Raw genomic sequence first — 72089 nt, 5'->3', positions numbered from 1 at the left:
GGTTGCCAAGAGGAAGTTCAAAGGTCGATCCCACACTATCAAGAGGTTTGAAACATAATGGGAATAGTTTACCACGAAATTAAAAGAAATAAAGCTTTTGAAAACCTTCAAAACAGATATTTACCATAATGCCACTGCTCGACAATTTTTCAAAACAAAGGATTTAATGGGCCTAACTTCAATATTTTTGGATGGGCTTCTTTCAACACATCATACTACTTACCTAGTATGGAGGGATGTCTTCAAACTAGGTCCAACTAAGCTTTAGGTCCATCAACCAAGTTCTTCATCACAACCGAGTAGTTCAACTCCAAATCAAATAAGGTTTCCATAAGGAAACACCATCATCAATATCCATGGGTTTTGGATCAAACACCATATCTTCTACTGAGATGGCCCACAAAGACATCTTCCTAAGATTTTCAAAGATAGTAAAACTGAAATCACGGTCAAACTTCAAAGTCAACATTAAACAACCCTACTTGCCCAAAGCAGGGGTTTCCCTGATTTGGTAATTAATGATCAGTGATATGATGTATGAATGATTATGATATTATGCTCCTAACTCTATCATGAGGTCTCTTTGGTAGACACGCATTAAGTTTGTACACCAATTTCCTTTGGGCGGTCTCAGTCACTCTCCCTCAACAAGAGACGTCTATTGGGTTCTCCGCGGTTGTTGGGTAAAGTCCTATCAAGCCATGGTTGGGGTATAGGTCACCACTCTCTCACATCACCGTTTGGTATGAGATTGGCGCGTGTCAAGGATAATTCTAGACACAGTGCAAAGTCATACGGTCTCGTACTACATATGGTCCGGATATCTCCCCTCATGCCTAGTGCCCTTTTGGTTCAATACCTTTCCACCTATGAATGGAATCCTCAACGGGAAGCATCTGTTGGATCCCATTCCTTAACCCAGTGGTCATCCACATATAATGGACAAGATGCTCTCCATGTCCTCTCACGGATCATTTCGCTGGTCTTGAGAGCCTAGAAGCCCTTATCTATTATATGCAACCCTACCTCTCTATGATGATAGTGGGCCTGCTTGACGCTCAGGACCCAGCCACTAACATCACGGGTTAACCAGCTTCAATACCCCTGCCGAAAGGGTAGTAGTACTCGTGAGGTTACCTAGCCAAACACTTCTAGACACTTAGCATTCATGTACTTAAGTCTAGATGCATACTCATGTAAGTTCACTAGGGTAATGGGCGAACCCACAACCCTAGTTTGAAACATAAAATAAAAAGAGTAATTTAATTCAACATCATCCATATAACTCCATATCAATAATTTAGAATTTGAAAATAAAAGAAAACACTCAATCCATTCAATCTCATCCATCTCATCCATTCTCATATTGTTTTTAAAGAATATTGAAAATAAAAGCAAAGATACTTGCTTACCTTTTATTCGTGCAAAGTCCCACACATAATCACAAGATAATAAATATTAAAACAAGGCAATATATCAATAATGAAATTCAATTACATAATTAAACATGCAAGATAAGGTTGAGTATATTCCTCACATTTTTTGTTAGCATAAGCTCTCCAAAGTTCCACAAAGTCACACTTACGAGTAGGTAATTATAATCAAAATAAACCTAATCATGTAAGAGGATTATTAGACATAAATTAGAAGTCAATTGGGTTTTAATAAAGTTCCCAAAATCACCCAACAAAAGCCTAATCAGTCAACTAGTTTCGAACCCACCTTTCTCAACCTAGTTTCGGTGAAAATCAAATTTCACCATCTATTCGAAGTCGAAAGGAAACTTTGGGAATGTCTAATTGGCAGTAATATGGTCCTAAGGGTACCTTCAATTTGATCTAATTCCATCTCAATCAAAAAGCCCCAAATTTTGGCTCTCGCAAATGCTCTTGGCTGGGTCTGAGAGCCAAAATGCAAAATCGTTTGCAACGACTCGCATAAACCACTCACAAACAAAAGGGAAACATAAATGAAACTATTTGCAAGCATTCAAAACACCTATCATGTTACAACTACTCAAATCCAACATTTATAGCGAAGAACAACTCCTAAAACAAAGCCCAAAGAAGAGGGTTTGATGATTCTTACCTTTCTTAACGTTTCCGCAATGATCCGTGTGCCGGCACGTGTCCGAACGGTTAGGAACCTTCCTCTCCCTTGGTTTCTCCTCCTCCTTGAGCCTCAGCCTCGTACTAGCAACATAAAATGCGAGTATGAGTGAAAGAGAGCTTCAAAATAGGGTTTTAAAGGGTAAAACCCGATTCTGCCCCGAATTGGGTTGGGGGCGGTCGACCGGCCGTTCAACCGGCCCGACCGACTGGCCCTATTTGAGGGGCCAAATGAAATCCAAATTGGGAGATCTTTGGCTTGTTGGAAAGGTCTTTTGACGCTCTTCGTTTTGATACGTTATTCGCATCAATCGGATTCTCCATCACCGATCTATGGCCGTTCCAAGATCACCCTTTTTACACCATCATGATTAATCTTCTCTCTTCAATTAAACTTCAGGAGAGTTGATGAGTCATCACAATGGGTCATCCACCAACATTGGTTCCATTTCCAACCTTTTGGGCTCCACTTGAATGGCTCACATTTGCCGTCAACTCGAGGCCCGATTTTCTCGATTTTGAAGCCACGGGTTAAAGGGGTAGAAATCCTTGGGATTTCACGATCTGGAGCTGCATCAACGCCCCAAAGGCAAGCTGTTACCCTTTTGCCTGAGTCCCTTTCGACTGATGTTCGCTGGGCTTGCATCTTCAAATATTTGCAGAGTAAGCCTTTTGTTGACATGCTAAACGCTTATAACTTGCAGGCATATCGAGACGGTGAGAACGAGGTATGGGAATCGATACTAAGGAGAAATCCTTATTTCAACACGACTCCCCACCGTGCCAATTGTCATCCTGAAGTGTTTGCAAAGCTTGGACTTCCTCTTCCTGCCTGGGCCAAGGATGCGATGAACCTTCCACCTCCGGATTCGGATATAATGAATCATCTTGATGACTCTCCTCCTTTGTCTCCTCTTAAAGGATTCAGCTATGAAGAGCTTGCCTTAAATGCAAGTTTGATCAAAGGACAAGCCTCTTCAGAAAAAGCTGGATAAAGAGTATGGAATTGCGGAGGATTTTGTATTTACAAGATGCTTCGCAATCCCCGAGGGAGATAAACAAATGATAACATATGTCTTCCCGACTCTGTTCTTCTTGAATCTGTGTTGCTTCTGACAAAGCTACTTCGATCTCATTTCAAAGTTCTTCACGATCGCCAGCGACGATTTTCCATTTTGACCGAACGGAGATTGTACCTCAACACTTGTTATCTCATATGTATATTTGATGTAAAGGTTGGCCCCTTCTGGTCATTTGAAAGGAATAAAGAATTAACTTCATTTTTGAACTTTGTCAGTCACTTGAGTCTCTGTTGCAGTAGGTCTTAGTTGTTTAAAAACAATGTCTTTACTTAGAGATTTCCGTAGAAATTCAATAAGTTTGAGAAGGAACTCACTCGGGTTTTAAACCGATGCCTTGTAGAAGGTCCCACACGGGTTTTAAACCGATGCCTTTTGATTTTGTTGTTGGATCAGATCTTGAGTGTTGTGTGTTGCCCCCAATCAAAAGATAGTATGTTGAAAACTGAAATTGTATTGATTGAGTTGAATTTTGTTTCATCATGAATGAAAATGATAATCTCCTCAAGGATAATATTTCTTCAAGTGCCTGGAATTCCACGAACGATCTAGCTCTTTCTGCGTTGTCATGTTCTTTAGCTTATAAGCTCCCGAACCGACTGGTTTAATAACCATATATGGGCCTTCCCATGAGGGGTCCAATTTCCTCTGATGGCGTGGATCTGAAGCTAAGGTATTCCTCAATACCAAGTCTCCCGCTATGTATCGACGACTCTTCACTCGGGAATTATAGTGTGACGCTATCCTTTGTTGATAATGTTGAGTTCGTGCTATTGCTTTTGCACGAATTTCATCTAACAAGTCAAGGCTATCTACCAGTCCTTTTTCTTCGAACTCTCTTTCGCGTAGTGTTCCAGCCATTACTTCAATAGGTGCCAATGCTTCAGATCCATAAGCCAGTTTAAAAGGAGTTTCTCCTGTGGGTGTTCGAACCGTAGTTCGATAGGCCCATAGTACGTTGTGCAATTCTTCGACCCATAAGGCTTTATCAGCTTCGAGTTTTCTTTTTACCCCCTCAAGTAATGTTCGGTTTGTGACCTCTACTTGGCCATTGCTTTGGGGGTATGTCACTGATGACATACGATGCTCGATCAAATAAGTTCCGCAAAATTGTTCAAATTGAGGGTTATCGAATTGAGTGCCATGATCGGTCACGATTATTTTTGGCATCTTGAACCGATATATGATAGACTCGAGCACAAACTTCTCCACCTTTCGTTCAGTGATGGTTGCCAGGGCGCTAGCCTCGACCCATTTGGTGAAGTAGTCAATCGCTACTATGAGATATTCTCTTCCGCCCGACGCCTTGGTGAATTTTCCCATGATATCGATTCCCCACATTGTGAAAGGGATGGGGTCTAGAATCGAAGTCAAGGTTTCAACTGGGCTTTTAGATACCATAGCATGGATTTGGCAATTGACACACCGACGAACATATTCCATAGCAGCTTGTTGAAGCTTAGGCCAATATAAACCGAGCCTCAAAATTTTGTGTGCCAGGGCCCGACCACCCATGTGAGCACCACAAATTCCTTCATGTACTTTGGCCAGAGCTAGTTCCGATCCTTGGGGACCCAAGCATCTTAAGAGGGGTCCGGTATAGGATCTTCTATATACCCTTCCATTTTGCATAAGAAATCGTGTTGATCGCACCTTGATTAATCTTGCTTCTTTCGGATCTTCTGCAATTTGTCATCTCTTAGATATTCCACGATCGGATCCATCTAGCACCGTTCAGCTTCAATATAGGATATCTCCTTCTCCTTGTCACACCCCACCCGCCGGTCTCGGTTATCCGCCCGACAACCTGTGGGAGTGAACCGTCACAGGATCCACGGTCTTACCCATCAATAATAATAAACACAAGTATAGACAATCAAGAGCAAGAAAAGTGCCATAATTAATAAAAAGGTTACAGGAGTCCAAATACTCCAATAAATATCCAAGAAAGAATCACGGATCCAATGTAATATCGAGTTCAGCGGAAGCAAAATAAATAAAATAAAAAATTTTCTTTTTAGTTTCTTTGTCTTGATCTAAATAATATTTATCATGAATAATAAGGAAAGGGGGTCCTCCAGTCTTCATCTATACACTCCTCAAATATCCTGGCAATCTGCCTCTTTCGTCCATCAATGGGTGCTAAAAGCACACACCAAGCATCTTCAGGAGGCTTCATGCTCTGCAAGTTCATGTACCACTGTCTGTGCCACATTAGCTTCATACGAGAAAGTTCTTTCATACGAATCAACTCCAACTTCTGACATTGTGCCATCATCTGTACAACTCATACAATATATACAATGAAAGGAATGAGTTCTGATGAACTCAGTAAGGAACAGGCAATTCTCATATATATGTCAATACAATCCACGAATGCACATATGAAATGATGTGGATGATATGCAGAAATATGAATGCTACTAAGATCTAACTATGCAAGTCTCTAACAGCTGACATGCTTTAAGATATACACCAGCCCTTCTCTGGGTAGGTCTAGTCACTCTGATCCGGCAAGGACTGATTACCTCTGTAGGGATCCTGGGCAAAGGGGTAAGTCCACACTTGGCTCTCAAACCATGGCTGGGGATAAATCAACACTCTCTCACCACGACCATTGGCAATGAGTACTGACGCATGTCGGGGTTTCTAATCCAATGCAAGTCATAATGGTAACATACTATATGAAGTCCAGATACTTCCCCTATGGCACCAACCAACTCGGTTCAGTATCCTTCACAACCTAGGAGTGAGAACCCTCACAGACTGGCTACCGTTGTTAGACTCCACTTCTTAACCCTATGGTCATCCACATATTATTGGGGTGGATGCTCTCATGAATCCTCACGACACCCGGTCCGCTCCTTGGACGTCCATGAGCCCAACCCTAACATATGCAACCCTACCATTGCATGACCAATAGTGGACCACTGAGTCTCTGCATGGGACTGGTTACCGCTATAGGATGAAACAGAGTCACGTCACCATTGTCACGGGTCACCCGGCTTCAATTCCCTTGCCGAAAGGGTAATAGCATGTGGGGTACCTAGCCATGCAATTCTAGACTCTCCTAGGTATGTCATCCAGTAATCATGATAGTGCTAGAGGCATCAGTGAGCATGTGTCCCATACCACAGCCCTCTGATATCTCCAGCCAAGATATCCCAATGGAATACCCTTTCCATCACAACTACACTACATCACTCTTTATCATACCATGAACAATTGTGCAATGTCATAAAAGATGAAGTACATCAAGGAACACCACAAACAACAAGTATACAATAAGATTCACATGCTTTATACAATTACAACAAGTTACATGATCAAAGAATAGTAAATAGAACAGCTGAATCATCATGTATATGTTATTGCATATAAATAAGAATGCATGTCCTTACCTGTAATTTAGTAGAATTCCTCTAACTTGCAATCCAAAAACTATTATAAGACTTTTATTTGAAACAGAGAACACCTAGGCATAGGGTTACAAGAATGTATAAGAGTCAAGAGTCAAAACAATTCAAAAATCAAACCTACACAGTCACTGGAAACCAGTCGGTTGGTTGTGCCAGTCGCTTAGGTTAAGCGACCTCCACAAGCGACCGCCCCTGTTTCAGACAATTTCCAACTCCAAAAATTAGACTTTTGATCATTCGATTTCAATCCGTTTTGGGATGATCTTAGTCCGAATTTCAATCTTAATAGGTCTATAACAAAGGGGTGAAACGAAACCCTAAAATTAACAAAGATCTAATACCCAAATCATTCCCCTTGATTAGATCCATCCATTAACAAATGCAGGGATTGGTTTCTGGACAGGATCTCATCAAGAATATTAAAAAGGGAGATGCAACTAATCAATTGGGTAACCACTAACAAAAATGGGGATGTGTTCATATCAATTAGAGGTTAAAAAGAAGAGAATTGCAAATGGATATTCACTACCTTAACCAGAATCACCAAGAATGGAAGGGAAAAGGTTCCAGATCACTAATAGCACTTCGCCCGCCTTCCAGCTCGTTTCCACTGCCGCCTAATCGCCCAAAATAGCAATCTTGAACATAAAAATGCGTTAATAGGGCAAGGGTTGCTATTTAAAACGAATAGGGGGCAAAATAAGGCATTTTCTCCCAAGCATAACCGGGTGGTCGCTTAAGGCGGTCGCTTGGTTTAATCAACCGCCACTAGCAACCGCCCCCAAGTATATTGCTATACCAGGGTGCTTTGCTCAGGGGGTTGAAACCCAAACACAACCTAGCCCTAAACAACACATGGGGGAGGTCTTACCTTCATTCCAGACATCCCCAAACACCACTTGCCTTCTACCAGAGATCCAACTTCCCAGTAAAGCAGATTCTTCAACAAGAGAATCCAGATCCATGGGTTCTGGGTATGGATCATGGACTTCTATCTGGACACTCCACAAAATTAATCTGACTAGACCTTCGAGTTCTCGGACCTGCAATATGGATTCCGGGTTAGAAAAACGGGGGTTGTTACACTCTTGATAACTTGGGAATGTTACTTCTTCTATATAGACCAAAGGGTCTAAATTCTTTTCCTTGGCATTGGCTAATCTGGATAGCTCATCTACCATCGTATTTTCTTTTCTTGGGATCTTTCAGATTCCTAAATTCCTTCTACAATGCTTGCACAATCTCTTGATATTTTTGTAATCGGGGTTCTTTGACGCCATACCCCCCTTGTACTTGATTGACAATAAGCTATGAGTCACTGAAAATAGTTACCTCTACTATTGCCAATGCTTTTGACAATCGAAGTCCAGCTATGAGGGCCTCGTACTTTGCCTCATTGTTACTTGCTTCGAATGCGAATCTTAATGCATATCGAATAATAAAACCAGCTGGACTCTTCAGAAGAATTCTAGCCCCTGCTCCTTGCTTATTACTCGAACCATCCACGTACACTTCCCAAACAGTTGGAATAGTGGGTTCGACAGTTTCCTCGGTCGGTGCAGTAGTCTCTAATACGAAATCGGCCAATGATTGAGCTTTAATTGCCGTTCGAGGCTTAAAGCTTACTTGGAACTCGCTGAGCTCGACTGACCAAGCTACCATTCTTCCAGACAAATCAGGTTTACGAAGAACTTTACAAAGGGGAAAAGTAGTAAATACCTCGATTGGATGAGCCTGAAAGTATGGCCGTAGTTTTCTAACTGCTATCATAAGAGCTAAAGCCTATTTTTCGATTTGATAGTACCGTGTCTCTGCGTCGAGTAATACGTGGCTGACATAATAGATTGGCCACTGCTTTTTGTCTTTTTCCCGAACAAGTACTGTGCTAACTGCCGAAGGGGATGTTGCTAAATATAGCTGTAAAACTTCTCCCTTTTTGGGTCGGGACAATAGCGGTGGTCTTCCAAATGTTTCCTTCAGATCTTCGAAAGCCTTCTGATACTCCTCAGTCCATTTGGCCTCCTTACTGCCCCTTAAATCTTTGAGTTCTTTGAAAAAAGGTAGGCACTTTTCTCCCAACTGTGAGATGAAACGATTCAACGCGGCTACTCTCCCCGTTAAGCATTGCACATCCCGAACAGTCTTTGGGGCTTCCATATCGATTAAAGCTTGTATTTTGGCCGGGTTAGCCTCAATACCTCTTTGTGATACCATAAAGCCCAAGAACTTGCCCGACGACACTCCAAAGGCACACTTTTCCGGATTCAGCTTCATTTGATATTTCCGCAACATTGAAAATACGTCTGCTAAATCTTCAATGTGCTTCGACCTCGCAGTGCTCTTTACCAACATATCGTCGACATACGCTTCCACGTTCTTCCCGATCAGGTCTTTAAAAATTTTGTTGATGGCCCTCTGATAAGTAGCCCCTGCATTTTTCAAGCCAAACGGCATGACTTTGTAATAAAAACTCTCACGATCATTCATGAAAGCCGTAAACTTTTCGTCCTCTTTGTTCATGAGGATCTTGTTGTATCCTAAGTATGCATCCATGAAACTCAATGTTTCATATCCTGGTGTTGCATCTATAAACAGATCAATCCTGGGCAACGGATAACAGTCTTTTGGGTAAGCCTTGTTGAGATCTCTGTAATCTGTACACATCCTCCACTTTCCATTTGCCTTTTTGACCATTACCACGTTGGCCAACCAGATCGGGCATTCAATAGGTTCAATGAAATCAGAGTTCTTCAATTTTTCAACCTCGCCCCGAATGGCTTTGTACTTTTCTATGGAGAAATTTCTCCTATTTTGAATTACCGGTTTCACCTTCGGATCTATCCAAAGTTTGAGCTCTGCAACTTGCCGATCAATTCCTGGATCGCCGTTTTGTTGAAGAAAAGACTTCAACTCCCTTTTGAATTCCTCCAGCTGCTCAGACACGATATAAGTAATTCTTTTTTCATCATCGGGATATAGCTGGATTTGTTCCAACTTTTCTACCGGCTCGTGCCTTAGCATTTCTGCCTTGTCCCGATCATCTCGTACTTCTATTGGTAACGCAGTTATCTTTCTTGGGCCCTCCTTATATGTTAAATATGCTACATAACATTGTCGAGAGATTCTCTGAGTCGATAAGACTTGACCGATCCCCATTTCTGTTTGGAATTTTACTTTCAGATGCTTTATTGACACGATAGCACCTAACTTTGACAAGGATGGCCTTCCGAAGATGACATTATAAGCCGGAAGCTCTCGAACCACCAAGAAGTTTACCCAACAGTAGCCTCTTTGGGGAAGCTTCCAATCGACAGATGTAGCTGTACTAATCCTTCCGCTATTGCGGACGATCCCGCAAAGCCATATAGATGCGTGGATGATGGCTCCATCAAGTCTTCATCCACTTTAAGCTTTTGATAAGCTACATAAGATAAAAGGTCTGCAGTAGACCTGGTGTCAACCAACACCCTATGCACTTCAAGGCGCGCGATTTCTACCTCGATGACTATGGCATCATCATGAGGTAAACAGATGCCTCTTTCATCTTCTTCGTCGAAGGTGATCGAACCCTCACCATTCGACCTTTTACGCTTCTGTGTTTCTCCTGTCCCAACAAACTTGGATTTGGCTTTCAGCTTTAGGAGTGACTCAGGATCGGGACCTCCAAATATTGTTAGTATGGGTGACCGAGTGGCATCGATCACTTCCTTACATTTCTTAGATTAGGAGCCTCCGTCGGTTGTTCTGGGCTAACCGAACGGTCCCTTTTGCTACCTGTGTCTCTCGGTTTTGCTCGTCTTCCTCTGACGAAATTGGACAAGTGCCCTTGAGATATGACTCTCTCAATATCCGCCTTTAAATGCCTTCAATCATTGGTATAGTGACCGTAATCCTTGTGGAAACGGCAATACCTTTCTCGATCCTGCTCCCCAGGTTTGGTGGGAAGCTTTGGAGACCACTTCAAGATATTTTGTTTCTTGATAATATTTAAAATATCAGCCCGAGGAGTATTTAATGGAGTATACTCACTTTTACCGGGAGATCTTTGTCGCCACGCCTGGTGAGGCTTTCCGACCCGATCACGAACATTCTGTTTCGGCTTCTGCTTGTTCTCAGGGGCCTTATGTTCTCTTGTAGAGGCTTTATTATCCCCCTGGCGTGTGTCTAGGATCTCCGTCACCTCTACCTACTTCTGACATCTTTACACCAGTTCAGCATAAGTGGTAGGCATATCTTGAAGTAATAACTCCAAAAGTCGTCGGTTAGTGAGTCCAGTGAACAAAGCAGTTTTAGCCACTTGTTCATCTAGATTCTCTATCTCCATTGTGACCCTATTGAATCTTTTCAGGTACTCCCGAATCGATTCACTTTTCCCTTGTTTGGTAGTGAACAAAGTCTCCTCGGTCTCTTTGATCTGGATTCCGCTTTGGAATCATCCTATGAATTTGCGCGCCAATTCTTCAAAATTCATGATCCTTCCCGACGGGAGATTCGAAAACCATTTCTGAGCTGCTCCAGTCAAGGATGAATCGAAAACCCTGCAAAGGATTTCATCAGAATTACCCGCAATAACCATAGTCTATTGATAATAACTAATGTGAGCGGTGGGATCTCCCGAACTATCGAACGTGGAAAAAGTCGGCAAACGGAAATTGTGAGGGAACTGATATCCGGCTATGGGCCTGGCAAACGGAGTTTTTCGAATAACGGAATAAATATCATCAATTATTGTCCTTTTCGCCAATTGTCCGAGCTTTTGATTGATATTGGCCAATTCTTGACCAATATGTGTGGATCGATCTACGACGACACGATCATTCTCTCGAGCAACACGTCTGATGGTTGGTGAGTGAGTTCGTACTCCTGCACCCAACCTTGTATTTGAATCGGTTGTACTCCCTTGCGGTCCTTCGAACCGATCGTCCCGCCGAGGGAGTTCTCCCATTCTCCTAGGCTCTCCTTCTTGCCACCGGTCGCCTTCCCGGAAATTTTGACCGACATTCTGCTCATCGATCAATCTTTGCTCCCATTGTAAGGTGCGTCTTCCCGCATTACGGTGATCAGGTGCTTGTGGTGCCACCACTTGTCTGGTCAGTGTACGAAGCATCTGACTCACCTCCAATAACTGGAGTTTCAGTTGATCCAGTTGATACTGGAGTGGATCTAGAGGATTGTTACCTCCTTGTCCGCCATCTTCTCGTACCTCGAGAGGTCGACTCCCCTCAGGGATATCTGGATTATTGGCTCCGAGATGAAAATGTACAAAAAGAGGAAGGGAAGGTGTGACGCCAGCTATTGGGAAGAAGCATGCCAGGACATATATCCCAGTGATTTAGAACAGTAGAAAACAAAGAATTGAAGAAAGGAAAGCGAACCCCGCTTTCCAAAGTATCTATATACAAGGAAAATTCGCTAGGAAGGATCGAATCAACCCTCTCATTAGGAGTAGGGGCCCTAAGATGGTACGAGGAAGGAAAGTCAAACCGTTCGATGGCTAAAGGAAGGTTGTCACATCCACCCTAAGGGTACCCTATCTGGATTACCCGGTGGAGTGATCCACAGCCCAAAAGATCAAGTTTAGGAACGATCATATCCATTTAGCACAATAATTTAATCAAAAGCAAGAACAAATCAAAATTTTCAAATAACTTAATAATAAAAGTCAAGGAAGAATCTCAGAAGAATCACAAAGAGCATTAGAGTGCGGAAAGACACTAATAAAATAATTAATCAAAATGTGAAATGAGGCGGAAACCCATTCTACAATAACAACGGAAGGTAGATCGAGATAAGGTGTAGGTTACAACCAATTCTTAAAAGAAGGGAAAGGAAAGGTAAATAACTAAATTACAGTTTCTTCTAACTTATACAATGTTTCCTAAATAACAAAATTATAAGAAACTAGGCCAGGCCGCATCTGCTCCTGACAAATATCGGTCTCGGACTGCTAATCTTTATCAACGTATTCACCGCCACCAGTGTGGTTCGAGTCACCAACTTGGTCTTCAGAGTGTTGGATCGTCACAAACAACGATAGTAGTACCTGTAGAAAAGTCTAACAAAATATGTTGCAAAAAGGAGTGAGTTCAAAAGAACTCAGCAAAGTAGTCATTCCATAAAACATTAGCCATATGATATAAGCCATAACATGATGCAATATGATATGAAACACATGATGCAAGTATGGTTCTAACTCTATGAATGCTGGTCTCTAAGGTAGACATGCTTTAAGTCATAGCACCATACTTCTTTGGGTAGGTCTCAATTCACTCAAGCCGGTGGGAATTGGGTCCTGAAACCTTCTGGACAACCTTGGCTGGGGTTTCGGTCACCGCTCTCTCACATCACCATTTGGTCTAAGTATTGGCGCATGTCAAGGTAAAGCCTAGCCCAATGCAAGTCATCTACTCAGTCGTATCATGTCAGATCCAGATACTTTCCCTATGGCACCGACCAACTCGGTTCCGTATCCTTCACACTAGAGTCAGCGTATCCTATGGCACCGACCAACTCGGACTATGGACTCATTAACCCTATTGGTCATCCACAAATGGTAAACGGGAAGCTCTCACATCCTCTCACGGGTTGGTTACTGGTCTTGAGCGCCCATGAGCCCAAGTCTATCCATTTGCAACCCTACCAATAAATGGCCCCTTTCGGGTATCCGCAGTATGGTTTAAGTCCTCTCACAAAGTGGTTACCGGTCTTGAGCGCCCATCAACCATACTCTACCACGGGTTGTTCGGTCTCAATACCCTTCCGATTCGGGTCTGATACAACAAGGATTAGTCCTAGCCATACACCTAGACAATCCTATGTATGTCATCCAATAACCCAGGAAAGTGTCGATGGGCACCTTCGGAGAACATCCCATACTATTCCCTCTGAGGCCCAAGGACAGAAGTGTCAATAGAACACTCCCCAATCCCAAGTTATACCTAAGCAACCACATACTCAAGTCCAACATCTCACATACATTTGATACATCATCATAACAAAAGTTCAGTCATAATATTGAAATGATTCATCATAAGTATAAGTGGCAATAATAATTAATCATTGTAACAAGAATATATGAAATCACAATACTATTGTTCTAAAGCATGTATAACAGTCCTATGATGTTCACAAGTAATAAAGAGACCATGTTCACCAAGTTATGAAAATCAAGGCATAAGTACATAGCCTACGTATTTATGGTGATAATCATCCTTACCTTAATTGAGTCGGAAATAATACCAATAATCACCAAGAATAGCCCAAAAGTCAGTGTTGGTACCCTAGACAACATACAAGTAACATCAGAGAAGAAAACAGTCGAATCGGAGGTCAAACCAATCAATTCGGCCACAAACAGGGTGATCTCATATCTTGGTTGACTAGCTGGTCGACTGCCAGTCGACCAAGACTTGTTAACCTCCGGGCAGAATTGAAAACTCGGTCCGAAACTGACCTTCCGGCGCTCCGATCGACACGAAATTTGGAGGGCATGTTTATAACAGTATGAGGACACTACAGACCAAATTTCATGACGATCCAACGGTCCAATTGAAAACCCCCAATTCGAAGCCCTATGTTCTATATGCTAAATATCAAGAATTGAATTGGAATTGATTGTATTTGCAAGGAATGATGGAAAATCAATTAAGGGAATGATAAGAACTAATTTAGAATCATGAATTCATAGTAAATCAGACCTAGCATACATCTACACATCAGTTTTGAATCAAGGATATGTTGAAATGAAAGAATTCATAGAATTGCAATGTAAGCAATCATAATGGGAATATATCATAGCAAGAACGTAGTTAGGTTAATGGAAATGAAAAGGGAAACTCATGGCCAAGTGTTTGCAAGGTTGCAGCACTTCAGCCATGGTCCCAAGAGTAGAAATTAATAGAAGATTGAGTAGATTAGAAGAAGAAGAAAAGAATCCATACCTTGAGTTGATGATTGATGTGCAATACTAATGATTGGAGTCAAAGATCTTCCCAAACACCAAGAAAAGCCCAAGAGAGTGTCCAACTTCGTGCTCTGGAGTGCAAATGATTAGCCTAGGTCCTCATTCACGAGTTCCCAAAAAGGTAGGGGTAAAATGGTAAGGATTTTTTGTGATTTTCGAATTCCATTACTGCTGGTCGACTGGCTGGTTGACTGGCCAGTCGACCCAGCAGTCTACCAAGACATGAACAACAACTTCGGATAGGGATTTGGAAGGCTATACGAGGTCAAATTGAGTGGGGTTTTCTCCTACAAGTCAATCAAGAAGTCTAGTTTCGGGAACTACTTTCAGATTGGGCACAAGAGTTCATTAGGTCCACCAACTAAGCTCACCTTCTTTGGGCTGCAGATTCAAAACTAACCCTGACAATGTTCTCAAGTGAGGGGCATCATCGACAATGTCCAAGGGCTTTGGGTCAACACCCGGATCAACACTAAGGGAGAGGCTTGGCTTGACTTTATAGGGTCTTCTAAACATATCTATACTGAGCTTTGAGTCCCACTTCAAGGTCTAACATCAAACAAGTCTTTCTTTGTCCCAAAACAAATAGGGCGCCCAGGGCTAGGTTTGGGCTGGATTTCACAAAGGTTCTCTTCAGTAAAGGAGGAAGCCACAGAACCAGGTCCATGAGTGGACTTGATAGGTTGTTTAGACTGCCCAGAGGATTCGGCAATCGCCTGTGGAATTTTGGATGGCTCAGACTCAGGAAGCGCATAAGGAGCCTTACCACTTTCTTCTGCCCTTTTCAGTTGGCTAACTTCTTCGAAGTCACGCCAAATGGCAGTTAAGGTTTTTTGGTCACTATCCGATTACTCAGGAGGGACTGAGGCAAAGGCCTCGTCACCAGAGTCGCCCTTACCGGCACTAGGTTCAGGAGGAATTTCAGAAAAAACACTACCACTTTCCATTACTAAAGTTTGGTTGTGGTTTTTAACAAGAAAAAGAGACCTGGAGACGAAAATAAAGATTGCAAAAGAGTCAGTAGACTTACTGAATCGCTGAAGCAGAATGCTTGAGAATGAGAAGATTGTTAGAGTGCGAAGAAGACGATGAGGTTTCAGACTTCCAGACAAGGAGAATGAAACCTACGAAGACAACGAACCGCTTTTAAGCACTCGCATGAGTGATCGAGGACGTGTACGATCGATATGGACTCAACATCAACGATCGAGATTTAGAGACGGTTTAAAAGTTTGAACTCAAGAATTAAAAACAGGCATTCAAAAACCGTCGTTTCGATCTCGTGAGCAACGATAGTTTTGGCTACAGAGGATGCGTGGCGTCACCCCCACAAAAAGTGAAAATACTCACAATGCTCGAGGAAAAAGCGATACAGCCGCATTAAATGTGATACAACATTTAATGGGTTGGGGATTATGCAAAACTATTGTTCGATAAAGTACCCAATTAGAAACCAAGCCCTTGGGATCTTCCGAACGCTTGGTCTGGTGGGCTCGTGATATGGAGAAAATATAACCGAATCTAGTTCAACCTTGGTTCGATCCTCGTGTCGGGACTAAAAGAATTGACTCACTTCCGAGCGAGCCACATCAAGGAGATAGCTTGTTGAGGAAAAAACTAACTCAGTCCACAAGCACGCCCTAATCCGCTACGATCGGAATGGACTTATCGTCAAAGAGATAGGTAGTAGCATTCGGCGGCTGTTACTTATCACTATTCTATGGATAACTACCATATAACAATCATATGATCGAAGGAGTCATCTACTAGTCCAACCTAGTAGGGATCTATCACTCAACGGATCTATCCGTTAAGATCTGACGACTATCCGAAGAAGGCTCAAATAGATCCAATGAAGGAGATTCAAAGGTACACTCTATATAAGACATCACCTACTTATAAGGTAGGAGGAAGGACATATACAATCTGAATTGTATTCTCGTTATTCATTCCTTAGCTCTGTGCTCAAGCAGAGCCGTTTGTGATTAAGTTCATCAACTGACTTAGCCTTCGGAGGTGGACTCCCGACCCTAGCGGTCGGGCCACATCTGACGTTCGTTTTTGCAGGTCATCCACAGGAGATCTAAGGGCTGAGCAGATTTTGGACGCATCAGAAACAAATGAGATTAACTGTGTATCTTTCAGTACGTCACTTTGATTCTTTGGGGTTCTAGGTTGTTGGAATAAAAAAAATTAGTCAACCACAACACATAAGCTTATATATGACTTCATTGACACGATGACTCCTAAGACAAATTCCAAACTCTAAACAACAATTCCTTACAAAGTATCATTTATAACGACTTCATTGATAAGAGAATGCCCCAACATAAATAAAAAGCGGATTGGAATATGGAATTATTAGAATGAGTTTTTTTCGGATATCCTAAAACTCGAAAGATCACTCGTTGGGGGCAAGATGGATAGTGATCAATTTTGTATTTCGATTTGATGTGATTTTGGTAGTGCAAATCATGATAGGGGGAAATATTTGCACTTTGAGGAGTTAGAATTAAGGAAACAACAACCTTCGATTTCAATGTGAATGTGGCTATGGAAATCACGGTAGGCGCATGTTTCCCGTTGGAGGGGTGACAATGGAGGAAATAGAGGAGTCGATTAATGATGGGTTGAGAAACATTTTTAACCAAAAATTTATTATTTTTCAAAAAAAAATCAGATTTATTATTTTTTTCCTTTTATGGTAAGAAGATTTTACTTTATTTTATAATCTATAATTACTATACCATATTCTAAAATAATACAATCATTTCTATTCATAGTACATTTTATTACCAGCTAAGCAATTACCAATAATGTAATAAAAGGAAACGGACCTAAATTTTTTGTCAAAGGATTTGGGAGGTTGTTAGATTTTTATTTTTAATTTAAACAAGGCGTTTTTGAGAGGTGGTTAGATTCTAAGAGGAAAAATGGAAACAAAAATCGGAGAGTGAGGCCTAGAATTTAGGAAAATATATATTTTTTCTTATTTTTTCAGTGAGGCTTAGAATTTAGGAATTTTTTTTAAGAATTAAAGATATTTTGATATTAGTAACTAAAGTTCCAAAAATATTCAGTAAAAAATAATAAATAATAAGAAAATAAAAGTATTTCAAAGAAAAATAAGGATATAATAGTCAAGTGAAATATTTGCGGCGAGTGCGACCTATGCAAGCATTAGCCTGTGCACTAGAAAAGGAGCAGAGGGGGATTCGAATTTGGGACATGAGGTTTACCAAACCACTTGGGAGTGAGCTTGGGAGCACGACCACCATCCCCGATGGTGATGCAATATACAATTGATATACCAATAATACAACGTTTGTGTGTATATATCCATATGGATTTTTGGATATATATTATGTGAATTGTATTTGATATTCGATTACACCAGTTATATGGACCAGTAAAACCTTCTTTCTTCTTTCTCTTTTTTTTTTTTTCTAAATTATAAAATCTAACATTATCTTAAATTAAGAATCAGGTTTTCTTGTCTAAGTTTTTTTTTTTTTTTTTTTGGTACTAGTGCTTTTAGCAATACTAGATATGAAATGCCATCTGCATGAGTCGAACCCAAGACCTCTCCATTGAGAAGTATATATTTTTCCACTCAACCAACATTGGGCTAAAGTCACATTTTTGTTTTCAATCTCTGACAACATTTCTTATGAACTACTAATAAAAGCATCCAATGAATGAACTACTAATAAAAGCATCCAATGAATTAGGAAAGAGATTTCTAAAATAAAAAAATAAAAAAAAAAAAAGATTTTTTTTTTTAATCTCAAACATTTTTCCTCATTGACAATAGCTTGAACTTCTTTTTTCGATGATTTTGTTTCCTTTTTCTTTGTTAGAATTTTTGAAAACAAAAAATAATAAATTTAATATTTCGGTAAAATAAAAATACAGTCAATCTTGTACTTTCTTAATAAGTAATAAAATAAGGTCAACGATTTTGTTCCCTTTTCTTGTGTTATAATTTTCGAATTTTTTTTTTTATATTTTGGTAAAATAAAAATACATAATAAGTAATAAAATAACATACAGTTTGTATTTTTTTTTTCTTAAGAAGACAATAAATAAAAAAAAAATCTTGATAAAAGGGTAAGTTATGGTTATCCTTTTAAGATATATTTTAAAAAAAAATCTTGTGTATATTTTTATAAAGTGAAAATCATAATAAGAAAGAATTTTTCACCTTTTTCAAAGTAAGTTTACTCCCTTAAAATTTATTTCATGAATTTTTTTTATCCTTTAAAAAACAAAATCGTTCTTCAACAAAATAAAAATTTACTATATATAAACCAACTTTTTTTTTGGGTAACTAGACCCATTGATATCAAAGAAGCAAGAAGCAATTTCTAATAGTTTTGATATCTTTTTTATTTTATTTCCACCCAACAATTAGGGAATTTCTTTTTAATAATATCTAAAAAATATTTCATGATTTTCTCTCCATTTTTTCTTTGGTAAATTTTCTTCAAATAAAATAAATATTTAATTTTATTATAAGAATGTCTATAAAAAAAAATATAAAGTATTTTGAATTATTCAAAGGTTTACCATAAGTTGGTTAATTAGCTTTACCAGCTTATGGGCAGTTGCAAATTTGATCTCCTTGAAGTCCTTCCGATTTTCAAAAAGTGTATTTCAGCAATGAGGTCACAACTTTCTTCCTCAAACTTTTTCCTTTCGTCATTCTTCTCCATATAGACTCTAATGGAAACTACACATAGACACAAATTGGTCTCTTTCCTTGTCAATCATTCGTTACATAGCCATATGAATTCAAAGTATGCGTGGTTTCTTTTTTGTAGTGTTTTTTTCTATAGATTATCTTATATGTAGTTCAACTGTATTTGATTGAACTTACTATTATTTTTGTTTGATGGAAACCACTTTATGCGAGAGTTAACAACAAAAGTTAAAAGTTTAAGACTTATTACTTATTTGAATTCTCAACCCCATTACATCCTATATTATATATATATATATATATATTTCTTATAAATTTGCTATTCCTTAGGTGGATACATTGTTTGCAATATGTTTCACAAGGAGTGTTCAATTTAACATTTTGGTATTTACTTATCCATCTACAATTTCAGATGGTAGTGGGGGAGTTCCGCATGCCGGCGGTTGCTTTGGGCGGCGGAATAAGTCGTTTGCCTTACAAAAAATTCAAATCCTTTTGGTTTCCCTCTTACCGAGTCGATGAACATTTTATTGGGTCTCTTACTCTCCTTTTATTTTTGTTATTTTTTTTTTAAGTCTAAAAAATATTTCTTTCTACTAAAAGAACCTAAACATTAGTTACTATATTTTTACGTCAATCTTGCGGTGTAAATTTAAATTGGACTTTACTGCTTTGGCATGTGAACTACCATATAAGAAGAATAAAAATCGCCAAAAATACATTTTTTTAAAGAAAACTTGCAAAGATTAACTTTAGTGAATTTATAAAAATCACAATCACAAATTTGAGAAAAAAATGAGGAAAGAGAATTTTAAAGTTGCCACCTAAAAACACCCTTTACTCCAAATCTTTGTCTTATTTTCCTTTAAGAATTAAGAAATATATATATTTTTTTAAATTACAAAAAATACTTGTTTAAAGAAAACTTGTAAATATATACTTTGGAGGATTCTATAGAAATCACAAACCAAAGAAGAAAAGAAAAAAAATGTATTTTAATTACTTTTATTTTCTTATTATCTTAATTTTTTTAACAATCTTTATATTTTAGTTACTATTTTTTTTTAAAGATATTCTTGGTAATTTAGTTTTTAATATTTTATTAATTGTTATAGAAAGTTTCATTAACTTTCTTTAAAATTATAATTTTTTTTCTTATATTATTCCACTACAACTTTTTTCTTCTTCTTTTTTCCGTCACAAAAGCTAACCATTTCTTTATCCTTATGGGAAAAAATCATTTTAGTATTTTCTTCTCCTAATTTATTCACTCTTTTACAGTTTCAATTTCTTAAATTTTTTTTTTAATTTCTTTAATCAAAGTATATTCATTGCTAAATCTTTTATTTACCAATAAAAGAAATCTCCTTACACATCTTTGGATTCTTATTCACGAATGAGGGTAAGCCAACAAAAAGATTTGATTATGACTTCGTAGAGCCGGTGCTGCTGCTGTTGCTTGCGCGTAGTGTCATCCCCCCCTCTTCTTTCCTTTCATTATGTTAACTAGTATTTTGCTTTTTATTTTTCATGGAATGACAAACTATAAAATCTCGCATTAATTACAAACATGTATACTTTATACTTTTTTTTTGCTCTCACTATACATCTTTTTTTGACCAGCATATGAAGTCATGCATGACTTATTGCGAAGTTCTTCCACAACTGCAACGATGCATTTCAGGTTAGTATATGTCCATAAATATATTGAATATGCAATATGAAGTCATGCAAGACCTATTGCGAAGTTCTTCCACAACTCCAATAATGCATTTCAGGTTAGTTCATATCCACAAATATATTGAATATGCAAGAGTAGACTGTTAGCAGTAACTAATATGCCTTGAATTCATGCATAACAAATTCCAAAAAGTTATTTCATTTAGACTAATGAATCGTTTTAAATGTTTTATTTCTTACATGAGTCTTATTAAATTGTATTATTCAATTCATTTTCCAAGGACTCAATGTAACCATGTACCATGTTGGCCAACACCAACATTTGAAAGAAAGCAGTATCTATGCATACAAATAGAACTTATTTCAAGCTACCCAACATTGTCAATGATTTGTCTCACATGATCTGGCCAGCACTAATTCTCAATCTTGGCTCATTGTTGGCGAGATATATATAATGGCATACTTGTTCACATCTATCTAACAATGCATGCATGCATGCATGTATGCATGTATAGAATTGAGATCAATGATAACTATATCTCGAGTTTCTTCATCAAACTTGAGTTCGATCTACAGGGTGGGTGGGTGGGTTATTAAAAAAAGGCAAATTCCTGAAAATGAAACCTTTTTTCATGGATCGATCGGTTTCCTTTTCCCATTGGGATCTGCATGAAATAATCTGGCCCCCTCAGAGTTGGCAGTGGAAAAAGCATCTTGATCTCCTCCAGCTTTCCATGTTTGCTTTGGGCATGCAAGATTTTCCCCTCTTGGAGGAGTATCTATCTAGCTATCGCATGCTTTCAACACCTTACCACCTTAGAAAGAAACTCGATCCGATCTATAAACAACACCAGAAATTCCTTCTATTAATTTCTCCTTATTCACTTTAAATAAATTCTATTTAATTTTACTTTACATGATAGATATTAAAACTAAAGAGAAAATTTCAAGAAATCGCCACATCATTTAGACTCCACGATGTGAAAAAGAAAGTTAAATGTGCATCACAATTCACATACGGCTTATTAAAATTAAATTCAAAATACTTTATAACCTGAGAATCTCTAAAAATATAATTCAAGCTAAATTCAACATATATACCTTTATAACAGGGAAGGGTAAAAAAAAATCATCCCTATTTTCACTAGAATATGGACCCAAATTTTCTGTACCATCTCAATTCTCCTCAATATGAAATGTTTTAACAAATTATTTATTTAAACAATATAGAAATTCACAGGGATATCCACCATATTCTAAAAATAATCCCAACTATTTCCTTGAACAAAATATTTTCTAATGTTATATTCGTTTATAACATTTAAAAAGTTTTACTAGTACATAATAAATAAATAAATAAATAAATAATATAAAGAAGAAAAATCTGCACACTGCCAGTGGTGGGAAAAATCTCCCACACCATATCTACATGGGACCCACATGTCAAGGGAGTTATGAGAAAAAAATAATAAAAAGCCCATGTTAAAACTTAAAAGGCCGGTTGTGTGGGAAACTTTTATTCCCATAACAAAAAATTCACTTCTGATTTAACTCTGGTTAGACTGTAAGCTGTCCTGATATTCTGCAACGGTTCTCACTGGGGCCTGCGTTTTCAATATCATTTCTTCATACTCTTCTTCCGGGTTTGACAGAGCAACAATGGCTCCTCCAGCTCCTATAGAAGCTTCACCTTCATGCAAGACGACCGTTCGGATAACAATGTTCAGATCAAATGTTTGATTACAAGAAAAGAATCCTACAGAGCCTGAGTAAATGCCTCGAGAAGAACTTTCGAGAGAATCAAGAATTTCCATTGATCTCAGCTTAGGTGCCCCAGTCATCGAACCTCCCGGGAATGCAGCTCTAACAGAGTCAACAGAACTCAAATTCGCCCGCTTCTTTCCTCTGACTGTACTCACCAAAGTGTGAACAGTAGCATATGATTCCACCTCCATCAAATGAGGGACATGGACTGACCCAGGTTCACAGACTCGAGCCAGGTCATTCCTCAGCAGATCAACTATCATTAGATTTTCGGCTTGATCCTTTTCGCTGTTGAAGGCAAGAAAAGCATGTGCAGTACATACATTAGTAAGATGTGATAATGGAAACAGTCAAAACAGTTCTTTCTCCATCAAGTTAACCATGATATTTTTCTGACCATCCAGTAGAATATATATCAACTGAGATGATTTGGTTAGTCTCATTGGAATTTTGGCATGGAAGATCTTCTAGTGTAATTCACTGTCAAATGATAGTATAGTTTCCAACACAGTCATTTACGGCCGTCTATCATTTGATACTGCTGTTGAATGGACTGGCAGGTGTGTCAATGCACATCAACAGCCTATCTAATTTAGTTCCTTATAGACTCAAATACTTCCCAAGCAGATACAAGATGGGAAAACCTAATGACTAACATCATGTGAAGTCAGCACCACTAATCATTGACAAGCAATTTCTGAACTTTTCAGTTGTGGTATTCATTGTTTGAAAAGCATTGATTCAAATGTTAAACCATTGAAGATAAGAGGATATACCTTACCTCTGTTGGAGCCGTAGCTTGAGCATATTGTCTTCCTCTAAGGTTGTACCCCGAGCAATGGTTCCCTTGATGGGTTTTGCTTCAAGAAAACCATTCCTATCCAACCGTAGGAACCTCTCTGGTGAAGAACAGCAGATGGACAGACTTTTGCTGGCAAAGTTTAGCCAGGCAGCATAGGGGGCAGGATTTTTCTGCCGTAAATTAAGGTATAACTCCAAGAAATTTACGCCCTCAATTTTCTTTCTCATCTGAGTTGTAAGGCATAGCTCATAGCTTTCTCCATCTTTGATAAATTCCAAACACTTTTCAACATCTTTGATGTACTGATCTCTAGATTTCTCAGCAACAAAGCCTGCGTTATCTGGGATCAAATTAGAATGCTGTGATGTCTGCTTCCTGACCGTATTAGAAACTTTTTGGTCTATAAGCTTTTTCTCTGTGTCCTCCAACCATGAACTTGTGCTGTATCTTTCCAGTTGTTTGGGGGAACCTTGACGGGTGTCACGTAGAGACAAAATATACACATCATCATAGAGATGATCAATTACCAGAAAGTTGTCGACAAAGAAGAGACACGCATCAGGTGTGCTTGATTTATGATGATTAGCTTCTACACCACACTCAACTTTAAGATTATACCTGCCCAATTGGAATACAAAAATCAGGCTTGTAGATTTAAGGATTTCCGTAAGAAGAATGGGGGAAAAAGTCAAGAGTAAATGAGACAGATATTACTGATGTTCTCAAAATGCATACTGTAACTGGGGCCCACATTTGATCTATATTTCTTTTTGCTGATATATTTAATAACTTTTTCAATGATTAACAACTTAAGTTTAATATGGATCTGATCAGAAAAGTCCAAAGTTTTTCTCCTGCAGATCCCAAGCCACATAAGGGAGGGTGGGGGTATCAGGTCGGCAGCTGGTAATGTGGAGAGTCAGTCAGACCTTTTAACACAGATTCTGGTCTTTACAATTTTGGCCTTATGCCAAGGCATTCCCCCAGCAGTGATGTGCTGCACTGTGATCTGAGTGTAGTAGACAGTGAGCCAGCTAACTTGGGTGTTCCCTGTAATTCACACACCATTTCAGTGCCCATTTTAAGTGGGTAAGGGTTCTCACTAAGTAGCATAGGTTAAATTAGCATATTGGAAAATAGGATCCTTAAGTGGAATAACCTAGAATTGATAGACATAATGAGAAGAAAGAAGAATTGATATAGCATTTAAACTAAAGAGACTCGATCAAAAAATAGAAAAGCTGAAGAATTTAATGACTATGAACTTTGTCATATAAGGAATAAAAAGTAAAAATAAAAAATTAAAAAAAAGGAAGAAGAAAAAGAAGAAAGAGAGACTTGGGTGACAAAAATAATGGAGAAAGATATAAAAGATAATGCTGTAGATTTTAGAAGAGTTCGTGGGATTTCTAGCCAGCAAACTTGTGCAAAAGAAGGTAATCAATATAATTATTGGATTATGCACCATACATAAGATTATATCAAAACACATTAGAAATTAGTTACACATATTAGTTCAAGGAATTAATCAAGGAGAAAAGATTAGTATACGAAGGAATTTAGATGTATATTTGGATCAGCTGGTAGATGATATGGATTAGTGAATGGAAGATATGGCCTTAGCGTAGAAATATAGGAGTTTCAATTGTTGTGGCTTAGATTCATCAAAAGAAAACACATGCTCTTGAAAAGAAAGAAAAATATTTATATAATTTATAAATGGGTAAAATAGTAACCAAATAGGCTTCTTTCTTACTAGAAATGTAGATAGGTTAACATGTAAAGATTGTAAGATCATACCAGGAGCAAGAAACCCCTTGAGAATAGAAGGGAAGAGGCATTCATCATGGGTAGACTTGGTAGGTGGGACAACGAAGTTCAATCAGCCAATAAGGCTAAGAAATCTAATTCTAGAATTAAGCATAAAACTTAAGAAAGAGGGAGATTTAGAAAGGTATAAAGTTGCTAGATTGGAGATAACAAAATAGTAGGAAAAACAAAGACCAAGAAATAGGAGGATTGCTACAATAAATTAGGCCCAGAGTAAAAGTGATATCTATCAATTAGCTGTAATGAGTTTAAGAAACAATAGAGATTTCTGTGATATCAAATATTTTAAAAATCAAGATGATAACTAATATATGATAATGATATTAAATGAGAAAATGAAAGCTATTTCTACAACTTACTAACTTAAAGCAATACAAAGAATAAATACATATATTCCCCTTGGGTTTACAAACTATTGCATTTATCACTTGGAATTTATTCTATTACAAACGTCCACCTATTCCTAACAGCGTTAGTTTTAAATCAAAAAAAAGAAAAAAAGAAGAAAAAAAAGATATATTAACCCTTTCTGAATCATCTTATAATTGAGAAATGATTTGAAAAAAAAATATACTTAAAAGTCGGTCATGCTTGCTTTTGAGGGTAGAGGAGGGTAGTTCGGAAATTCTGATAATAAGTAGATGCTGAGTCATCTCTGAACCTCATTATTCTAACAGCAGGGGAGCTTTTGATATATAATTTGAAATATAGGGGGTGCAAACATAATAGAATAAATTCCAAGGAGTGTAAATGTAATTGTTTACAAACTCAGGGGGTGGGGTGTATATGAATTTTACACTAATAAAAGCAGTGTCATAAAAAGCATTAATATATCAAGAATCCACAAGACTTGAGGAAATAAGAAAATTAAGATCATTAGCACAAGAAAGATGTCAGATGATAGGAGGAGCATAGTGGTATTTGATTTAGAAGAATAAAGGTGATATTCAAAGTTGAAGCAAGTATAGAGGAACAAAAATTTGAATCATACAATATCTATCCAAGGATAGAGTAATTGAAATCCACCCAAAAAAGAAAAATAACATTTTGGATAACCAATTTCAATTCATGCCAGAAAATCATCACGGAAGCTAATTTTTTTTGGTTCTAGTTGAAAGATTCATGAATGTTAAAAATATTTTACAATCTTTACTGATTGATAAAGTTCAAAAGAGTTAATTTGGAAGATGTTGGGAGGACAAAAATGTTTCTAGTAAGATGCATTTAATGCTCAAGCACTAGTGTCAAAATAATGGGGGGGGGGGACAATATAGTAAATTCCCAATCATTGCAGAAAATATCGCAAAATCTCATTAATTTCGACAAAGAGAGATGAGATTAGGGTTAAACAAGATTTAGTCAGTTGACTAAATCTCAAAAAAATTTCACAAAGGTCTCGCAAAAATTTTAGTATCACGCCAAAATCTCAATGAAATCTGAAAATATCATGGGGTTGTATAATATAAATTGTAATTTTCAAATTTTAAATAATCATTGAGATTTGTTTACTTCTCAATATTTGTTCATGCATTTTGATGAAAGTTTCAATGTTGTCTTGTCTATTCATGTTTAGATTTGTGAAAACACATGATCTAGTTTTGTCCACATGTAGCCTAACATGTGCAACTCCAAAAAACCACTCTGTGTTATGTTCTAGTCAAAAATAACATTTCCATTGTGTTTATTGGCCTCAAATTAGACGCCAAAAATCAGACCCAAAGAACACATCAAAACCACCAAAACAGGCTGCAAAACATCATACAAAGCTGTACCATGTTTGGCTGAGATCTCGCCATCTCGACAAGGCCAAGACAATGTGACAAAACGAGATTTACCACATTGTTCCCAATAACAATTGGATGGAGCGTGCTATCTGATAATGATAATCTTGGTGGATGGAACAAAAGGCAAAGATAAATGCCAACTCAGATTCATAGATATCCATCTTGACATCTAAGGATTTTAAGAAAGATATAACAAAAACAAAGTAGATATAACAAAAACAAAGTATATGGTGGATTGCTCTAATAAATAGGAGCCAAAGTGGGTTAGCAAGATTATGATAGCGAGATATCATAACTTCATAAGTATCAAGGATATATCATAAATAAGGAGTGCAGAAATTAAGGCTAATTTAGGATTGGCTCCAACACATGATAACTTGAAAGAGTTATCTGAAAGCATAGTTGATCTTGTTTCAGACTGACGAAAGCTTGCAACAGCTCTTCATGAGAGTTTCAGTTGTCCATCTTTAGAGGTTGTGGGTAACGGCCACATGAATGACCAGAAAATTTTGACTAGACAGTACCAATTCCAGTCTTGGACTTGTCAAAATCAAGAAAGTTCAGTTAAATGTTAGAGTTCTTTTGAATATGGTCTGAGGTGGCATCATGTATGATGGAGGGGCTTTTGAATGTCTGCTAGGGACAATGAAAAATTATTTCAGAAAACAAAAGCTAAAATCCAAGGGTAGACCTTAAAGACCATGTAAGAAGTGGCGAGGAAAGAGTAGAAAGAGATATATAGTTAGTAGCACCAAGTATGTCATTGAATAGAGCTGATTGAAGAAAGAAGACCCATTTAGCTATCATCATTTACTTGTGATAAGCCTGAGTTTTGAGTTTTAATAAGGTAGCAGTTAAGACTATTTTTTGTGATCTGTAAATGGTTTCTTGGCAAAGAATCTACGAAAATTGCTAGACAAGCATACATTCTTCTTCAGCCCCTGAAAGCTTTTCTTAAGAGGTTGGTTTGTAATTGGTTTGAAATATATGTAGAGGACAGAAAGTGTAATGACAAGGTGGCTTCACCATGACCTAAACTGCTACTGGTAGAGACCACTTCTAACCCCCCCACAGTCCGAAGCTTAAACTGCGAAGATGTAAGCAGAAAATTTTAATCACTTCACCCAGTCTTAGGCAGCCCAATCCCAGCCATTTACTGCTACATTTGAACAGACAGATAATGCGACAGCCTGCTTCTCATCTGCTTCTAGGCACTGGATCATTGATTCAGGTACCACTGATAATGAGTGGCTCCCCACATATCTTTTCTCTTTCAATTTATGCACTTGCATGGTAACCCTTGTGAATGCCTCCCATGCCACAGTTAAAGGCACCCTCTTACCACATCCCTAACTTTATCCTCAATCCTTTATTTACTACATTTTCAATTTAATTTATTATTTGGTAAAGAATGGACAACTGCATGATGGACAAATTGTCTGCTCTACATGACAATTATACTTGGAATTTGATGCCTTTGCCTCCTAGAAAAAAGAGCATTAGTTGTCAATGGGTGTTTACTGTAAAAGTTAACCCTAATGGGCTCTTAAGTTTGGTGCTCATGGGGAGAATGGTGTGGTGTCCTGTGTTAAAAGTCTTTGTATGGATTGAAGCAATCGCCTTGGGCATGGTCTAGTTGGTTCACTTCCATGGTACTTTATTTTGGACTTACTCGTTGTGATAGTGTCCATTCAGCATTTTACATAGCTCTAGTACTGGAAGTCTATTTCTCATTGTTTATTTGGAGATGATTCTAAGGAATTGATATATTGAAGATACATCTGCAACAACAATTTGAAACTAAGGACTTGGGAGACTGAAATGTTTTTTGGGTATAAAAATTTCTCAATCTTAAAACGGGATTTTCTTGTCACAGTGGAACTATGTACTTGATTTGTTGACAGAGACTGGGATGCTTGGTTCTAAGCCTTTAGATACCCATATGAATCTGAATATGAAGCTTACCGCAGAAGATGGAGATGTCCTTGATGATCCAAAAAGGTACTGAAGGTTTGTTGGCAAATTAAATTATCTCACTATGACTCAACACTGTCTTTCCAATCAGTGTTGTGAGTCAGTTTCTGTTTGCCCCTAGGACATCTCATTGGATGCTGTTCTACGGATATTAAGCTATCATAAGAAGGCTCCTGGCCATGGGTTACTATACAGAGATAATTGTCATAAAAGAGTTTGAAGGCTTTGCTGATGTAGATTGGGCTGGGTCACCTATTGATAGGAAGTCAACAGGGGCTACTGCACTCTAATTGGTGGTAATCTTGTATCTTGGACGAGTAAGAAACAAACTATTGTGGCTTGGTCAAGCACAAAGTCAAGGCAAAAGTCACTTGTGAGCTGATGTGGACTAGACAAATGATGAAAGATCTAGGCTATGGTGGTGATCAGTCTATGACAATATGGCTTGATACTCAAGCCAACATTCATATTGCTACTAATCGAATGTTTCATGAACATAGAAAATATATCGAAATGGAGTGTCATTTTGTTTGTGAAAAGCTGAGACAAGGGTTAATTTCTCCTGAGCATGTTCATATAGGAGAGCAGTTGGCTGATTTGCTCACGAAATCTTGGGGTCTACTATGGTTGATTATAATTGCGAAAGGTTGGGCATGGTGGATCTATATGCTCCAGCTTGAGGGGGAGTGTTGGCAATCAAGTGTAAAAAGGGAATATAGAATGCTTTAGATAAGAATCTCAAGTTAATGCCAGAGGCTGCAGAGTTGATTATATTTGTAACAAGCTGAGCATGATTTATCTATATGCTCCAGACCGAGGGGGAGTACTAGTGGTCAAGGTAAAAAGGAATAAAGGAAGAATTAATAAGAAAATAAAGTTGGCACCAGGCACTAACTCGAGAACCATTTTCCTCGTTATAGTTGAATTCTACTTCTCAATTTGAAGTTTCCTAGTTTGCTAAGTATACAGATTTCATTCTATAAATAAGAACTACTTGATGGGAGGCCTCTAAGTTAAACGAAAACCCCAGGAGTTCTGCTAATACCATTGTTGTTGTCTTCTTCTTCTGTCTTCCCTCTTCTTCTCCCTTTTATCTTCTCCTCTTGCCTCTGTATCTGCTACCATTTTACACAAATATCGGGTGGCAGAACACTAATATTTATCTATTTACACATACTAGCATAAACAAGTCCAAATGCTTTGTATAAAATCATGTTTGTCATGGTAACAACAGGAAAGCAGGATTAAAGAATGATGGGAACAATCAATTAGACAAAACCTGGTGCATTTAGATCAAAATTCTAAATGATTGACTTGTTGAATTTGGTCAGACAACTGAAGTCTGCGCCTATGACGAGATATCACAGCTTTTAATACTACTCTCATGTTCTACAGCTCTTGATAAGGAAGAGAATAATAAAAATTAAACTCAACTCAGCTTGGCCTTATCCCAACTAAATGGGGTCCGTTAAAAATATTAAGATCAGCTATCATAGATAATGATATATACGAGAAAATTTGGGTGTACCCTATGCACGAGGCTCCAACCACCACAGGATCTGGGGAGGGTTGTAATGTACACAGCCATACCCCTGCTTTGCAGAGAGTCTGTTTCTCAACTCAGACTCAGAACCACTAGGTTGCAATGGAGCAACCTTACAGTTGTGCTGACAAATCAACCCCCCAGGGGGAGACGGGGCAGTTGGCAGGAAAGAAGAAAAAAAAGAATCGGAATAAAACCATCCCAACAGTCCACCCACCTGCACCTCCATGAAAAACTGCATAGGGGATTGTGGGTTGGGAAGGTCCAATATACCAGATAATTGGATTGGATGCATGTAGATACATTAATGATTTGTGCTCTGCACAGATCAACTGCTAATTTAAAGATTACAAGAAAATATTGGTTTTTCCACTTACCCGATGAATCCAATATATCCACCGCAAAAGTCAAATGGTAATTCCTCATAATCTTCTCTCTCACAGTGAAATGACTGGAGTTCCTGTTACACGTACACAGAAATATATGTAAAGAAATTTGGCACACAGCAATATAATCAGATAACATCAGGGCATATTTTGAAGTACAAAAAAATGCAAGTACCTTAGGCAATTCATATAGATAGACTTTCAATGATTGAATCAGTAAGACATATAGTGCTAAGTGAAAGCAATCAAATGAAAATTGAGAAGCCCAAAGGGACAATGTTTAGGTAACAATGCAAGAGCTTTAATAGATTATCTGACCCTAGGTACATTGAAATGGTGGAAGACAGCTGATGTATTCAATGCTAACACCATATAGTTGGATACTTGGATAAACATCCTTGTTCTATAATTTCCCATGTGCATGAATGATAGTGAAGCATGGAAGCACATGAAAAATCACAAGTAGAATCACAAAAAACATAGAAAATTTTACAGATGTGCAGATACTCCTGAAGGAGTCCTAAATAAAAAAAATTATCCATGAATGTAACTGTATAAATAGACACAAACTATTCTGAAGTTTCTATCTGGTATGTGATTGACTGACACACAAAGCACAATAACATATTGTCAGTATACTAACATTTGTATTCCTATTTGTCTCAAGGGGTGTCATCAATATGGGTTCTCAATGAGGTGCTTTGAGTAATTTTCTGTCCCATGAATTACCATGTGTGGAGTTCATATTGTCCTTGTCGGAAAATGGGATTTCTTTGATGATATTGACTTGGTTATTCTGTGGGATGAATACGAAAGAATGCAAGTCTTTGAAGAATAGGTTTTCATCACCAATTGCATTATCAAAGACATTAATCCAAGATAAGTATCTGCATATTTAAATGATGGATAGAGAAATTTTGGCAAATATGTAATAAAAGGTGAACCTGATGCCGAAGGGTGAAGGCTTCTGCACAAGCAGAGTCCAGGCGGGCAATTTTCCTATGCAGTCTCACCCCAATAATTTTTGCTGTGAGGCTGTTTCGATGCCTTGACCTCGGGGGTCTACAACTATGGTCCACTGACCGTTGAGCCAAGGCCGGGCAATTATATGATCAAAATATAAATAGAATTGGACTAGCTGAGATGAATGATTGGTAAAACTGAAGAAAGCTATATAAAATAGACAACACTAGAGGTGATCTATGTGTCAACAAGGGAAAGTTGAGTCATTTGAGATCATATGCACGTGTGATAGCTCTAAATGCAATGGTAAACATATTGTAGAGGAGTAAAAAGAAAAATGTAAAGAACAGATCTCAAACTAAAAACCAGCAAGAAGTTAATTGCAACAGGATCGCATATCAGAACAAACCCATATTGACAGGAGAGTCCCTAATCCTTCTGTTCTTTTCTTCATTTACAAATGAAAGAATTACTAGAAGAGAAGTGACTAAGCCTCACCATCAAGACTGCCATATAATAGATTCACCATCAGTCCCAATCCATTGCTTCACTTCACCACAAAAGGGTGAGAGCTGCATCAGACAGTCCATGGAACACCATCACCACCAACCCAAAATTCTCACCAACTCAAATTGTTCCAGCTGAATCCCACACACTCTCTCTCTCTCTCTCTTCATAATGTGTAGAAGAAGAAAGAATAAAACACATTTCCTAATTCCATCGAAGGTTTAGTTAACCTAACTGCAATAAAAGATTGAGATAACAACTGAATTAAGACTACACAAGTGTGACTTAATGAGACCAAAATAAAGGAGTAAAAGAGGTCGGGCATTGATGCGACATAAAGATTGCTACATTGTTACCGACTATGTGCAATCATAAAACCTTCCATGCAAAGAACATATTGGTCTAAACATACTTCATTAAGTCTTCCCAAAACTGTCTTGAACTGGGCCCTCAAGTGCTAGCTTGTATCTGTCCTCAAAAGATAGGACCTGCCTAACTTCCACAAGCCAGATCTTCTCCATATTCAGCCAAGAGGGGTTGATTTTATGAAGCTCTAATTCATACATATGCAGTACTTTTTAGTTACCAAGAGGCATAGTCTGCACCTCGATTGACAATGAATAGGCTATGCAGAGCCGTTTCTTAGGAAAAGGAGGGGAGCTAGAACCTCACCTGTGGTAGGCAGACACTTAAGGGATGGAGGAGGATAACAAGTGAACGAGGGGCATCAGGACAGGCAGTGAGTTGGTTAGAGAAAGGGGCAACCCTACACAAGGGTTATGGGCCAGGTAAAGAGGGTAGACAATGGGCCGAGAAGGATAAGAAAGGGAATTAAAGGGCTGGGAAGGAGAACCCGCTCATTAGGGCCATAGAGTTTGGGGGCATAAAAGAGTATAGAATGAGAAGAGAGGCCCATCCCAGGGTTAATGGCCAAAAAAGGAAAGAAAGGGGATTAGGAGGATTGAGGGCCCCAAAAGAAGTAATTGGAAAAGGTAAGAGGAAAGGGATGGTGGGCTTAGGGACCAATGGCAGAGAGTGAAGAGCCAGAGCAGGAGCAGGGATAGAATGGAACTAGACAGGGAGAAAAGGTTGAGGGTTCTCAATGTCAGAAGTAGGCAGAACCCCAGAACAGGGGGCAGAAGTAGAAGCAGTGGAAGAGGGCAAGAACCAGGGTCTATTACCAATGGGAAGGGGTACAAACCGGATCATGATCATATGGTGAACCTCCAGCAGGTTAATCACATGTGCGCTTACTGTGGAGGACGAGCATTGTCCTAGGTTAAGCAGTTTTTGGGGTAGCTTGACTTTGGTCATGAGTCACCCATCTTTGTGGTATGATATTCAGGCTGCTATTCACATAGCATCAAATCCTGTCTTCCACAGATGTGTGAAGCATATTGAAGTAGGCTGTCACTTTGTCCATGAAAAGCTACAACAAGGACTGATCTATACTCAAACAAGAGAACAACTGGCTTACAAATTTACCAAGTCTTTGGGGGCTGACAGAGTGAGCTATATTTGTAACAAGCTGGGAATGTTTGATGTCTATTCTCCAGCTTGAAGGGTAGTGTTAAAGTGCAATTTAGAAAAGTATTAAGAGTTAAAAGAAGGGAAAAAAATAAAAAATAGAAAATAAATACAAAAACAAAGAAAAGAGAAGAGGTCAAGAGTTAGCGCCCCCTGATCCCACTGCTGTTGGTTCATCGAGTCCTTTTATGACTCCTTTCCAGAGGTTAACTCCAAGATGTAATTGCCTATTGATCTATAAATAAACTGCAGCTTATTTGGAGACCTTCAAAATAACAGTGACACTCCCAAACTCTCTCTCACTCTCAATTTCACAGTTTTTCTTCTTCTATTCTCTGCTCTTCTTCTTCTCAAGCTCTCTTTCTCTTTTCTATTTCTCTAATGTTCACAAGGATGGATGGTGAGGGTGAAGAAGAGAAGGAGGGAGGAGGGTACAATGTATGAAGAAGGGAGCAAGTAATGGCATGGACTCCAGAGGCTGGTGGAGGAGTTAAGCCATAGGTACTGCTAGTCACTGGGGGAAGTAGGAAACTGGTAGCTGAAGATGACAGATTTAGTTTCTTAAAATTATGAAACTAGCAGCTGGAGGTAACATTCCTGGCCAGCTGGATCCAATAAATCCTAATTTTCACGAGCTCAAAACATCTCCACAAATGGATTCAGTTAAATAACTGATTAAGTGATGAACCAAACACACCAAAATCAACCACAAAAGTCATTTGGCAATATGCATTGAAAATGCTAGTCTTAAAATGACTTTAACAGAAGTAATACGCCTAACACCAAATCTAGCAAAATAGAGTTGAGTGGCAAATCAGAATTATGATGCCAATATCCTGCAGTCAAACAAGAACCTCCTATAGGTTGAAGCTATCCTAAATATGTAAACTCCACCACAAGAAAGTGAAAGAGACTCCCAGACTGGGCCCCCACCAGCAATAAAAAGAAAAAGAGTTTATCACAGTTTCTGTTAGAAGTTGGAACCAGGATAGACAATTATACTAAAATGAAGAGCACTGCATTAAAATCTACTTAAATCAATATCATAATATCATTTTCTTTTATTCAAGCAGAGGGTTAAGAAAAGGTCCATGAACAATATGATCATTCAAATACCTTGTCCAAAAAATCAAAGAACCCATCTTTTAAATATGTGCTTCTTGAAGAACCTTGGGCATCCTCAATCATTAGATCACCTCCACATTTAGCAGTTGTATTACTGAAAAGAAGCAGAAACCACTTATATGAGAATATTTACACCCTATTTACTACTAAGGATAAAAACAAAAGCTGAAAAGTCTTTTAGGCAGCCATCCATTAGCCTTTCCTTGAGAAGCTAGCAAGACTACGTGCAGGTGTGATTGGCAATGCCCATTACATAGATATCATATGGCCTAGATTGGCCATAAGTAAAATTTCCGGGAGAAACCCAATACTATGAGACCCCCAATTGATTCATAGTTTCTCCTTGAATTTCATCCTTACACTCTTTATCTCAGATCTTTTTCCTTTGGCTTTACAATTTGCAAACACATAATGCACTTTTTTTATGCTTGTATTACACCATGTCGATGAAGGCCTGAGGCCAAATCAGTTTGTGAAAATTGACATTCATTCCCTGAATCACAATTCTTATTCAACAAATTTCAGCTCATCGATAGTCCATAATCAACCAATATCATTATTACAAAATCAACTTTAGAATGTACAGGCAATGGGCTAGAAGTAAGGTCTCAGCTGTTGATTGCAGAGGCCTGGAACCAAATCTTACCTCATTAATGGGGCACGGGGATAGGTTGGATGGTTTATGTGACTGAGTAGATTAAATTTCGTTCAAAGTGAAGAAAAAAAAATGGGGCTTTTCAGGTTATGGCCTACTTAAGAGCTGGCTCTTCAAATTAGTATGTCAGATGTAAAAGGTAACAACATGAAGAGGCATGTTCTGTCCACCAAAGGAAAATACATTACAAGTATTAAAATATTGTTAAAATATTGAACACAATGACTATTTACACAAACCTTTGATCTGACAGCTTATATGTCACTTGCTCCCATAAAGGTCCACCTTTGCCTCCCATAAACGAAAAGCGTGCTCTACTCTAGATGTAAAAAAAAAAAATAATAATAATAATAATAATAAAAAAAGAAAGAAGTCAGATTGAGCAATTAGAATTCTGTGATCACATGAAAAAGTACAGGCTCTTCATAAAAGAAACAGTTGCCACAACTGCACGCAGTTGAGAATTCAGTGGCATGATTCATTCTTTATGTGTAGAACCTAGAGAAAGGGGATGGTGATATTCCAAATATAATTTATTCCTTGGTACTCATTTTTGAGATTTTAGTCCCATTAGCAAGTAAAACCAGGGAAAAAAGAAGAAGCTCCAACCCTAGACTTATTTAAGGAAAAGAAGCCCAAATAGGTGCTGGATTTGCATCATTGGGTAGGGAAAAAGACCAAGCAGTGCCCCTGTCCACCACATAGTTGTCAAGGGGCTACTGATCCAAGGAATTCAACGTCCCCCCCCAGCAGCGCTTGTGCAGCACAAATTGCAATCACTATTATTGTCCCTGGTGTTCATACTTTATATGCTTCAACTGTTGAACCGCTTAAAATAAAAAATGATCTTAATCAACTTTAGTTGAAAATGCAGGACAGTACAATGGCTGAATTTAGGGATGCGACTTCTCATTGGTTTTACTGACTCACCCACTTTAACAAATACAGGTCCTTCTAACCCTTTTCGGGGAGTGGGGTTGGGCCTCATTGCCTGCCATTATATATATTATTCTGCTTCTCCCATGATCATAGCTATTAGGATCTGACTTGACTCTACCATAAATGACAGGATGTTTAGCAGGGCAACTCCTAGTCTGTGTCTGTAGGACATTCAGAAAGAATAGAAGTTTCTATACCCAACAAGCAGCTCACACTCTGAAAAGTAGGTTATCCGGTGCACCTTCCAGTGTGGCTACTGTCACAACTTCACTCCAGTCACTAACCTATGAAGTCCCTGGTACAAAAACCAAGGGACATGAATGTTTGGAAGGCTGCCATGATAACTACTTCAACATTGGCTCAATATTATACAAGCCTGGAGAACCCTAAGAAAAAAGAAGCCTTCTCTAGGTTATCTAAGTATCCAGGAGATAGAGATCAGCACTGCACAAGTCTCCCACTAATACAGGGTCTTTGGTTTGTCTTTCATATATTTATTTTTTTATTTGGGCGGTGGTTGTGGGGAAATATACACAGCTTTGCCCCTCACTATTTCCGAGTTTCAGTGAAGTGGCCAGCCAAGAACAGCCCAAGAAGGCCCAAAAGAGGGTCCAGACCCACCCACTTTTTGAGGCAAGCCTGGGGGGCCAAACCAACAAGAGGGTATTTTTGTCATTCCCCCCCCCCCCCGGGATAGAGTCCTAAGTAGCTGGAATTAATCCGGTATTAATTGCAGCCTTTTTTCTGTTCTCCCTTTGTTATTTGGAGTCCCAATTTGAAATTTATGTGAGAGTTTCAACTTGAGTCGTAGTTTGTATTGTTTGACTTGGTCAAGTTATTTGTCTGAGTCCTTGTTTAGCAAGTACCTGAAATTAGTTGGGTTTCTTTAGTTGGTTACTTAATAGTCAAGTTCGTAAAGGTAGTTGGTTTTCTTAGAAGAGTCAAGTTTAGGGATCTAATTCCTTTCTATAATACCAACCGAGTCTTGTAAGCAATTCAGTTTTTTGATCATTGAAATTTTGAGTTGAAGGAAGGACTGAGAGAGTCGTGGGATCCCTAGGGGTGACCTGTGGCTGGATATTTTGCTAGCGTTTCTGCAATTTTGAAAGCTCCTCTGTTCCTTCAAGTCTCAGCGGTAGCAACTACAGACATCCCTTCAAGTCCAGCACCATACCCCTTCCCCCAAACCAACGTAGCCCTTCCATTCCCCTCCCCTCTTCCTGTAATAGCAGCACCCCTCCCCCTCTGTTAGTCCTACTTCCCCAGCCCCTTCCCCTAGGATCGCACCTTGTTTTAGAACATTTCCCTACAGCCACCTTCCCCAAGCCCAAAATTTTTCTGCAATTCATCTTCTTCCTTGGAAGAAATCTGCAGAAATTTTAAACCCTCTGAAACCCTAATTTAGTAGAACTAGACCTCCTTAAACAGTTTAAAAAACCCTTGACTCTAGTTCTGAACTCGTAGAACCACCACTGCAGACCACCTAACCTACCCTGGCCGAAACCCACCCTAACCCTAGTTTGAACTTCAATTTGAATTTCAAATCTGGAATTTCAAATTGCAGCAACTTTCAGACCTAATTCCCTGTTACAGCAAGGTTACCTAAGCCCTCAAAGACCAACAACCTCTGAACTTCCTTTCCCTTTTTGTTGGAAATCCTGGACAACCCTAAGAGTCTGGGGAAATTACCCAATTACCCCTAACCCAGATTTGGGGTTTACATAATTCAGACCCACGTCCAACAAGTTACAACAGTGCAACTTAATTGTTGCACCAATGAAAATATCTATTTGGTCAACAGCTGTCCAAAATTTCTGGAAAACACAAGCTCCAGATTGCAAGCAAAAATCATAAATTTCTACAAGCACAAAACCGCAAGCTAGAAAAATACCTGTTCCGTTGAAGAACTGTCCAACCAAAATGTGTTTTCTGCCTTCTGATTTCCAAACAGTTGACAGAATATATTTCTAGCCCCACCAACTTGATTAGCCAGACCATCAAGTTTCTTCCACTTCAATTTGAAGAATCTAGCTCCAACCTTTTGGTGTGCAAGCATTACTGTATTGCACAGAGTGAAAGGATTGCTCGTATTTGGTTCCTTTGCTGTCACACTACCATTGGGCATTTTTCTGAACAAGTGACTTTCATGAGAAATCTGCATCCATGCTGAAGGAGTTAACCTCAAGAAAAAACAGAAAATCCAGCAATATCATAGAAAGAGAGAACAAAAAGAAAAAGAGACAGAAGGTAAACACTGAGCTATCTTCTAGAAAGGGATTCATCAATAGAACTGAACATGCTCAGATGGTGCAAGACTGATCACTCATGGGGTTTCTATCAGACCTGGCTTAGGATAAAACCAAGGTTTGGTACACAACAAAGTCAATTGAGGCTCAAAATTTACAAGCCATGACTCATGAGGCTTCATGATTTGAGACTTGTATGAAAACAAAACTAAATCTGATGAATATGCTTGTTATATACCTGGAAAGTCTAGTACAGCATAGCATACCTTAGACTTGGCTAACTATATAAGCTAAACTGAAAGACATACTCAGCTTGCAAGCAGCAAACTTGAGCTCATGTCAGCCCACAATGGCATGGCTTTTTGATAGTCAAATTCCTGTGTTAAAGCCAATGAAGTCTGCATTTAGCAGGGGTTGATCAAAGTAATGTTCAATTTTCCATACAACAAAACATAAGTTGACCATCCCTAAAAATCACATAACAAGTATCTTAGGGCTTAAATGAATCAACCATAGGGACTATATGATATGATAACCAGCCCAAATTTGGTTTCCATAGATGCTAATCAACCCAGGGAGACATTAGCGGAGAAAAATGTCCAAGTTTGGTCCCTCTAGAAATAGCTCCTGTTTATCACTACTGTGAACCTTTCTTTCATTAATTGGGGATGACCTCAACCAGTAATCTTCCGTTATCTTCTTGAAGTTCTTGAATATTTGCCTTCCACAAGAAGTAGCAACACTCTCGGGATGAAACTGGAAGTTAAGAAAATATCACAATGTTACCAAAGACAGATAAGTGAAAGTGGAGAAAATGTTAAGCACTGAGCATTCGACATACTTGTACACCATAATGGGGCCTGGTCAAGTGCATAATGCCCATAATGACTTTTTTGTTTTCCATTCCTCTGGAATTCTTGGATTCCCGACAGCATGATGTGTTCTCATTTTCTGAGAAACAATCAACAGAGACATGTTGATCAGCCTGATTCTCAAAAGCACCGTTCGACTCCTGGGCCTCCGCAAAAGAAAGTGTGTTGCTAGAAGTCCAAGCAATAGGAATGAGTTCTTCTGGAAGTGAATCAGCATCTATTACTAGGGAATGATATCGCACAACCTGCAAGTCACAACCAACTTGTACATGATTCTGATATTTAGCCTATAATTTCCACAGTGATAGTATCCATAGTTGCTGAGGAGCTGCTTTAAGTGCTTTTACTCAAATACGCCAGTATTTAGGAAGATAATTGAGGATAATGATATAGAAGTAGTTTCATGACAAGACAGAAAATTTGCAAGAAATTCACCATTCCAGGCAGCTTCCAAGTTTTTGATCTACTCTGGTGTGAAGAATTAAAAACTGAGATGCTATTTTAACATCTTTGCCAAAACAAAACCTTAGCGGCATTCACTATTTCCAAGCATTGTGCATTATAAGAGATGCTAGAGTTGTAGAAGTCACCCGTTTTTAGTTCTCTTTAACAACAATATAATTGCTTGCAGCACCAATTAATCCTATGAAAAATATAAAGTTAAAAAAGGATTCTCCTGTGCAAAAATCATACAAAATTCTCAAACTTGTTACCTTTTAAAGTTCAACAAGTAGTATTTTCTAATTAAAGTAAAATGTGAAGTTCTTTTTGAGCTGCAGTAATAGTTTGTACATGCAAATGTAAATGCTAAATATGGTCCAGCCATAGAAGAGGTGCTAAAGTAGATCCTTCCTTGCTATACCAGTTATACAATTGGCTTCTAATCAATCTTCTTCGTTTTCAGCTCCTCACCCCCCCTCAAAAATTAAATTAAATTAAATAAATAAATAAATAAACAGCATAAATGCATTAAGAAATCCCTGACATTCCTTCCTTTGTATGATTTCTTAAGCTTGAGATCATTAAATATAATTCGTGCAATTTATATGGGAAATAGAAAGTAAACCAGTAGTCCATTGATGATATTATACAGTTAGGAAACTAAACATGTTTGCTTAAAGTGCTAAAGAAATATGAACTCAAACAAAGAGTTGATATGCTAAAAGCAATGTATAGAAAGGTCCTATAGTGGAAGTTCCACTTTCAAAGAGTCGTGGGAGGGCTGAAATAGGGAACTGCTCTAACTTTTGGAATTCATACAACAAGGAGGCCATGACACATCCTTAGAACCATATTTTTCAGCTGAAAGCCTGAGTTTTTTTACCATAGCACAAGTGAATTCCACTTGGTTAATATCCATATATGAATTTCCATATGAAAGCCAAAAGAGCTTACCTTGAATCCAGAATTTCTGCCAGAAGGAATGCCATTGAAAAGACTACAGCCGATGTGCTCAATTTCACTATGAAACCAACGGCTAAGTTAAAATTCATTCAAGTAGAACTAAGTAATAATCAACCTTCATCAATTGAACATTGAACTTTAAAATTAGCTAAATTGTAATCCAAATCCACTAGCTTATGAATCAACGAAACCAAACATTCTAAGAATCAAAATGAACAAATAATGGAATGAAACATCAACATCTACTACCTAAATAAAACTAAAACCCCAAATATATAAAATAATTAGTTTACCATCAAAACAGCACACTAAAAATTGTTTATTTTGTAAGAATTGAGATACCTCAAACGGCCATGGACTGGTTCAGTTGCATGGACAACTCGAGCACCATTCACATATCCTAAAGCCTGTAAGGTGGGAATTCACAAGGATCCATCATATGAACCACAAAAAAGATTGTAATATAACCAACAAACCCTATATCCATTATCAATATATGACTTGCATCCCCCATAAACATAAAATCAGTTTCATAAAAGAAGAGCCAATATCGTAAAAAAATTTAGCCTTAGCGGTTTAGCCTGTATGGTCCAGAATTCTGCAGGTAGTTATCCAGCTGATTCAGCAATTGCTCTAACTCATTTCAGGATTTGAATGGGTATGCATCATAATTGATAGTTAGAACTTCTCATTAAATAGAAGTTTGTCAATAATTAGCCCTCTTTTTATTTATTTATTTATTTTTTCTTTCCTGCATTGCAAAACCCAGTTCAGCATCCAGAAGCAGAATCAGTGATGTGGTGGCCTTAGTGATAAAATCAGCAAGGCCACAATCAGTGTGGAAGTGATATTAGTGAGTAGGCAACAGTATTGAGCTGCAGTCACAGAGGCAATCAACTAGAACATAAAAGAAATACCTGGTGACCAAGGCATACACCCAAAATTGGGATGTTCTTACACTCAAGCAGAAGCCTCAGACATATTCCTGTAAAAATCAAATCAACTTATGAACATCACAAAACAAATTCAAAACACACACACAAAAAAAGAAGAAGAAGAAGAAGAAGAAGGAAGCAAAACAGTTATGTAGTCAAAACCAAATGACAATTAGAGTGCTAATATCATAGAGTCATAATAACCCATGGTTTCCTTTTAGTATCCAAGTCTATTTGAGTTTGTAAGGTTGACAGTAGACCAGCATTATACATGAATTGAATCATCGAAAAGTTTGCTTTTGCGACATTCATATCCAGAGATGGATAAGTGAGATTCCCCATCCCTGGCACCATTTCTTGATTTAAGATCCTAATTCAGTTCAACCAATCTCAGAGTTCCAAAGTTGCTGGGATTTCTTTCAACAGATTCTTTCTCATCAATTTCCAACGATAACAAAAATGAGGCCCATGTGTAAGGTTAATACCTGTGAAACACATAAAAGGTTCCAGCAAAGAGATTCACAATGCATCAACCTACTGTGCTTTAGAAAGGTGAGATCACTACCCATCCAAAATGAAGGGCAAAGAAACTAGAAAACCATGAATTTTCTTTAAGGCTCTAATTTTGTCCTAATACCCCTATAAATGTTTTGAGCCATGATTAAATACAAGCATAGTTATGAAAGCATCGCCAAGGCGATGGCCCACTTTTTGTGTATGCAAGAAGAATGTACACTTTGAGTCTCTAGGCAAAACTAAGGCAATGCCCTATATGCCATATGATGCCTTATGTGTGAAATCCAACCCAAACCTAACCAGGACACCCTATCTGTTTTGGGTGAAGAGGGCTTGTTTAATGTTTGACCTTGAAGTTGGACCTTAAGTACAGTGTTGATACACTTGGAAAGTCCTAGGAAGTCAAGTCAGACCTCTCCCTTAGTGTAGATCCAAAGTCCCAAAGAGGAAGAAGTCTTTGTGGGCCATCTCAGTAGAAGACATGGTGTTTGACCCGAAACCCATGGATATTAATGATGGTGCTTCCTTATTGAAACCTTACTTGATTTGGAGTTGGACTACTCATTTGTGAAAAATAACTTGGTTGATGGGCCTAAAGCCTAGTTGGGCCTGGAATGAAGACATCCCTCAATGCTAGGTAAGTAGTATGATGTGTTGAAAGAAGTGCATCCAAAGATATTGAAGTTAGGCCCATTAAATCCCTATTTTAGACTTATTGACATGGTTGGTCGACTGGCCAGTTCGACCAATAGGGTTATAATGGTCAATTTTGGAAATCCTGGTAATTTTGGGACTCTTTATGCTATTTAAACTGGCGAACTCCGTGTTTTTCACTCACAATCAGTTCTAAGCCTCTGGAGAATGTGGGAAGAACCCTAGAACCTCTCCTCTAAAGCCAAGGATGATCCTCAAGCATCCGTTCGAGTTTCTTCATCGGTTCTTCTTCTAAAAGGTTAGTAATCGATTCGTTTCTTCTTTGTTTTATTCTTTTTTCTATACTTCTGACCTTCTGACTATGAGAAAGTTATTACACTACTGTAATGGCCTCTTCTCTAATTCTTTTAGCCCTAGAGTGAATTCCCCAATTCACTCTATGTTCTTGAAGCCATATGGTGATGATTCTTGAATTTGACTTTACCTAAGATCTTGATTACACCTTCTTTGTTTTCTACTGATCTTGGTGATTGTGGGAAAGGTCTCACATCAGTGCTACAACCTTCCTTATATCCCCATGATTGTTAGCTTGATTCCCTCTTTCCCCCATCCTCTGTGAACCATATTGGGTCATTTTGTGAGAGTTGATTTTGGGCAACTCTCATGAGAGGTAACCGAATTAGGAAACCCTAATCTTTTATTAATTGTTAGACCCTACCCAATACCTTTCTTAATTTTGAAATACTATTCTTTCTTTTCTTAGAGTGAATTGGGGATTCACTCTATGTTCTTGAAGTTCTTGAAACCCATATGGTGATGTTTTTGTTTCTTGATTTTACCTGAATTCTTGATTAATCCCTCGTATTGTTTTTCCTACAAAGTTTATGGTTGTGGGGAAGGTCTCATACCATTACCATGACCTTCCCTTGTGTCCTCATGATTGAGGAGTTGATCCCTAATGTTTCTTGGAAAATTGGAAACCCTAATAGAGAGATTTTGGGGGAACCTTGGGTAACCCTCATGAGAGATTATCCAAATTGGGTAACCTCATGAGAGTATATCCAATTAGGAACCCTATTATTCCTAATCCTCCCCAATTGCATTCTTGATTTTGAATTAGTTTCCCTTACACTCTATGAACCTACCTTGGGTTATTTTGAGAACTAACCTAGGGGAACCTTAATGAAAGGTTATTTAATTGAAAACCCTAATCCTTTGTTAATTATTGGGTCATCCCCAAAGCTTTACTTGATATGGTTCGTACTCTTTATTCCCTAGGGTGAATCTTTATTCTCCTCGGCCTTTCCATGAGAGCCATGGTTAAATTTATGTTAAGACCCTAAATCTTTATGGCTCAATCAAGAACCTATCTTTTGACCATGATTTGATACTTTGACCTTCTTGGGTAGTCCTAATATGTTCTAGGAAGCTCCCTTTTGAATTTCGGACCAATCGCACTTCAAACGAAGAAGTTATGACCAAATTAGGGTTTGCCCCGTACTATCCCATTGGTCGACTGGGCCGACCAATCAATCGACAGTAGCTTCAAATCTGCTCTATTTGCTTCCGTTTGATTTCTAATCTTCTAGGTCTTATTCCTAATCTTTATTATATGCTTGTTTAGGTTTTAATTGCTAGTCTTGGACCTCTTCCTCATCTTTATTATCAAGGTCAAAAGATAGGTTATTGATTGAGCCATAAAGATTTAGGGTCTTAACATATACTTAACCATGGCTCTCATGGAAAGGCCAAGGAGAATAAAGATTCACCCTAGGGAATAAAGAGTATGAACCATATCAAGTAAAGCTTTAGGGATGACCCAATAATTAATATAGGATTAGGGTTTTCAATTAAATAACCTTTCATGCAGGTTCCCCTAGATTGGTTCTCAAAATAACCCAAGGTAGGTTCATAGAGTGTAAGGGAAACATCTGTTTAGTAATTCAAAATCAAGAATGCAATTGGGGAGGATTAGGAATAATAGGGTTCCTAATTGGATATACTCTCATGAGGGTTACCCAAGGGTTCCCCCCAAAATCTCTCTATTAGGGTTTCCAATTTTCCAAGGAACATTAGGGATCAACTCCTCAATCATGAGGACACAAGGGAAGGTCATGGTAATGGTATGAGACCTTCCCCACAACCATAAACTTTGTAGGAAAAACAATACAAGGGAGTAATCAAGAATTCAAGTAAAATCAAGAAACAAAAACATCACCATATGGTTTCAAGAACTTCAAGAACATAGAGTGAATCCCCAATTCACTCTAAGAAAAAGAGAATAGTATTTCAAAATTAAGAAAGGTATTAGGTAGGGTCTAACAATTAATAAAAGATTAGGGTTTCCTAATTCGGTTACCTCTCATGAGAGTTACCCAAAATCAACTCTCACAAAATGACCCAATATGGTTCACAGAGGATGGGGGAAAGAGGGAATCAAGCTAACAATCATGGGGATATAAGGAAGGTTGTAGCACTGATGTGAGACCTTTTCCACACTCACCAAGATCAGTAGAAAACAAAGAAGGTGTAATCAAGATCTTAGGTAAAGTCAAATTCAAGAATCATCGCCATATGGCTTCAAGAACATAGAGTGAATTGGGGAATTCACTCTAGGGCTAAAGGAATTAGAGAAGAGGCAATTACAGTAGTGTAATACCTTTCTCATAGTCAGAAGATCAGAAGTATAGAAGAAAGAATAAAACAAAGAAGAAACGAATCGATTATTAACCTTTAGAAGAAGAACCAATGAAGAAACTCGAACGGATGCTTGAGGATCATCCTTGGCTTTGGAGGAGAGGTTCTAGGGTTCTTCCCACGTTCTTCAAAGGCTTAGAAGTAATCGTGAGTGAAAAACACGAAGTTCCCCCCCCCCTTTAAATAGCATAAAGAGTCCCAAAATTACCAGGATTTCCAAAATTGACCATTATAACCCTGTTGGTCAATTGGTTGGTTGATTGGCCAGTCGACCAACTCGACCAATCAATCGACCAACCATGTCAGTAAGTCTAAAATAGGGATTTAATGGGCCTAACTTCAATATCTTTGGATGGGGCTTCTTTCAACACATCATACTACTTACATAGCATTGAGGGATGTCTTCACACCAGGCCCAACTAGGCTTTAGGCCCATCAACCAAGTTCTTCTTCACAAATGAGTAGTCTAACTCCAAATCAAGTAAGGTTTCAATAAAGAAGCACCATCATCAATATCCATGGGTTTCAGGTCAAACACCATGTCTTCTACTGAGATGGCCCACAAAGACTTCTTCCTTCACTTCGGGACATTGGATCTACACTTAGGGAGAGGACTGACTTGACTTCCTAGGACTTTCCAAGGGTAACAACACTGTACTTAAGGTCCAACTTCAAGGTCAAACATTAAACAAGCCCTCTTCACCCAAAACAGATAGGGTGTCCTAGTTAGGTTTGGGCTGGATTTTACATTCTCCCCCCTTGAAATAATTTCGTCCTCAAAATTGGGAGAGTACTTGGCTTCCAAAGAGATGGAGATACTTCGCTTTTATCTTGACTTCATTCTCCCAAAAAAAATTTCAAGGGACAAATAACAATAAGTCTTTTGTAAGAAAAACAAAGGAGTAAATATAACATGCTTTGAAATCAGAAACAATTAGAAGGGTTAACAAATCATGAAGATCACACTTGATTTCCCTTCAAAATCATCATGTGGAGAATTCACAAGGTTATAGTGTATGGAGATCCACTCTAAAACAGCAGAGATAAAAGGATCAGTCATGGGAATGACTCAAGATCACCCTCCTATCAAAGGGAATGAAGGCACTAGAAGAAATAGTAGAGATAATAGATCAGCTTCGGGGGTAAACTTCTACCAATGAAACTAGGCAACTCATACGACAGAGAATAAATCAAACAATGCATATGGTATGTATGCATATGGTACAGCAGCAAGGTTAGGGTTAGGTGGGATTTCACAGTTATCACTTTTGATTTTTTTTTTTTTTTGGATGTTAAATAATTCATTACCAAAAAGAATAAAAGAAAATACAAGAGAAAATCACTTTTGAATATTTGTTTCCCTTATAAGTAGAATTATATAAGAAATCCATAAAAACACTGTACTAGGCCAGTCTTTCATCGTATGAGGAATTAAGGAATATATAAAGTCATCACACATTTATATTGCCATGCCTCTTAGAGCCCTCCAACTCTAGGGCTTGCCACTTGACTACGAGCCGCCCAGCTTTCACGTTGAGGACCCCTTTTGATATTTCCCTTCTTCTACTTGTTCCTCCATATATAATTTAAATCTGGCTTATTTTAAACCCTCTTGATTCTAATACCTTATGGTTCAAAATTAGCATTTACCTATTTCTAATCTCAAACTAATCAGTGGACAACTGACACCACAGACATCATTCATATGCTGAGTCAACTCGACCTTAACAATTACAAAGAAAGAGATATCAAACTCAAATGATCTCCAACGAGACATGCTGAGGTAAGAACTCCATGTCTTTCCTCACTTTGATTGGCCATCATTGAAAGAGAAGCAGAGATCCCAATGGGTGCAGCACAAATTTGCTTCACAAATTGACCAGACTTGCAATCTAACCACTAAATACAGGTCATTACCAAACTAACTTTAAGAATACCAGAACTGTCTATCGAATCTTATTTTCTTACCTATATCTGCAGGACATGCTGGGGATCCAGGGCCAGGTGATATGACAATATTATCAAAGGCCTTCACTTCATACAATTGATGCTGAATATATTCCCAGGTCCACTCATCATTACGTACCACCACTGGAGGTACTGAAGCAAAAGCAAAAGAAAAAGATTAAATTGCAAGAAAATAAAGCCACATCCTCACCTGAAAACTGAGCAAACAACCAAAGTGAAATATTGAGACTAATCAATTGTTCACGAAAACACCACATCAAATAATTACAAAAAAATAAAATCCTCATATCATGAACAAAAAATGAATGATATAGCTAATGAAATGATGAATTGGGGAACTAGTTCTATGGCTTCTTCTATATGTATCAAAGCTTGGGTGTAATGAGTCAAGAGGGAACTAGATAGTTAGCTGATAAAGTGTAGATTATCCAAGTCCATAAAGAAAAAAGGTCAACACAAATATCTGGAACTTATATAAACATCCTTCCCTAATTGAAAGAGGCATAATGTCAGGCTTTAGAAATAAGACTTCGAGGACTGGGCATCATAGGACATCACAGTCCCAGTCAATAACAAACCATTTTGTTATGGTTGAGAAATCCAACAAAATATCAGCCTACCCAGGAGCAAAACACACAAAATCGTGGGGAAAGTTAATATTTATATTAGTAACAAAAATTATTATAAAGTTGGGTTGATGTAGCCTTTGCTGGTTGTTTGGTTTTGAAGCTGCGAACGAAATTGAATTTGGTTCAAGTGTCTAATCTGCTGAGGACATGTAATAGCCCAGATTAGGGTTAAAACTGATGGTGGGAAATAGTTGTTTGAATTTAGAATTATAGGGATCATATCTAGGAATGGCTTAGGGTTTTAGGCTGAAAGAAGGATCAAGTGTAAAGTTGAAGAAAAGGAAGATTTCCTCAATTTCAGCCTATACTGATGGTGGAAGTGGGTAATCTGCAGCTTCAAACCAAAGGTTATGGTTGCCAATGACAAGTTTATCCTCCAAAAATGGAAGGTTTCTGATGGCGGAATCTTCTGGAGCTGGAGTTGGGTCATGTTAGGATTAGGGTTACCCAATTGCAGTATGGAGTTTAATGAAAATAAAATTAATAGGGAAAGAAAGGGAATGGGGATCATGATCTCCTAACCAATGCATCCGACTTACAAAGACAGATAAATGTGAGGACTGATTCCAAACTAAGCAATAAGAATTAAGAACGAAGGTTTTAATTAGCATCCAAGGGGATTCCTCATGGACTCTGAATCACCAGTGAGTACAAGACTTCAAACACCAGTAGCTTCACGACAAAAGGATGAATCATACAAGAGATTGTACAAGCAATATAACAACCTGTTCTATTCATTCATCGAGTGAGGCATATATAGAGCGCAAATCAGCATTACAAAAGATGTACCATTACTAATAGGATTTGACTTGGAATCAAGGAAAAATCTCGGTTTTGAGGCTAGTTTCAAAACGGTTGTGGTTGAAACCTGCAAAATTTTGGCCGAAACATGGCAATTTTTCCCAAGTAGTTTCGACAAAAGTTCCGTGACATTTACAAGGGTTTTTTTGGGTCTAATTTCTTGCATAGTACCTATTTAAAGTATAAAGAACACAATGAGTACAGGTATTTTGCTAAGAGAACCAATGAAAAGTTATCATTCAAGTGTTAATATACATGAGAGGTTCTAAAAAGAATGGACTTTCAAAAATTGAACAAATTGTATTGCAAACATAATGTTTGGCACAAAAAAAAAAAAAAAAAAAAAAAAAAAAGGAGTACAAAATACAAAAGCCAAAAACCAAAAATAAACTCCTAGGCTTCAGTCAAAGTTTAGTGCGTAGGTGGATCGATCCCTTAAGTCACGGAGTACTTGATTATTGTACAAATGCCGGCCAGCTCATGGTACGCTTAAACTTGTCCTTGTAGTCCATCACTGCCCCTGTATAGTGGCATCATCAACATAAAATAGAAATCCTAGCCTTGGGAATGTATCGTAAGGCTATGGACTATAACTCGATGATGACAGTTGAACTAGCATAACTGGGTGCCATGGTCCTAATTGATATCTAATGATGGAGTTCACAAATGATGTACCTGATCCATCCCCATACCCATATGCAAACATACTACTAGAATTACCAAAAGACCCTCCAACTCCACCATATGCTCTACCATATCCATATCCATAACCCCCATATGGTGCAGATCCTATACTCTTCATGCCACTATCCTGGGATTGGGAATCAACGAAGGATGATGGTCTCCAATATCTAGATACTCTACCTCTAGGCTCATCCAAGATCATGGATCCCACTAAGCCTGTCAAGCTAACCATATCCATCTGAGAACTATCATCCTGATGTCCACCGTCGTATTTGTGATGGTTGAATGTACATGCACCATGGTGTGAATCCTACGTCACGGATGAACTGAGACTTCCTTGTGAACCTCAATGGTGGTACCTCCTCAGACTAAAAACTCCTCTATGGTTGGGCTCAACTGGTGGTCAACCACCATTATGACCATCATCATCATCAACATCCCCAAAACCATCACCAACACCACCATCATCATCACCCTGGGCCTCAATAGGTGGCTAGGTGGCATCATCACCAGTGTTGAAAGACCATAGGTCATCTTCAACGTTCATCAATGCACCGAGGTGTGGCACAAATGGGTGGGCAGGCGGGCTGTGCATGCACATTCCCCTCTATGGCCAAGAAGTCATCCACATCAACACCCATCCCATTTGTAATGCCAACTGCCTCCTCATCCACCAATGGCTCTCCTCTAGCGCTAAACAACTCAAATAAGGGGTTCTCATCATCATCTTCCACCTTAAATATGTCAGCCAACTCAATTAGGGCATTATCATGTTCCATCCCTGTCTAATGTGCTCATTTCTTAGTCATATTATAGTACACATAGACAAGGTCTTTAAGACACTTCGAACCTAATTGGTTTTGCTTCTTTGAGTGAATGATGTTGAAAGTGCTTTAATTCCGCTCACATCCAGTGGCAGAACATGTGAAGAGCACATTACATGCAATCACTAACAAGTTGGGTGAGTTAGTCTCATATTGCAACCACCACTCAATTATAACAAAAAAAAAAATAGAATTCAATTATTAAGGTCATAAGTATAAGAGTAAAACTAAAAGAGAGAATACATAGAGATCTGGATTAACATGTAGTAATGGTTTCACAGGCCGATATTGCACAGAGCAACCGAAACTTCCAACAACATCCCTGAAGGACTTCATCTAAAATAAACAATAACTAGTACAACCACAACAGCAACAAACAACAACAACAAGCCTTTTCCCAACTAAATGGGTTTGGCTACATGGATCCTTGCCTTCCAATAAGTTCTATTTGAGGCATGTTAAATACAAGGCCTAAGCTCTGCATAGTGTTTTTTACCATTTCTCTGAAGGTTATCTTAGGTTTACCCATAGTTCTTCTAATTCCTTCGATTTGGATTGAATCACTATTCTATACAAGGGCATTAAAGGCCTTGGTAGAATGTGCTCGATTTTCTCATCTCATAGCTTGTCATTTATTGATCTAGTCCCGGTCTAGCTCTAATATGATCATTGCTTTCATTATCCTTCTTAGTTTGCCACTCATCAATCTTAGCATCTTAATTTCTGCTACACTGAGTTTATCTACATGTTGCTTCTTAACAGCCCAATAATCTGCACTATACATCACACCTGATTGTATGACAATCCTATAGGATTTCCCTTTCAGCTTTACAGGAATACGTCGATCAAACAAGACCCCTGACGCACCTCTTCACTGCATCCACCTTATTTTAATTATTCGGAAAGATCATCATTATATCACCTTTTATAGTTGAGATTGAGCCAAGGTACCTAAAATAAAAACTTTGTGGAATCTCCTTCAAAAAGTCTCCCCACCTCATTATCCTTCGGATCACAACAAAAGTTATACATTAGACATTTTGTCTTCATTGTTACTTAGTTTAAAGCCTTTGATTCCAAGATGGTGCATGTAACTACATCCAAATCTAGAGGGAGTGCAGGCAAAAATCACTAATTTAAATAAAACAACCTAGTCATGTGATTTACTAAATATTCACATGATTACTTAATCCAACCCACTAACTGAACCAAATGAACCAAATAAAACCTGGTCCAACCAATAGAGTAGAATACCAACAACTAAAAGTATGGAGCCTACTATATACTACTTTTGGTACTACTGTTTATTCTTCGTTTCAGGTAAAGGTTAGTGGTACTAATTAGGCAGCTTCTTCTTGGACTTCTGGTGACGTAGGTATTGGGATTTGTATCATGGGTTCAAACCTAGAATAAACATAATAAAAATGAAATAACAAGCTATGAATAAAAATACCCCTAAGAACCACCATCAATGCTAATATAACTAAACAAATAATCTTCAAATTCCAAACATAATTGAAGAAAGAACAAAAAAAACATGGACATAAAAAAGTCACCAAAAAGTACATGTCTACAAGTGAAGGAGTGACTTACCTCCATTTATGACAGATAATTCGTGGTAGACATTGTAAGTATAACTATCATAGTTATCAATCAATAATGTCCTCACAACTTTGAACTTCAGATTTGCCTCGTCATTTAAATGTTTCTTTACCACATTTGATTCTTGTGACTGCCCAATCACCAGATGCGAAGAGACACCAACCTTTCTGTCATCACAGTTCAACACTAGTAGCTGATCTTGCCTAGAAAAACAACCAACCCGTCCTACAGTTCCGGATGTTGGTAATCTCTGATCCGTGCTCTGTAGACCCATGGAACACGGAGATGGGATCATATACGATGGTGAGGCTAAACTGAAATTCATCTTTGCCTTCAGAGATAAATGATAATTGATATGACAAGCTGCCACAGACTCCATACTTTCTGGAAATAGCAAAATTATCCAGTTAGAGATGCCTTAAAATTTCTTCTAGCAATGCCATATAGATCATGTTAGCAAAACTCGAGTACTACTATTAGGGGGGGGGGGGGGGGAAGTTATTTCTTAGGTGAATAATATAGCAGATATCATCGTTCGATGAAAAAAATTTAACAGGGTAAGCAGAATAGTTCAAGATATCAAATAACATTTAACAGTATGAATAAGAAACAAAAGACTACTGCTGTAAGTGAATTACAGAACAAACGCCCAGTGGCAAAGGAACGGAACACTAATAACCTTATGCCATCAATCTTTATAAAGGCCTAAGCCCACAAAATACAAGCTTTGGTACACACGAAGCTCCTTAAGATTTAATACTTCATGTGGCCCTTCCATAGCATAAAACATCAAAAGAACAGCTTTGATTAACGCATGAGATATGGAGGAGAGATAAAGATGAAAGCTTGTTTTTATCCTACGTTAACACAAAAAGATTGGTGATCAGTGGCTGAACCAGAGAAATCTCCAACCGGGTATCCAGACAATCCGTGTCAATTATCAACTCTGGGGCAGTCTAACAATCTGTAAATAAGCATTTACCAACTCCTTCAAACTCTACGAAATTAAAGACACATCATTCCACAACAATTCCCACCTTATTTCAAACTGAAAAACAATGAACAAGTTCTCGAGATTTCTCTTACCCAGGAAGTGTAGCAAAAAACCCAATGAAGATACAGACATGAAATCAGAACCCATTCCAGAAAAATCTCACCTTTCAATGAAAGAGATGGATCCCCAGTGGTAAGCTTTGCCGTTAAGAAGAGTACGGAGAAGGGCGGCAGTTATGAACTCAGTCGCTTTATATGTATGGGTCAAATCCTTTATACTCCTTACGCACACGACACTCTTAATGTAAGCCGTAGATTCGAACAACGAAATCCTAATCGTTAATTTTTTTTAACCATCAACTAGCAACAGCGGTGAACCATCTTTATCAGATCCTATTTATTTTTCTCTTATCTTCTCCGGCAGCCACGATGACGAACTCAAGCATCTGCAACTTACCTGTAATTTGCCTCACCAGACGATACACTCTGGTTTTCTTCTCGTTCCAAGAAGAGATGAAGAGGAATAACTCCCCTTCCTAGGAGAAATTCTGTGGAAAAGGGATTTCAATTCCTCCGACTAATAATCAAAATTCTGGTTATGTTTTCAATACTCAGGGCGTTTTAAGGTTTGAGCGGTGGTTCCACGCCCACTCCCGTTACATTTATAGCCTAAATTCCTCCCACGCTTTTCAAGATTGAACTTCGGAAATCCTCCACCTTGTACTTTGGATACGTATGGATTCAAATTCAATTCCTTGCATGATTCCTTGCAGATGCGCGTGGGGTCTCTTTGTATTTTTTGTTTGGTAACTCGTGGGGTCTCTTTGAAACCCTTAGATTCGGTGACTTCACTTGGTAATTGGTATGGAGTCCAATGGCATATAATCCTTCTTTTTCTTTTGGGTAATTTTCATGTGGACCCCTTAAGGTTTGGTCCAGGTCACTTTTAGTCAAAAAAAACTTTCCTTTTGCATATGACTCCCATGTAGTTTCTAGAAATAATTATATAAGGACAAATCATAATTTTGATGACCAAAATACCCTAATGGTGCAATGGTCAAGATTGTACCATGTATGTCATTTCGATCGAACGGTTTATGTTACAAAAACAAATTATAATTATAATTTTAATCTTTTTATTTTACATTCAAGGATCTTAAGATTTCAAATTTACAAAATTATATGCCCTTGATTGAAATTCAATGAAATCCCATTTTCATTACACAAGAAAACCCTACTTCGAAAAATAACCATCCAAAGAAAGATCTAGAAGAAAAACCATCTCGACATTGGCTTCATTATGGCAATGCCTGCAATCGAAAATTTTCACTGCAACATGGGGCTCTGATTTTACATCGCCTTCTGTAATGTGCACATCTACACAACAAATCGTCGTTCAAAAATCAAATTCAAATAATACTCAAAAAATAAAAGTCTGGTAAATACCCGAAATCCCCACATCCAAACTCCATTAATGATTCGTCGTTCTTCCGAAGCTCAATAGATTCAGATGCGTGAGACGATTGGTTTAGGCGACCGCTCGACATTTTTTTCCAGCTAAATTTCTTCTCCAACTAAGAACCAACAGAACCTCGGAAAATAACACAAAAGCAAACAAAAAGAAGACCCAATCGATTTTGAAACGAGGAGCGGATTAAAGCGAAGAATTTATAGATCTAGATCTAAAAATATCTCTACCTTGGGTTGACAAAATAGCACATCAGCATCCAAAGATATTTCTTAGCTGATGAAAAAGCTCAAGAGCGAAAGAAGAAATATAGCTAAGAATGACCTGGTGATAAATAGCTAGCGAACTTCACCACTGCCATCAACCTTTTTATTTTTCTGGTCTTTCGATGGAACTGTGTGAAAGTTGGATGGATGTTGATGTGTGCAAAATCTGCTCAGCCCTTAGATCACCTGAGAATGACCTGCAAAACAATCATCAGATGTGGCCCGACCGTGGGGGTCGGGAGTCCACTTCCGATGGCTAAGTTAGTTAATGAACTGATCACAAAGGCTCTGAACAGTTGCAGAGCTAAAGTATGAATATGATAACTAGGAATACGATTCAATACCTCCTTTGTACGTAGGTTTTGACTTATATAGAACTTACTTCTTAATCCTGTTCGTTGAGCTCGTATGTGCCTTCTTCTGATGACCGTCAGATCTAGACGGTTAGACCCGTTAGTGGGGTAATGGATAACTTCCCTTGATTGAACGATTTTGATGCTGGGGCATGGCAGTTATCCGAATTGGCACGATCGTCCGCTCCCGCAAGTATTGATAACCGTCTCTTTGACGGGTTATTCATCCCTAGAATCTCAGACTCGTGCTTGCCTGCAAACCGTGTTAGGTTTCTTCCTGAACACGCCATCTTCGAAACCCGGTTCACTCGAACCTAAATCGGTCGGTTCGTCCCCGACCGGGGTTGAGGGTTGAACCAAGGACGGACCCGGTTCAACGATATTTTTTCCCATATCACGAGCCCCCTAGACCAAGCGTTCGGGAACGCCGAGGGCTTGGTTTGATTCAAACCGAACGTGAAACCGAACAATTGCTTGTTCTCATAAATGTCAAGTTGCATTTAATGTTGTTGTGTCATCACTCTCCTCGAGTTACGCGAACGTCTTCAGCTTTCATGCGGGAGTCGCCACGTGTCTGTTATAGCCAAAACCATCATTGCTTTTAACTCAAATGACGGTTCCTCAAAATGTCAACTTCGATTCTATTCATTTTTGCCTTTTCTAATCGTCGCCCGATCGCGATCATCAATCTAAACTGATCTTGATTATACAAGTGTCCACTGGCTGGCTTATTTAAAAACTGCCTGTTGCTTTTTCGAATTTCATTCTTGTCTGCAACTCGAAAACTCATCGTCGTCTTCTCTATGCCCTAACTGCCTTTCTGCTTCCAAGCTTCTTACTCCGGCGAACAAGTAAGTTTAGTAACTTTATTGCCTTCTTTGCTTACTTTAGTTACTCCTTTCACTTTCGCATTTGTTTCTTTTCTGATTTAAAAGTCACAACCAGACTTTCCTCGTAATGGGAAGTGGTATAACCTTTGACGAGGGGCTCCCCTGAACATTACGCTAGTCAGGGCGATTCTGGTGACGAAGCCACTATCTCTATTTCTGCCGAACAATCGTATAATGAGGAACAAAAACTAATTGAAGTTTGGCATGAGTTTGAAGAAGTGAGCCAAAAGAAAGAGATTGAGGATCCAACCCTTCCTCTCTATTCCAAACCATCTAAAACTTCGAAGGTGGCTGCTAAAGCCCCTCGGTAATCTAAAAGACCCAAAGAAGACCTGAGTTCTTATGTTTCTGAATATACCGATGCTAGGTTGACTTTGGCATTCCAACATTTTGAATTTCCTTTTGACTATTTTCTTCGACTTCCCAATTCTGATGAGAGGGCCAACTCGAATCTCACGGATGAATTCTCGTTGTATCTGGACACTCTAGAAAGCGGAGTCTAGTTTCCTTTTTTCAATCCTTTGTTTTTTGCCATTTTGAACCATTGGGAGATTTGTCCCGGAATGCTTCTTCGACTTCCCAATTCTGATGAGAGGGCCTTGTATCTGGACACTCTAGAAAGTGGAGTCCAGTTTCCTTTTTTCAATCCTTTGTTTTTTGCCATTTTGAACCACTGGGAGATTTGTCCCGGAATGCTTCTCCCCAATAGTTGGCGTCATATTGTCGGTGTCACATCCCCCCAGCTGGTACCCTAACTGGCATACCCGAGGGAGTGATCCACAGCCCAAAAGATCAAGTTTAGGAACGATCATATCCATTTCGCACAATAACATAATCAAAAGCAAGAACAAATCATAATGTTCAAGTAATTTATAATAAAAGTCAAGAAAGGATCTCAGAAGGATCACTATAGAATATCAGAGTGCGGAATAACAAGATACCAAATCAAAAGACAACTGTAGAGTATAGCGGAAATATACCCTACAAACACATGCGGAAGGTAGATCGAAATCTAAATAAAGCTCTAAGCTAATACAAGTAAAGTAAAAGATAAGTCTAGAAGAATGTAGAGAAAACTATTCCAAATCTTCAGTCAGCTCTTCTTCTCCTTTAGTCTTCATCTTCTTCACTTTGCGCTTCCTTATATGGACCGTCAAAGAAATCCGAACCTGTAGAGAAGTCTAACAACAGATTGTACAAAAAGGAATGAGTTTCGAAAGAAACCCAGTAAGGCAAGTTAACTCATAACAACATAAATAACATGCGGCAGAACATAACAAGATGCAATGTAATATGAAACAGATAATGTATGTATGCATCTAACTCTATGTATGCTAGTCTCTATGGCAGACATGCTTTAAGTCATAGCACCGTACTTCTTTGGGTAGGTCACACATACGGCTCCTGTTGGTAGTGGGTCCGGCATCCCTCAGGACAAACCATGACAGGGGGTTAAGTCAACACTCTCTCTCATAACCATTTGGCATAAGTACCGGCGCATGTCAGGGTAAAGCCTAGCCCAATGCAAGTCATCTACTCAGTTACATCAACTCAGGTCTAGATACCTCCATTCTTCGCCCCGGGCGATCCTTTCCGGTATCCTTTCCACAAGAGTCCTAATAGTCCCGGACTACGGACTCATCAACCCTATTGGTTATACATATATGGTAAACGGGAAGCTCTCATGTCCCCTCACGGATCATTTCACCGGTCTTGAGCGCCCATGAGCCCAAGTCTAGCCATATGCAACCCTCCAATAAATGGCCCCCACAATGTGATTCCCGTCCTCTCACGGGTTGGTTACCGGTCTTGAGCGCCTGTGAATCCCCATTGCTGCCACGGGTCGTTCGGTCTCAATGCCCTTCCAAATCGGGTCTGATATAACGGGGACATCCTAGCCAAACACTGCTAGACAACCCTAGGTATGACAATCAATGATTCGGGAAAGCGTCGATGGGCATCTTCGGAGAACATCCCATACTATTCCCTCCGATGTCCAAGGACAGAAGCGTCAAAAGGACACTTCCCAATCCCAAACCAAACTTAATCAAACACATCCTCAGATCAGTCATGACATACACAACCAACAATTCATCATATAAAAGAGAATGTAAAAGCATAATCCGATCAAGCAGTAATAACATCTCATATAATAGAATAATGAAAAGAATACATAAACAAGTGCTACTGTACTTACAGTAGTACATCAGAAGTATAAAGTACAAGAATAGTAAGCAAACTCATAGTTTCAAAAAGTAGAAACCAGAGAGTATGCGATCTATGTTATTATGAAACAACTGTCCTTACCTTGATTATCGCCGAAGATAATCCAAAGATCAAAGAGAGAGGCTCCAAACTTAGCAAATAAACCCCTAACAATCATAGATATAACATTAGGAAAGATGCCTAAAAGATCAGAGAGCAAACGAATCAAACTGAGCAAAAATTTAAGCTACTGACTTCATTGGTCGATTGCCTTGGTCTAATGATCTTGTCGACCAAGCAGTCGACCAATCGAGTCAGTACGGAATAGTGAAAATTGTTTTGGTCATACCTTCTTCGTTTGAAGTCGGATTGATCCGAAATTTGAAGGGGAACTTGCTAGGATGTATTAGAATCATATAGGAAGATAAAATCATCAAGTCATGGTCAAAATATGGGTTCTTGATTTGACCCAAGAAACTAGGGTTTCAACCTTTATGGCTCGCAGGAAAAGGTTATGATCACAGGAAGAAAGGGAATGATTGCAATCAAGAACATAATAAGAAAATCATAGAAAATCTTGTTTAGGTTAATAGAAACATTATGGGAAGATAAAATCATCAAGTCATGTTCAAAAGATGGGTTCTTGATTTAACCCAAGAAATTAGGGTTTCAACCTTTATGGCTCCCATGAAAAGGTTATGATCATAGGAGGAAAGGGAATGATTGCAATCAAGAACCTAATAAGAAAATCATAGAAAATCTTGTTTAGGTTAATAGAAACATTATGGGAAGATAAAATCATCAAGTCATGGTCAAAAGATGGGTTCTTGATTTAACCCAAGAAATTAGGGTTTCAACCTTTATGGTTCCCATGAAAAGGTTATGATCACAGAAAGAGAGGGAATGATTGTTATCAAGAAAATAACAAGAAATCATAGGAAATCTAGTTTAGGTTAATAGAAACATTGCCCATGAGGTTTCCCTCACATGGGAGGTTACAAAAGGTTTCCAGAAAGATCATACAAGGGTTAGGGTTTCAAGAAATTTATTTGGCTAGGGTTAAGATCATGATGATGATCATAGATCTCAAAGAAACGAAGGAGATCACGAAGGGATGGTTGCAAGGATGCATCATCTTCTTCTTGATCTCAATCAAGAACAAGAACGAAGAAAGAATAATTAGAAATTCAGAAGAGATACTAACCTTGAATTGTCAGATCAGAGATGAGAGGCTTCAGATCTGCAGAGGAGTCTTCGAAATCACTAGAGAGAGTTTTGGAAAGGTCTTCCCACGTTCAAAAAGTGTTTAGGAGGCTGTTGTGACTAAGAAACTCGAAGTAGGGTTTAAATATAAGTAAAAACCCTAAAAATTAGTTTTTCTCGGATTTAACAATCCATTGGTTGAGTGCTTGGTCAGTGGTCCAGTCGACCAACCAGAACAACAAGGTTCAAACAGGGATTCCGAGGGCTATACAGGGTCAAATTGAGTGATGTTTTCTTCTACAAGTCAATAAAGAAGTATAGTTTCCAGAAATACTTTCAGATCAAGCATGTGAGTTCATTAGGTCCACCAACTAAGCTCACCTTCTTCGATGCGCAAGCAGGATTTGCCAGACATAGTTCAGCAACTTCGGATAGGGATTTGAAGGGTTATATGGGGTCAAATTGAGTGGGGTTTTCTCCTACAAGTCCATCAAGAAGTCTAGTTTTGGGAAATACATTTGTATTGAGCACAAGAGTTCATTAGATATTTCAACTAATTCACCCCTCTTCGGTGCGCAGATTCAAAACTAACACTGACAATGCTCTCAAGTGAGGGGCATCATCGTCAATGTCCATGGGCTTGGGCTCCAAAACCAAATCATCAACCAAAAGGGTCTACAAGTCTCTTATTCCCCCACTTCGGGTCTTCGGACCGACAAACATAACAGATTCTGAGCCGGGTCAAGGTTAGGATAAGGCCGGACATTACAAATCTACCCTAAGGGAAAGGTCTGGCATGACTTCCTAAGGCTTTCAAAGATAATAACACTGAAATCAAGGTCCAACTTTAAGGTGTAACATTTAAACTAACCCTTCTTTACCCAAAACAGATAGGGTGTCCTGGCTAGGTTTGGGCTGGATTTCACAGTCGGCTTTCTTGGTTTATGCTTCGAATTTAGCATTGAACCTTCTCTTGCTCTCTTTGTACATTTCTATGCTCTGTCTCAATCCCACCCTTCGGGTTGGGTTTTTATTTCCAAGCGTAACAAGATTGAGCTTGGATGGTCGGGCAGTATCCTAGCCAGGGGTACCTATCCTTCTTGTGAAACCCAGCCCTGACCCTAATCCAGAAACTTTGTTATTTGTAGGTCCAGTGACCCGAAGTAAGGCAAGAAGTCATCTTTGGGCCATTTCTGTTGAAGACTTGATGGCTGGATTGGAATCCATGAGTGTTGATGCTAGTGTCCCAATGGTGGAAACTGCACCCGGATGAAGATTGGACTAGTTGATGGTCTTGGAGTGGTCTCTGTATTGATTCGAAGGCATTTCTAACTCCTAGGTATGTCACTCTAGGTGTGTGCAAAACCCCTTGATGTTTGGACTTGATCTGAGCCTTCAATTCCCTGTTTTGAAGTTGCTGTCTTGATTGGTCGACTCATTGGTCGATTGGACCAATCGACCAATCAATCGACCAATTGATTCTGTTTTTGAAATTTGAATCCTGTCTCTTTTATTTAAGTCTAATCTCGGGAATACTCCGCCTCCTCTGCCTTCTAAGCCTCTGGAACGAGTTAGAACCCTAATCTAACCCATTCCCTTGCATTCTTTGGTGATTTCTCGCAAAGACTTGAAGAATTGTTCATCTTCCTACGGAAAAGGTATGATTTCACTCACTCTTTCTTCTACCTCTGATTTTCTTTCTTTAATTTTGTTCTTCGTTGAGATCAGAAAGAAGATGATGCACTCTTGCAACCATCTATTCCATGATCTCATCGTGATCTTTAAGATCCATGATCATCATCATGATCTTAACCTCAGCTAGTGAAATTTTCGAAACCCTAACCCTAATCCTTTGAAACCCTAACCTGTGAGATCGTCTGGAGAGTTTTTGGTAACCTCCCTTGTGAAGGAAAATCTTCTTGAGTAATATTGTGTTAACCTAAACTTCATCATTGAATGACCCTTCTTGTTATTCTTGGCTAACAATTTATCTCCCTTCATCCAGATCTCACAATTATTTTCCAAGGGAACCAAAAAGGGTAAAACCCTAATTCTTGGGTAAGATCAAGAACCTCTAGTTTAATCATGGTAACCCAATCAATGTGTTTTCTTTACTATATCTGTAATCCTCATATCCTAATTCTTGAATCTTTGATTATAATATTTTTCTCTCATAATCTATGTTTAACCTAGTAGGTTAACCTTTGTGTTCCTAAGTTATAATTTGGGAACTTGATTTGATTTATAATTTGATATCCTCTATACCCTAGAATACTACCATGATAATTCCCCTCTGATTTGTACCCTTTTGAACCATCGAATTCGGCTCTGGATTCTCAAAATTCGGATTCTTGCAGGCCACTGTCTGCATTGGTCGACTAGTCCAGCAGACCAATCAATCGACCAATGAGTACAAAGCAACCTCAATCTTGGTCTCGTTTCGATTGATTTATGATCTTTTCCTTTATGCATCTTTCCTAACATGTTGTGTGCACTTGTTTAGGACTGTCTTCTCAGGTTTAGTCAAGATCATACTTGATTCTTTAAGATTCCATCCAAGTTAGAAGGTAAGGACAGTTAATTCCTTAACTACATAGATTGCTTGTTCTCTGGTTTCTACTTTATGAAACTATGAGATTACCTATTGTTATTGTATTTTAATTCTGATCTCCTACTGTGGGAACAGTAGCACTTGTTTATATTGTATTTTTATTATTCATGATATATGAGTTACTGATTATTGCCTAATCTGATTTCTGCTTTTACATTCTCTTGTATATGATGAACTGCTGGTTGTGTATGTCATGACTGTTCTGAGAATGTGTTTGCTTAAGTTTGGTTTGGGATTGGGGAGTATCCTTTTGATGCTTCTGTCCTTGGACATCAAAGGGAATAGTATGGGATGTTCTCTGAAGATGCCCATCGACGCTTTCCCGAATCAATGGTTGTCATACCTAGGGATGTCTAGCAGGGTTTGGCTAGGATACACCCCTGTTATATCAGACCCGATTCGGAAGGGTATTGAGACTGAACGACCTATGGTAGCAATGGGGATTCATGGGCGCTTAATGTAATATCCAGCCCTATTCTAACCTTGACCCTGACCCGGATCCACTGTTGTATTCAGGTCCGAGGACCCGAAGCGGTGGAAGAAGAGATTTATGGACCATTCTGATTGATGATCTTGATTCAGAGACCAAGCCCATGGACATTAACAATGATACCCCTTGCTTAAATGCATTGTCAGTGTTTAAGGAAAGTCTGCGCATCGGAGAAGATTAATATGGTTGATGTACCAAATGACCTCCTGTGCACAATCCGAAGGTATTCCCCGAAACTAGGCTTCTTGATTGAATTGTGGAAGAAAACCTCACTCAATTTGACCTTGTATAGCCTTTCAAATCCCTACTTGAAGTTGCTGTTCTAAACCTGAGTTTTCTGCTGAAATCATTTTGGTCGATCATTTTGGTCGATACCATCGACCAAAAGCATTGACCAAAATGTCCCAGTCTGCCAAGTTAATGATTCCATGAAATATTCCTTTTCTATTTAATATGACCTCGAGCCTTGAGCCTTTTGCAATCATTTTTCTCACCTGGGAACGTGGGGAGAGCTTCCCAAAGTAGCTCCTTGGTTAGTGTGAAGGGTATCTCATCAAAGACACTTAGTTTATCATTGATTCTTGCCTTCATCTTCTACATTAAGGTATGACTCTTCATTCCACTCTCTACCCTACCATTTTCTACTCCTTTCTATTGTCATCTTGCTGATGGGACATTTGGAATGGTGCTGCAACTTTGCAACCACCACTCCAAGTGCCTACTCATGCTCAATCCATGATTCCCTTAGCCATTCATTGATGCTAATGCTTATATCTCATGCCTAGCATATGTATTCCATGCTTTACCTATTAACATCATACCATTTGATATCAAACTGAGCTATAAAGTGTATTATGTTCATGTTTAACATTGCCATATGATTCCAATCGACTTTCTATTAGTTCCTCTAGCTATTGCATGCTATTCCTCATCAATGCAATCAATTCCAGCTCATGCCATGATGTTTATCACTTGAACTTGATAGCTCAAATTGGGGCTTTTTAATTAGACCATTGGATTGGGTTAATTCCTTGATTTATAGTGTCCTACTACTGTTGTTAAGTATGTCTCCAAGTTCCAGATTGATCCGAACACCGGAAGACTCATTTCGGACCAAAATCCCCAAAATCCACTATTCTGCCCGAGGACTATTTTGGTCGATCATTTTGGTCGATACCATCGACCAAAACCATCGACCAAAGTTGTTGCTGACAACAACCTTGGTCAGTTTTGACTCGAATGACATCCAATCTTCCCGACTTCTTTTCTAACTTATTATTGATATTTGTTTAGGGCCTTAACACTTCTATTGGACTATTCTTGGTATTCTCAATTCATCATCAACTCATCCAAGGTAAGGATGGTTATATCCATAAACATATAAGTCATCAAATATTGAACTATGCTTTATTCAAGGAATGAAATCCCTAAATTTCTTTCAATCATTATGATACTGATACATATGTGTTAGAACAGTAACATTTAAACCTTTATACATTTGTTGTGTTACTCTATCATTTTGATTTGCTTATGTTTATAATGATTCGTTTCAATATCATGATTTGAGTACTATTATGAATATGCATTGGATGCATGAGAAATGATGAGATCTGATGTGTGATTGCTTACGTATGACTTGGGATTGGAGGGTGTCCTACTGACACTTCGGTCCTTGGGCATCGGAGGGAATAGTATGGGATATTCTCCGATGGTGCCTATCGACACTTTCCCGAGTTATTAGATGACATACATAGGAGTGTCTAGTTGTGTGGCTAGGTTCATCCTTGTCGTGTCAGACCCGAATCGGAAGGGCATTGAGACCGAACAACCTGTGGTAGTGTATGGTTGGATGGGCACTCTAGGCCGGTAGCCAATCCGGTAGGGGACATAAACCATGCTACGGATACCCGAAAGGGGCCATTTATTGGTAGAGTTGCATATGGATAGACTTGGGCTCACGGGCGCTCAAGACCGGTAACCAATCCGTGAGAGGACGTGAGAGCTTCCCGTTTACTATATGTGGATGACCAATAGGGTTGATGAGTCCGAAATTTGGGATTTCGCTGACTCTAGTGTGAAGGATACCGGAAAGGATCGCCAGGGGCAAGGAATGGACGTATCTAAATCTGACTTGACCGACTGAGTAGATGACTTGCATTGGGCTAGGCTTTACCGTGACATGCGCCAAGATTCTGACCAAATGGTGATGTGAGAGAGCGGTGACCGATTCCCCTTACCATGGTTTTTGATGACTTTACCGATCTTCCCCGGGCATTCCCAAGATATGGAAATGGGAGAGTGACTGACGACCCAGAGAAGTACGGTGCTATGACTTAAAGCATGTCTACCTTAGAGACCAGCATTCATAGAGTTAGGCTCATATCTCGCATCATATGTTCCATATCACATTGCATTATTATATGTTCGAATGTGTATGATTTCTAATTATGGAATAACTTCCTTGCCGAGTTCTTCGAACTCATTCCTTTTGTGCAAATGTTTTAGATTACATTCCAGGTACCGAAGATTATGATGGCACCTCCTATGAGGCGGACTATGATTCCACATACTACCCTCTGGGTAGTGGCGTCGGTGAGGATTCATATATTGGAGCCGAGGAGGATTATTATTCGCACCAGGGTTAGCCCCACAATTGTGCGGGAGCGGCAGCGCTGGGTTTACTTCATCCGTACTGTTGAGGAGACTACTATTAGTATAGAAGAAACCCTAGCATAGTGCCCCATTCCCCTGGTGTATTTGTGGAACCAATGGTCTTGTAACTAACTTATCTTTGAGTTTATCTTTTGACACTTAGACATGTATTTGACGTTATCACACTTCTTTTCCGCTGTTCTGAGAGAGTGGTTATCATACCTTCTCTCACCCTTATGATTATGCTTTAATGTTATTGCCTTCCGCACTCTGATTTATTTAGTCTTATCTTATTCATGATATTTAGTATTAACTGTTTTTACCATTGATTATTACTGTTCATGATTGTGTTACGGTGTATGTGAGAGGCATGGACCTCAGATCATTGATCCTTGGACTGTGGATCACATCCCGGGTATTCCAAATGGGGTACCGGCTGGGTGGATGTGACACTTAAGACTGGTGAGTTATATCCGTGAGAGGACGGGAATCACATTATGGGGACCATTTATTGGAGGGTTGCATATGGCTAGACTTGGGCTCATGGGCGCTCGAGACCGGTGAGTTATATCCGTGAGGGGACATGAGAGCTTCCCGTTTCCCATATGTGGATAACCAATAGGGTTGATGAGTCCGGTGAGTAATATCCGTGACTCTAGTGTGAAGGATACCGGAAAGGATCCCGAGAGGGGAGGAATGGAAGTATCTGGATCTGACTTGATGTAACTGAGTAGACGACTTGCATTGGGCTAGGCTTTTCCCTGACATGCGCCAGTACTTATGCCAAATGGTTGTGAGAGAGTGTGTTGACTTAACCCCTACCATGGTTTGTCCGAGAGGGATGCAGGACCCATTACCAACCGGCTGCCCAAGATACCTTAAATGGTTAAGGGAACCCAAGATATCTTATATGGTTGAGGGTGTGAGCGGACTTTCCTTAAGAAGTACGGTGCTATGACTTAAAGCATGTCTGCCATAGAGACCAGCATACATAGAGTTAGATGCATTCACACTTTATCTGTTTCATATTGCATTGCATCTTGTTGTGGTTTGCCACATGTTATCTATGATGTTATGGATTAACTACCTTACTGAGTTTCTTCGAAACTCATTCCTTTTTGTACATTCTTTGTTTAGATTATCCTGCAGGTACAGATTATTATGACGAGCAGTACAGTGAAGCGCAAGCCAATGAAGCGTATTACACGCAAGGTGCTGGCGACGATCAAGATTACTCTGATGATCCCCCGGCAGATCAAGCTGCGTACTACTTTTGAAAACAGCATAGAGTTAGAACGGATTCATTGGATTGATGAAGTCCATACTTATGAAGACGTTATCTATAAACTTGAAGACGCTTGATCTTAGTTTATTTCTTAGTACATTTGTTTCAGTTGTAATTCCTTTTGACTTTCATACTACGTTCCGCTATTTTGGTGAAGTGAGTTTCCGCCTCACTTTACTCCTTTTTGATATCATTGGATATTCGGTATCTTTTCTGCACTCTGATTATACTGATTATTCATTTTTGTTTTGAACCTTGTTTATAATATTAAAACTTGATTTATTTACTGTTTATGATTATGTTATTGTATATGTGGGAGGATGATTTCCTCTATACTTGATCTTCGGGGCTGTGGATCACACTCTCGGGTATGCCAGTTAGGGTACCGGCTGGGAGGATGTGACACTTCTAACCATAAAGGGTGGCGCAAACGGTACTTTTTCTGCCGAGCGCCCCAAAAAGATTTGAACTTCCCGATCGGTTGGAATCGGCTTGATTCTTATACCGAGGCTAACCGCGTTCTTCCGCTGAACAACGCCGAACAAGTTGCTGCCAAAAAGATCAAGTCAATTCCATGGTTCCAAGAGATTCACGGCTTGGAGATGGAATATACGGCTATCCTTCAATAATGGGGGCTAGCTAAGTGTGAGCTTTCTAATCCTTATGTTTTTTCCGATCATCATATTGCTTCGTCGAGTTATCTAACTCCTGTCTTTTTGCAAGTGCCTCTAAGAGTCAACCCAGAAGCCATCCAGGCCAATGCAGCTGAAGGAGTTAAGGCTGCAGAGAAAAGATTCCCCTGAACGGTAACATCGGCCGAGAGGGCTGCTGCTGAAAAAATTGCCTCCCCTACCCCAAAGCCGTCCACCCGGAGCTTGAGAATACCAAGACCTATGGGTGAAGGCTCGGGGAAAGGAAAAAAGCCTATCGAGGAGGATGAGGTCGTTCCTCCTCTTGTCCGAAACAAGAGGAGGCATGACCCGATTGATACCACTGTTCCGAAGAAACAACGGAAGATCCAGGGATCGGAGGAGGTCTTAGTTCCCCAATGGACTTTAAGCGCATCCGATCGGGTCATGCAGGATCTTGAGAAAGCCTCCGAATGGAGTTCGCTTTGTTTGATGCCAGCCGATCGTCAAGCCTTCGAATCCCTCATTGACGATGCGTTTGTCCGTGCTTCTACCAGGTAATTGACTTTTCCGGTTCATTAACTTCCTGATCATAACATCCTTCAGAGCTCTTTGATAATTCTCCATCTTATCAAGACTGCTGTGGAAAACTTTTATCAACAAATTGAGGCTTTGAACCGAGTGGGCCGCAGCTTCTCCCGACTTCAATATTATGAGGACCAGATGAGGTTGGTGGACTCAGAGTTTGCCCGATTGAAGAAGGAAGTGTCACATCCCCCTAGCCGGTACTCTAACTGGCATACCCGGGTGTGTGATCCACAGTCCCAAGGAACAAGTATCGAGGAAATCATCCTCCCACATAAGCAATAACATAATCATGAACATAAATAATCAATGTGCCAATATAAATGAGAGATCCAAATAAGGAAGGAAAAGATCATATAATCATCAGAGTACGAAAAGATAATAGATAATGTCCAGTCAAGGAGTAAAGTGAGGCGGAAACTCACTCTACCAAAATAACGAAAAGTTGCTCAAAAAGGAAAGAAAAGAGATTACAACTAATCCCAAAAAGAAGTATCAGAAGTAACTAAATTGTTTTCAACTTTGTAAAGAACGTCCTTGTAAGTATAGGCTTCTGAGATAAGGCAAGGACACTTCCACTCCACAGATGGACTAATCATGGTACGAAGCATGATCACTCAAGGGATCTTCACAGTAATCGTCGTAACAGCTATCACCTTGCCAGAAATATGCCTCTTCACCCTGTGCTTCCTTGTATGTATCATCATAGTAATCCGAACATGAGAAGTCTAACAAAAGATATGGTACAAAAGGAGTGAGTTTTGAAAGAAACCTAGTAAGGCAGGTTAAATTCATAATAACATAAATGACAGGATTATAAAGCAAAGCATAATGCAATATGATATGAAATAGACAATGTATGTATGAATCTAACTCTATGTATGCTGGTCCCTATTGGCAGACATGCTTTAAGTCATAACACCATACTTCTTTAGGAAGGTCTTATCTCACAAAGCCAGTTGGTAGTGGGTCCCCATCCCTCGGGACAATCCATGGCTGGGGGTATAGGTCATCGCTCTCTCACACCACCATTGGTCTAAGTACTGGCGCATGTCAAGGTTAAGCCTAGCCAAATGCAAGTCTTCTACTCAGTCATATCAAGTCAGATCCAGATACGTCCATTCCTCCCCTCTCGGGATCCTTTCCGGTATCCTTCACACTAGATGTCACATCCACCCAACCGGTACCCTACCTGGCATACCCAAGTGTGTGATCCACAGCCCCGAAGATCAAGTATCGAGGTAATCAACCTCCCACATAGACAATAACATAATCATGAACATAAATAATCAATGTACAAAGTATAAACAAAAGATCCAAATAAGGGAAGAATAAATGATATATCATTAGAGTACGAAAGACAATCAAAATGTCTAAATCATAAGTAAAGTGAGGCGGAAATCTCACTCTACTAATCAGCGGAAAAGTAGTTCTAAAATGAAAAGGAAAGGGATGAAAACTAATCCTAGTAGCAGGTACAATAAGTAACTAAATTGTTCTCAATCTTATAGACAACATCTCTATAAGTATAAATCTCAAAAATGGCGCAAGGGTGCTTCCACTCTATGGTCGGACTAAGCATCGTACGTAGCATAACCACCCGTGGAATCTTCAATGTAATTGTCTTAACAGCAATCACCTTCCTGGAGATATGTCTCTTCTCCATGCGCTTCTTCATATGAGCAGTCATGATACTCATAACTTGTAGAGGAATCTAACAATACATAGCACAAAAGGAATGAGTTTCAAAGAAACCCAGTAAGGCAGTTAATCCATAATAACATAAATAGCAGGATTTCAAAGCAGAGTAAGATGCTATATGATATGAAACACATGATGCAATATGATTCTAACTCTATGTATGCTGGTCTCTATTGGCAGATATGCATTTAAGTCATAGCACCGTACTTCTTTATGAAGGTCTCATCACACAACGCCTTTTGGTAGTGGGTCCGGCATCCCTCGGGACATTCCATCGCTGGGGGTTAGGTCACCGCTCTCTCACATCACCATTGGTCTAAGTACTGGTACACGTCAGGGTCAAAGCCTAGCCAAATGCAAGTCTCCTACTTAGTTACATCAAGTAAGATCCAGATACGTCCATTCCTCGCCCTTGGCGATCCTTTCCGGTATCCTTCACACTAGAGTCCTCATAGTCCCTGACTACGGACTCATCAACCCTACTGGTTATCCACATATGGTAAATGGGAAGCTCTCACGTCCCCTCACGGGTTGGTTACCTATCTTGAGTGCCCGTGAGCCCAAGTCTATCCATATGCAACCCTACTAATAAATGGCCCCCACAATGTGATTCCTGTATGGGTTGGTTACCTGTCTTGAGCGCCCATGAATCCCCATTGCTACCACGGGTCGTTTGGTCTCAATACCCCTCCGATTAGGGTCTGACATAACAGGACATCCTAGCCAAACACTACTAGACAACCCTAAATATGTCATCCAACAGTTTAGGAAGGTGTCCAAAGGGCATCTCCGAAAACATCCCATAATATTCTTGTAGGTGTCCAAGGACAGAAGTGTCAAAAGGACACCTCCCCTTTCCAAACCATACTTAATCATTCACAAACATAAATCCATCATATCACATATATGGTAACTTCTTATATGGAAATAAATCAATAACAGCATCCAACTTGTATATAATTGGTAAGTAAATCATACATGAATTATTTAGCATAAACAAGCAATGCTACTGTAATCAAGGTAGTTGCATCAGTAGTATATCAGTGTAAGAATCTATTTCAGGAAATAAATCAAAGAGATTCAAATATAGAAACTAGATCATGCAATCTATGTAATTAAGGAAATAACCATCCTTACCTTATATAACTCGCAAAGGATCTTGGGGAATCAAGTAAGATCTTGTCTAAACTTGGAAAGAAAGTCCTAAACAAGTATATATAACATATTAGGACAAATACCTAAAAGGAAAGAGATCAAATCAACCGAAACAGACTAAATATGAGGTTGCTGTCCTCATTGGTCAATTGATTGGTCTACTGCCTCAGTCGACCAAGCAGTCGACCAACTAAGACAGTGGCCTACAAAATCAGAGATTTTTGAATACAAAACTGAATTTGGTGATTCAAAAGGGTACCAAACAAGAGGGAAAATACAAGGATATTATGCTAGTATATAGAGGACTTCAAAACCCTAATAATATCAAGTCTTCAAGTTACAAATTAGGAAACAAAAACTTACCATAATTAGATCAATCATGGTTCTTGAAGAATTCATAGCAAAAATCATGGACGAGAAACTATAGGATGATGGATCACTAATCTGATAAAGGATTCATGAAAAGCATGCATAGATCTTCTAGAAAAATAGATCTAAGACTGAAGAACATCAATCTAAATAAGGAAAGAGAATAGATACGTGTTTTCCTTCAAAAGCGAGTGATGATCTTGATGAAGATCATCCACCAAGCTTTAGATCCTTAGGAAAAGAGAGGGAATGAGTAAAGTGATAGTTGCAATAGAGATGCAACATCAACTCTATTATCCTCAAACAGAAAAGGAAAGAAAAGTAATAGAGAATCAAAGACGGAACATAGAAGAGGATGATCACATACCTTTTTGTGTAAATGCGAGAGATTTGATGAAGATCCGTCAAGAAAATCACCAAGGATGCAGAGGAGACCAATGAGTTGACCAATCAGGACAGCAAGTCCAAAATAAGGAAATGAAGGCTCAGATCAAATCCAAACATAAAGGGGTTTTGCACACACACCAAGTGACTTACCTAGTAGGTAGAAATGCCTTCGAACCAAGTCAAAGAGTACTCCAAGTCCATCAACTAATTCCTTCTTCATCAGGGTGCAGTTTCCATAAATGGAACACTGTCATCAACACTCATG

General features: G+C 38.9%; 1 protein-coding gene across 2 annotated transcripts; it reads right to left on the bottom strand.

The window, feature by feature from the left end:
• Positions 1 to 21989: 21989 nt before the first annotated feature.
• EMB1997 (para-aminobenzoate (PABA) synthase family protein) lies at positions 21990 to 54385 on the bottom strand. Of its 2 annotated transcripts, none has more exons than XM_089155506.1 (14): positions 53740 to 54385; positions 52574 to 52966; positions 48043 to 48174; positions 42190 to 42257; positions 41615 to 41679; positions 41264 to 41330; positions 39838 to 40113; positions 39645 to 39752; positions 38642 to 38905; positions 36051 to 36130; positions 35148 to 35250; positions 31026 to 31108; positions 23497 to 24135; positions 21990 to 23003 (listed from the first exon to the last, which is right to left on the bottom strand). In XM_089155506.1, exons 2-14 carry the CDS (start codon positions 52959 to 52961, stop codon positions 22499 to 22501), a joined length of 2778 nt encoding a protein of 925 aa, XP_089011632.1. In that variant the 5' UTR covers positions 52962 to 52966; positions 53740 to 54385; the 3' UTR covers positions 21990 to 22498. The 2 variants fall into 2 exon arrangements, with proteins under 2 accessions (XP_089011632.1, XP_089011633.1); XM_089155507.1 differs by having other exon boundaries at positions 22916 to 23003; positions 23492 to 24135.
• Positions 54386 to 72089: the final 17704 nt, after the last annotated feature.

The sequence above is a fragment of the Hakea prostrata genome, chromosome 5, assembly GCF_041222555.1.
Source record: "Hakea prostrata isolate BN-2017 chromosome 5, UWA_Hpros_2, whole genome shotgun sequence".
In the NCBI taxonomy this organism is placed as follows: Eukaryota; Viridiplantae; Streptophyta; class Magnoliopsida; order Proteales; family Proteaceae; genus Hakea; species Hakea prostrata.
Note: the sequence above shows the minus strand (reverse complement) of the source record. Positions and strands in the feature narration are given on the sequence as shown.

Bases quoted from the DNA above. Each gene is read 5' to 3' on its own strand.
- EMB1997 (XM_089155506.1), bottom strand. From the start codon at position 52,961: ATGGAGTCTGTGGCAGCTTGTCATATCAATTATCATTTATCTCTGAAG. The intron at 48,175-52,573 runs GTAAGTCACTCC...CTTTTGCTTCAG, and splicing joins ATTATCTGTCATAAATGGAG to TACCTCCAGTGGTGGTACGT. The intron at 40,114-41,263 runs GTAAGCTCTTTT...TGTGACTTGCAG, and splicing joins GCAGAAATTCTGGATTCAAG to GTTGTGCGATATCATTCCCT.